A 71,086-nucleotide genomic window follows, 5' to 3' on the forward strand; every position below is an offset into this window, starting at 1 on the left:
TACAACTCTATGTTTGATCCTTTTCATAAGACTATCTAGGCAGCATTTTGTCCTTTCACCAAGAGGCAGATAATATCTGATGCTCTCTTTTTTGTGTGTGATGTTAACAGTCACTGATGTCCAATGTCTAAATCCATTAATGAACTGGGAGCTACAAAGTGGTGATATTCTAACATTTTTTTCATGTATTAGTTGGAATGCATTTATTAAGAGACACTTCCTTCATCTACAATGTGGTTGCCCAATGGTACAGTCCATATAGGCAGAATAAGTACTCAATTATTTCCCTTTATTAACAAGTTGTAAAGGTAATGGATTGATTTCCTGTCATCCTCCAAACATGACGAATAAGCCAGACACAGAAATACAAATACCCCATGATCTCACTTGCATATGAAATCTAAAATAACCAAATTCATAGAAGCACAGAGTAAAATGGTGGTCGCCAGGCGATGTTGGCCGAAGTGTATAAAGTTTCTGTTATGCAAATCAAATAAGTTCCGGAGCTCTAATTGCAACATAGTGACTATAACTAACAATACTGTACTGTATACTTGAAATTTGTTGAGAGAAAAACATCTTAAATATTGTCACCACACAAAACATTGTAACTTCGTAAGGTAATGATAACTAGCATGACTGTGGTGATCATTTCACAATGCACATGTATACCAAAACATCACATTGTGTATCTTAAATATATGCAATTTCTATTTGTCAATTATATCCCAATAAAGCTGGAAAATTTTTAAATAAATTAATGGATACCATTGATTACATTAACAGAATAAATTATTATTTATTAATAGAATAAATAAGGTAAATTATATAAATATCTTAATAGATGCAGGAAAGCATCTGATTAAATTTCATATCCATTCATGGTAAAAACTTTTGCAAACTAGGAATATAAAAGTGCTTTCTCAATCTAGAGTATCTTTTTATTTATTTTTTTAAAGTATCTTTTTTAAAAGACCTACATTAAGGAGGTTCCGGAAGATGGCGGCGTAGGAGGACGCTGGGCTCACCGCGCGTCCTGCTGATCACTTAGATTCCACCTACACCTGCCTAAAGAACCCAGAAAACCGCCAGAGGATTAGCAGAACGGAGTCTCCGGAGCCAAGCGCAGACGAGAGGCCCACGGAAGAGGATAGGAAGGGCGGCGAGGCGGTGCGCGCTCCACGGACTGGCGGGAGGGAGCCGGGGCGGAGGGGCGGCTCGCCGGCCAAGCAGAGCCCCCGAGTCGGGCTGGCAAAAGCGGAGGGGCCGGACGGACTGTGTTCTGACAGCAAGCGCGACTTAGCGTCTGGGAGGTCAGAAGTTAACAGCTCTGCTCAGAAAGCGGGAAGGCTGGAGGACAAAGGGAGGGAGAGCTGCTGAGCCCCCGGACGGACGGCAGAGCTCAGCTTGGCGGGGAACAAAGGCGCTCGCCAGCGCCATCTCCCCCGCCCATCCCCCAGCCAAAATCCCAAAGAGAACCAGTTCCTGCCAGGGAACTTGCTCGCTCCGCGCAAACACCCAACTCTGTGCTTCTGCGGAGCCAAACCTCCGGCAGCGGATCTGACTCCCTCCCGCTGCCACAGGGCCCCTCCTGAAGTGGATCACCTAAGGAGAAGCGAGCTAAGCCTGCCCCTCCTGCCCCCGTGCACCTTGCCTACCCACCCCAGCTAATACGCCAGCTCCCCAGCACCACAAGCCTGGCAGTGTGCAAGTAGCCCAGACGGGCCACGCCACCCCACAGTGAATCCCGCCCCTAGGAGAGGGGAAGAGAAGGCACTCACCAGTCTGACTGTGGCCCCAGCGGTGGGCTGGGGGCAGACATCAGGTCGGACTGCGGCCCCGCCCACCAACTCCAGTTATACACCACAGCACGGGGGAAGTGCCCTGCAGGTCCTCACCGCTCCAGGGACTGTCCAAAATGACCAAACGGAAGAATTCCCCTCAGAAGAATCTCCAGGAAATAACAACAGCTAATGAACTGATCAAAAAGGATTTAAATAATATAACAGAAAGTGAATTTAGAATAATAGTCATAAAATTAATCGCTGGGCTTGAAAACAGTATACAGGACAGCAGAGAATCTCTTGCTACAGAGATCAAGGGACTAAGGAACAGTCACGAGGAGCTGAAAAACGCTTTAAACGAAATGCAAAACAAAATGGAAACCACCACGGCTCGGATTGAAGAGGCAGAGGAGAGAATAGGTGAACTAGAAGATAAAGTTATGGAGAAAGAAGAAGCTGAAAGAAAGAGAGATAAAAAAATCCAGGAGTATGAGGGGAAAATTAGAGAACTAAGTGATACACTAAAAAGAAATAATATACGCATAATTGGTATCCCAGAGGAGGAAGAGAGAGGGAAAGGTGCTGAAGGGGTACTTGAAGAAATTATAGCTGAGAACTTCCCTGAACTGGGGAAGGAAAAAGGCATTGAAATCCAAGAGGCACAGAGAACTCCCTTCAGACGTAACTTGAATCGATCTTCTGCACGACATATCATAGTGAAACTGGCAAAATACAAGGATAAAGAGAAAATTCTGAAAGCAGCAAGGGATAAACGTGCCCTCACATATAAAGGGAGACCTATAAGACTCGTGACTGATCTCTCCTTTGAAACTTGGCAGGCCAGAAAGGCTTGGCACGATATCTTCAGTGTGCTAAACAGAAAAAATATGCAGCCGAGAATCCTTTATCCAGCAAGTCTGTCATTTAGAATAGAAGGAGAGATAAAGGTCTTCCCAAACAAACAAAAACTGAAGGAATTTGTCACCACGAAACCAGCCCTACAAGAGATCCTAAGGGGGATCCTGTGAGACAAAGTACCAGAGACATCACTACAAGCATAAAACATACAGACATCACAATGACTCTAAACCCGTATCTTTCTATAATAACACTGAATGTAAATGGATTAAATGCGCCAACCAAAAGACATAGGGTATCAGAATGGATAAAAAAACAAGACCCATCTATTTGCTGTCTACAAGAGACTCATTTGAGATCTGAGGACACCTTTAGATTGAGAGTGAGGGGATGGAGAACTATTTATCATGCTACTGGAAGCCAAAAGAAAGCTGGAGTAGCCATACTTATATCAGACAAACTAGACTTTAAATTAAAGGCTGTAACAAGAGATGAAGAAGGGCATTATATAATAATTACAGGGTCTATCCATCAGGAAGAGCTAACAATTATAAATGTCTATGCGCCAAATACCGGAGCCCCCAGATATATAAAACAGTTACTCATAAACATAAGCAACCTTATTGATAAGAATGTGGTCATTGCAGGGGACTTTAACACCCCACTTACAGAAATGGATAGATCATCTAGACACACAGTCAATAAAGAAACAAGGGCCCTGAATGATACATTGGATCAGATGGACTTGACAGATATATTTAGAACTCTGCATCCCAAAGCAACAGAATATACTTTCTTCTCGAGTGCACATGGAACATTCTCCAAGATAGATCATATACTGGGTCACAAAACAGCCCTTCATAAGTTTACAAGAATTGAAATTATACCATGCATACTTTCAGACCACAATGCTATGAAGCTTGAAATCAACCACAGGAAAAAGTCTGGAAAACCTCCAAAAGCATGGAGGTTAAAGAACACCCTACTAACGAATGAGTGGGTCAACCAGGCAATTAGAGAAGAAATTAAAAAATATATGGAAACAAACGAAAATGAAAATACAACAATCCAAACTCTTTGGGACGCAGCGAAGGCAGTCCTGAGAGGAAAATACATTGCAATCCAGGCCTATCTCAAGAAACAAGAAAAATCCCAAATACAAAATCTAACAGCACACCTAAAGGAAATAGAAGCAGAACAGCAAAGGCAGCCTAAACCCAGCAGAAGAAGAGAAATCATAAAGATCAGAGCAGAAATAAACAATATAGAATCTAAAAAAACGGTAGAGCAGATCAACGAAACCAAGAGTTGGTTTTTTGAAAAAATAAACAAAATTGACAAACCTCTAGCCAGGCTTCTCAAAAAGAAAAGGGAGATGACCCAAATAGATAAAATCATGAATGAAAATGGAATTATTACAACCAATCCCTCAGAGATACAAACAATTATCAGGGAATACTATGAAAAATTATATGCCAACAAATTGGACAACCTTGAAGAAATGGACAAATTCCTAAACACCCACACTCTTCCAAAACTCAATCAGAAGGAAATAGAAAGCTTGAACAGACCCATAACCAGTGAAGAAATTGAATCGGTTATCAAAAATCTCCCAACAAATAAGAGTCCAGGACCAGATGGCTTCCCAGGGGAGTTCTACCAGACGTTTAAAGCAGAGATAATACCTATCCTTCTCAAGCTATTCCAAGAAATAGAAAGGGAAGGAAAACTTCCAGACTCATTCTATGAAGCCAGTATTACTTTGATTCCTAAACCAGACAGAGACCCAGTAAAAAAAGAGAACTACAGGCCAATATCCCTGATGAATATGGATGCAAAAATTCTCAATAAGATACTAGCAAATCGAATTCAACAGCATATAAAAAGAATTATTCAACATGATCAAGTGGGATTCATTCCTGGGATGCAGGGCTGGTTCAACATTCGCAAATCGATCAACGTGATACATCACATTAACAAAAAAAAAGAGAAGAACCATATGATCCTGTCAATCGATGCAGAAAAGGCCTTTGACAAAATCCAGCACCCTTTCTTAATAAAAACCCTTGAGAAAGTCGGGATAGAAGGAACATACTTAAAGATCATAAAAGCCATTTATGAAAAGCCCACAGCTAACATCATCCTCAATGGGGAAAAACTGAGAGCTTTTTCCCTGAGATCAGGAACACGACAGGGATGCCCACTCTCACCGCTGTTGTTTAATATAGTGCTGGAAGTTCTAGCATCAGCAATCAGACAACAAAAGGAAATCAAAGGCATCAAAATTGGCAAAGATGAAGTCAAGCTTTCGCTTTTTGCAGATGACATGATATTATACATGGAAAATCCGATAGACTCCACCAAAAGTCTGCTAGAACTGATACATGAATTCAGCAAAGTTGCAGGATACAAAATCAATGTACAGAAATCAGTTGCATTCTTATACACTAACAATGAAGCAACAGAAAGACAAATAAAGAAACTGATCCCATTCACAATTGCACCAAGAAGCATAAAATACCTAGGAATAAATCTAACCAAAGATGTAAAAGATCTGTATGCTGAAAACTATAGAAAGCTTATGCAGGTAATTGAAGAAGATATAAAGAAATGGAAAGACATTCCCTGCTCATGGATTGGAAGAATAAATATTGTCAAAATGTCAATACTACCCAAAGCTATCTACACATTCAATGCAATCCCAATCAAAATTGCACCAGCATTCTTCTTGAAACTAGAACAAGCAATCCTAAAATTCATATGGAACCACAAAAGGCCCCGAATAGCCAAAGTAATTTTGAAGAAGAAGACCAAAGCAGGAGGCATCACAATCCCAGACTTTAGCCTCTACTACAAAGCTGTCATCATCAAGACAGCATGGTATTGGCATAAAAACAGACACATAGACCAATGGAATCGAATAGAAACCCCAGAACTAGACCCACAAACGTATGGCCAACTCATTTTTGACAAAGCAGGAAAGAACATCCAATGGAAAAAAGACAGTCTCTTTAACAAATGGTGCTGGGAGAACTGGACAGCAACATGCAGAAGGTTGAAACTAGACCACTTTCTCACACCATTCACAAAAATAAACTCAAAATGGATAAAGGACCTGAATGTGAGACAGGAAACCATCAAAACCTTAGAGGAGAAAGCAGGAAAAGACCTCTCTGACCTCAGCCGTAGCAATCTCTTACTCGGCACATCCCCAAAGGCAAGGGAATTAAAAGCAAAAGTGAATTACTGGGACCTTATGAAGATAAAAAGCTTCTGCACAGCAAAGGAAACAACCAACAAAACTAAAAGGCAACCAACGGAATGGGAAAAGATATTTGCAAATGTCACATCGGACAAAGGGCTAGTATCCAAAATCTATAAAGAGCTCATCAAACTCCACACCCGAAAAACAAATAACCCAGTGAAGAAATGGGCAGAAAACATGAATAGACACTTCTCTAAAGAAGACATCCGGATGGCCAACAGGCACATGAAAAGATGTTCAACGTCGCTCCTCATCAGGGAAATACAAATCAAAACCACACTCAGATACCACCTCACGCCAGTCAGAGTGGCCAAAATGAAGAAATCAGGAGACTATAGATGCTGGAGAGGATGTGGAGAGACGGGAACCCTCTTGCACTGTTGGTGGGAATGCAAATTGGTGCAGCCGCTCTGGAAAGCAGTGTGGAGGTTCCTCAGAAAATTAAAAATAGACCTACCCTATGACCCAGCAATAGCACTGCTAGGAATTTATCCAAGGGATACAGGAGTACTGATGCATAGGGGCACTTGTACCCCAATGTTTATAGCAGCACTCTCAACAATAGCCAAATTATGGAAAGAGCCTAAATGTCCATCAACTGATGAATGGATAAAGAAATTGTGGTTTATATACACAATGGAATACTACACGGCAATGAGAAAAAATGAAATATGGCCTTTTGTAGCAACGTGGATGGAACTGGAGAGTGTGATGCTAAGTGAAATAAGCCATACAGAGAAAGACAGATACCATATGGTTTCACTCTTATGTGGATCCTGAGAAACGTAACAGAAACCCATGGGGGAGGGGAAGGGAAAAAAAAAAAAAAAAAGAGGTTAGAGTGGGAGAGAGCCAAAGCATAAGAGACTGTTAAAAACTGAGAACAAACTGAGGGTTGATGGGGGGTGGGAGGGAGGGCAGGGTGGGTGATGGGTATTGAGGAGGGCACCTTTTGGGATGAGCACTGGGTGTTGTATGGAAACCAATTTGACAGTAAATTTCATATATTAAAAAAAAAAAAAAAAAAAAAAAAAAAAAGACCTACATTAAATATGATATTGATGGTGAATTAATGAAAGTTTTCCACCTGAGATCAAAAATAAAACAAGAATACCTGATTTCACCATGTCTGTTCATATTGCATTAGAGGTCCTCGCCATTGCCAAAAGGCAAGAAAAAAATGTAAGAATTGGAAAGGAAGAAATGAAACTGTCATCGTTCCCACACAACATGATTATATCATGATTGTAAATGTGGAAAACCCCAAAGAACTTGCAATCAGACTATTAGGTAATTTGAACTAAGTCATTGGACATAAGGCCAATTTAGAAAAATCAACTGTATTTCTACATATACAAGGAGGGAACAATTAGAAAATAAAATCTAAAAATAGCATTTACAATAGCATCAAAAAGTCCAAATTGCAGGAATAAGCCTAAAAAATTTTTCTACACAGCAGTTACAAAACATTATTAATATTATATTGCTAATTCAAAATTAGTAATAAATGAAGGGATAGATCATGTTCATGAATGGACAGACTCAATATTGTAAGCTGTCTATTACCTCCAAATTGATCTATGGATTCAATGTTATCCCAATAAATATACCAGCCAGTTTTGGTCCTGGATGAAAAAAAAGATTCTTAATTCTTAAAAACACAGGATGATCAAACAGCCCCATAATAGCTCATTTACATTATTTTACATTATACAATAATAGTCTGAAAATAACAATATTAATACTACCACCTCCAATACTCAGAATGTACTTTTAAATTGCCTGTGCTCTCCTCTGATTCTCATACCCAATATCTCAATCTACTGAATACATAACCAGCTCGTGCTGTACTCGCCTTTTAAACTCTCATTTAGTTTTAGTTCTACATGTAACTGTTTTTTTAATGCTTGCCACCATTCCTTCTGGTGAGATTTCTCTAGTAATTCTGATTCTCCAAAGCTCACACTCTTAACAGATTCCTCAGGACATGCACATTGGTAACAGTGACATAAAATCTTTGACTCACATTTTCTTTCCTTGGAATCTTAAATATTTTACTTCCATTTTTTTCTTTTTTTAAGATTATTTTGTTTTATTTTATTTTATTTTTATTTTAGTAATCTCTACACCCCTCTATGTGAGTGGGGCTCAAACTTGCGACCCCAAGATCAAGAGTTGCAGGTTCCATCAGCTGAGCCAGCCAGGCGCCCCCATTTTTTCTTGCACAAAGCATTGCCATCAAAAACCCTGATGATAATCTAATATTGTTGCCTACAGACCCAAAGGCTTTTTGTCTTACTTTGAAGTCCAGCAACTTGACTACTCTCTGTCCTGGTGTTCATTACTCTGGGCTGATATTCTCAAGCAGAAGGTATGCTCTTTCCATTTGTATCTTCAACTCTGATTTCAGGGAAGTTCTTGAAGTATGGATTTTAGTTTGTTCTAGTCCTTCTCCATGGTTTTCTTCTTTAGGGACTTCAATTATGTGCTTGTGGATTTCTTTTGCCTTTCTTCAACATCTGTCACTTCCTCTTGAATTTTATCTCTTCCACTTCTTTTTTTTTCTTTTTAAATTGTTCCTACTTTTCACTTCTACCTATCTGGCATTATCTGTTTTGTTAATTCATTTTTATATTCCTTCTCATGAAGTTCATTCTGAAGTGATTTTTTTTCTTCTATTCCTCTTTCTTTCCTGAGTTTGGCCACCTTGTTTCTGAGTTCACAATTCTGATTTATGTTGTTCTTTTATATCTCACAACATTTTCTCAATGCCTTTTACCTCATTTTGAAATAAAAGATTACCAGATTTGAACTGCCTTGTAAATATGTTTTCTTGGCTTTCCTTGTCTGTAGGGATGGTATCCTGCTTTTTCTTTTTTATAAATACTTTTCTGTTGCTCATTTTTTAAAGTTCATTTATTTTGAGAGAGAGAGAATGAGCACACACACGAGTCGGTGAGGAACAGAGGGAGAGAGAGAGAGAGAGAGAGAGAGAGAGAGAGAGAGAGAGAATCCCAAGCAGGCTCCACGCTCAGTGCAGAGCCTGACCCAGGACTTGATCCCACGACTGTGAGACCATGACCTGAGTCAAAATCAAGAGTCGGGTGTTCAACCGACTGAGCCACCCAGGCACCCCTCCTGTTGCTCAATTTTAAATGAAATTCATATCCCTGGCCTTTTAGAAGGAACGTGGTTCAGAGTGGCTTTGCTAACTTTGCAGAGCCCCCTTTTCTGTTCTCAATATGGCAGCTTAACTGTGAGATTTCCCAGCTCTGCTCCCCTACCCTGCCTTTACATTTTCTTCCCTACTTTTTGTCTCTTGTCCCTATCTTACTCAATTTTTATTCTCCTCTCAGAAGTTCCTCCTCCCTGGAAGGGACACATTGTGGTTTTGTATCAACTGTTTCCTAGGGGCTTTGGCCAACACCCTGCTGACTTAACACAGGCCACTGACACCCACCTCCTAGTGGAGTGAGGAAAACCCTTCTCATTTCAGCTACTGTTTTCAGATTGGTCTGCAATACCTTCCAGGGAATATCTTTCGGGTATTTAGGAGTTTTTCTGCTCTTGAGTTTGCAGGGTTTCCCGTTGTTTGTCTCTGCCTTCTCCCTTCTAAACAGGACTAACACACTCTTGTGTCAATGAGTGACTTCCTCTCATCCCCTTGTATTTGGGGTTTGTGATATTTGTCAGCAAGTTTTGTTGTAAATATTGTACATGAGTTTTGGGTTTTGCCATCCAGTTACTCTGTCTTTTAAGTGGATACTCAGAAAAAAATTAAATCTATGCCGCAGCTGCCCCATTTTCTTAGAATTCCCACCCCCCCCCCAAAAAAAAGCACTAGCTTTTCAAAAGCCTTAATGCCGTGGTAAAGAGTTTAGAATTCATCTTGCAGGTAATGGGCTGACAAAGATTTTTGAAAGTAAAAGCTGACATGACAGTATGCGTTTTCAAAAGCTCATTCTGGCAAAACCATAGACAGAAAGCTTAGAGGCAAGGATACCAACTAGAAGGTTATTGTCATAGCACAAACAAGAGTTGTAGCATTCTGGATGTAGGCAGTGACAATGACAATAGATAGGAGGGCACAAAAGTTAGAGAATCCATGTGTCAGTGCCCCTAACAACTGGCATGCATGTTTCCTGGACACATTCCTTACTTTTTATTTTATTCCTTACCCTTTTATTTTCAACAGCCTGGCTTCTTCCTCCAAGGGAGCAGTCTGAAGAGCTCAGACCATAACCCCACTCTCCTTCATATCAGGCCTCACCCCAACACTGAGCCCCAGAACTACCTGGGGAGGAGAGTGATATGCTGGCCCAGGTCCCCTTGTCTTCCAGAACCTCAGAGGACGTAGGAGGGCATTCCCACTTTCCTTCGGGTGCATGGTCCCAGTCTCAGGCTTGCCAACCCTCTGAATGTTAGCCTTCTTCTCAGGAATATCCTTGGAGTTGGAAGAAGCTCCCTGGGATTTGGTCAAATAAAGAACAGAACCTGCACACAATCAGAGCAGCAATTCAAGACTGCTCCTCAGGACTCAACACCCAGCTTCCATGGTCTCTGGCCACTTGGAAGCAGCAAGCCTTAGAGGGAGACCTCAGTCCACGGACAAGGGAAGAGAAGCACAGGTGACCAGCTGGGGTCAGGGCATCTCCCCTTTGCCCACAGAAGGTAGGAAACGAGAAGAGATTTCTGTGTCTCTCTATTATTCATTGATTTGACAAACACATAGCAAGTACCTTCCATGCAAGTGCACTGTGGGATTACAAAAACAAAACAGGCAGGGACTGGACCGGGTGGATGAGGGAGAGTCTGATGTAGGGAGGGGTGGCCTCAGATGACTTCTGGAGGGAAAGGAGGGCCAAAGGGACCATCAGCCTGCTCCCACAGCACCCTCTGCTGTCCCAGATTTGCTGTGGCTGTCAGGGAAGCTTCTGATCTTGCTGGGACTGACTCCTTCAACACACTCAATCCTCATTCACCCAGAGGGCAGCCTCCACATCTTCAGAATGGGCTGCGGGAACAGGGAGAAGAAGAAAACACATAAAATTGATAGAAAACCATTCTTAACCCAGTGTTTCTCTTAGGCAAAAGTGTCCTGGGTCTGGGGGAAGAGGGGCAGGGGCAAGGGTTATGAACACTGTCCAGAGCATGGACTCAGAATCCTCCCTGGAAAGGGAACTTTCCACCTAGGCAGCACTCCAGCCCCATTGCAGGCCATCTAGCATTGGCCAGAGAGCACTGGGAGACCTGAAGAGGGACCAGCCCACACGATGGGATGTCTGGAACCAGCAGGGGCCTAGGAGGGATCTAATGATGCCTTCTTGTTTTATACAGGAGGAGGCGGAAGCCAAGGGAGGGGTGGTAGCTTTCCGGGGAGACCCAGGGTGCCACTGGCAAAGTTGTGAGAAGCATCCAGGTTTTCTCACTCAGCAGAAGGGATCCCATGGAATGACCTTTACAGACCAAAAGTGAGCTATACATGATGCAGGATGCTGCCTATGGACGTGATACAATGGAGGGAGGGGGGCAGAAACTCATCACTCGTCAACATCAGCTATGGCAGAAGTGAAAACCATTCTAAGACAAAGGGACAGGATGTGGGACCAAGTGACTCTGCTTAATAGATACAGACACAAGGTTGAGACCCCAGGGAAGCCCCACGTAGACCCAGAATATGCCCGCAGTTCTGACAGAAACCATCCTACCTTGTGGGTCCCTTGCTACCACTCCTGATTCTTATCCACATGCTCTCCTAGAACAGGGCTAGTTTTCTTGACATTCCCCACACTCTTGACCCTCTTTGGAAACTCAGCCTTTAAATTATCCCTGGATATGAAAACTGCCCCTTTTCCTTAACTTTAAATTCCAACATGCTAAGAGTTTTTATGCTAGAAGAGAGAAGGGAGGTAGCCAGGCCAGAATCCGTTCTCATGAATCCTTCCAGAGAGTGTCACTGCCGTCTCACCACATTCTGGCCCATGAAATCCTCCCTACCTCATGCATGAAAAAAATACCCTCTGTTTAATTCATTTAGCCCAGCAGAAGTAGTCTGGAATGTTCAGCATGATTTTATTTAAACGAAAATAAATGGGGAATTAAGGAACAAAAAAACCCAGGATTCCAACAGCCCAGCAAATAGAATCCTGACTCCACCAGGGAATGCTCATTGTCCGGGCCCACAGGCTGTGCGGTCTCCTACTTCCTCCCCAGACTGCTGCGGTATCCAGAAACAACTGGCCGAAACAGCAGGCGCCCCGCCTGAGTTCTCAGCTTCCCTTGTCTCTGGCCTGTGTTCATTCGAATGAACTCTCTCCCACTCCACCATCCAGAAACATCCATGATACAGCCAAGCGCTGCCTCACTTTAACTCATGATGTGGGATCAGCCAGCCAGTTCTGCTTTCTGTGTGGCAATCAACCAGGAAGCTGGTGGCGGGAAGAGGCAGGATAAAGGACAGGCAGAGAACTGACACTCAGACTCGGTGTGTTACAACCAGCAGGGGCCTAAGGGTCAACCATTGCCCAGCATTCAGGTGGGACTCTACTCCTTCTCCCGAGGGCCTCCTCATACATGCAAACCAAATTACATCATTCTTATTATAGAATAATTTAGAACAAAAATAAGTGGCTATAAACCTCATGCCTCCAACATAATGGCATAATTTATCCAGACTGTACATTTTTTTGTGCATAAGAGAATATTTTAGTGAGCTTGGTAATGCCAAAAGAAAGGAAGGCAAAAGAAAACTAGAAAACTCAGAGGCCATTTTGAACATTTAAAACAAAGTATTTGGGGGGCACCTGGGGTGGCTCAGTCAGTTAAGCATCCACCTTCAGCTCAGGTCATGATCTCATGGTTCGTAAGTTCGAGCCCCACATCAGACTCCGTGCTGAGGGTGTGGAGCCTGCTTAGGGTTCTCTCTCTCTCTCCCTCTCTCTCTCTCTCTGCCCCTCCCCAACTTGTGCTCTATCTCAAAATAAATTTTTAAAAAACTAAAATAAATAAATAAATAAATAAAAGTATTTTTATTTGTGGTGATTACAAGGAATTCCTTTGGAAGAACAGGGCTCTCTGAATAAAACTCACAAAAGGTAAAGGAAAACAGCAAAGTAACAGTTGATCTGTTCCTCATTTCATTGGTAGAAAAACAACAGTTCACATGATTATCATATCTGCAAGGGTCAGTCTGTCATCTGCAGCCATTGGTATTATAAAGTCAGAGTTAAGTTTCTTTCCACGAGGGAGTTAACTCGCAGGATAAAGGCTCAGAAAAGGGGAAGAGTGCTTGATAAAATTGTGGTTTATTGTGATGTATCATAGGATACAAATTTTTCTCTCCAGCTGAGGTCTGTGTTGCACACAGCTGGCAAAAATGGGGGCATGCCTGGTGTCTGCCTTCTCAGTGGGGAAAGGTGGAGTTCTCTTGGTGGTAGGAGACCAAGAGAACTCAACTATTTAAACTAATGGGTAACCAGCACAGTGCACATGGCTGAGTGAGGAGATGAAAAATAAAATCAGGTAAATGGATAAAGGTGCCAGGGGAACGATGATGGCCTGGAGAGAGTGAAGGTCTAAGGAGCGAGAGACAGTGTGAAGTTCCCTGTGGCAGTCAGAGCCAATGAAATCCGGGACATGGATGATGAATATTCACCATTAAAGTGCTTTTGTGCTGGAATTTAACCCCAAGTTTTCAGCAAAGACAAAAAACTTACGTTGGTGTTGCTCAGAGAAATTCAGAGAAGGGGGCTCTGTCCCATATTTGGGGATATTCAGGGCACAGAGAACAGTTCCAGGAATCAAGACACAAATGATATTTACAGTTGAGCAGGAAGAAAGTCATAGGGAAAAGCCTCAAAAGAGCAGAAGCTCTTGGGAATCCACACAGATATTAACAAGGAAATTGGATTTCTCCCAGTGGGAAGGGGGATCAAGTCTGTGTATTATGCTTTAAAAACAAGTATTAGAGAAAGCAGGTAACACTAAAGCTGTCCCTAACCCCCCTTGCCCACCCCTACATTGAGAAAGCTGGACTTCGAATGCATGAAATGAGGAATGCATGATACAGCAGAAATCACACAATTAGAATATAAGGCAAGGGAAATAATTTCTCTCACCCTCTCCTCTAGACCATCAGCCCTGCCCATTTGCCTCCCTTCTTTCTGCCATTCTGATTCTATGGATGGAATGACTTCTTGAGACCCCCATCATCTAAGTGTCTAAGTCTCTGAGGAGGTTAAAGGTTCCCACTTGCCCGGTGGGTGGGCCTCTTCTTTGTCATTAACTCAGAACAGGAAGTGGGGAAGAGGTTGGAATTCTCCCCAGGAGAGAGCCAGAGGACCAGACCGAGCCAACACTTGTGGCCAACTGAGGGCATCTCAGGACTGTGGTCTCTGGAGTTCTTAGAATCTCAGCAGAGAACAAGACTAGTTGCCTCCTGCAAACCTCACTGGCAGCTTCTTTCCTCAACCTCCAGCCCCACAATGCCTCAGGCTCACACATGAATTAACAAGAACATAAAAATCTTATTTGTCCAAGTCACCTCCATGAGGAAATTGGCTCTCCACACAGCTGGCTCCACCCTCAGCACCTCTGGGGATTAGGAAGTGGGTCGTAAGCACTGTAAGTTGAGGACATAGACCTATTTCAGGTCCTGTATACTTTAGAACTGCCTCCAATTATCCAAAGACACAGACCAACAGGAGACACAATGACCTCCCTTTCTCCCTGTTTCAAACTCCGTTGTCTCACCTCAGCTTTCTACCAAATGCCCCTCCTCACCTCTGTTATTCCCCCTGATATAACGGGTCTCACCTCACTTCCACTCATTCATATTCCCCAATTCTGCATCCAAGCCCTACACTAACAAGTCCCCAGCCCTGAAGGCCCATATTCCCACTCCTCTCCTCGGGGTCTCTGTGTCCACGAAGTCTCCCCAAATTAGTTCCTCCCCCACAACTTCCTGTGGTCTGATAGTCCTCAACTCTCCATCCCCCCAGAAGAAAGGGATTGAGAATGTACTAAGTGTTCCAAAGACCTGGCAAAGGCCAGTTCCTAACTGGATGGTAATAAAGAGAGGAGAATATATTTGTCTCAAATAAACCAGGACTTCTCCACATTCTTCAAACTTATCGCTTTGGAAAGCCATACTCATCCCAATGGACTTCCATTGCTCCAAAATGTTCTCCCCTTTTGAAAGGACTTTCAGAGGCAGTCTGAACCTGGTGATGAAAGGGAACCTGGTGACGAAGCAACCAAACGGAGTTTCAACCCAAACCTCTCTCCACCTTCTTCCTCACCATTGGTTCCAAATGGTAGTTGATCATTGCTAAATATTAGCTCACTTTCAGAAGCACATGATAGGTCCCTTTGGGAGTCCCAAAGCCTGGGACATTGACTCTGAGAACATTTTGTAGGCAAGCATATGTAACATTCAGCCAGTTTACCTCCTGGTCATACTCGATGCACTTGACCAAGATGACTGGTCAGCTTCTACCAGCTCAGGGAAAAAACTTGTTACTGCAGTGGCCTCAGGTGCTTGCCAGAAAAACCAGTGAAGTCACTCAGAGTGGTCAGTTGACCAGGTAAAGCACCTTCTGTCCATGTCTTAGATGCAGGGAACATCATCCCCATCCTCCTCACCCTCTATATTCCAGGTTCCCTAGCCTACTGTTGAGGATAGGGCCCCGTACCCAGCTAGAGAAGAAAGAGAAAGAACACACAGGACAGGAGGAGGGTCAGATCAGCACCCCAACGATCACCAGGGTGTTTAACCAGGCATTCAGGAACAATCACCTACTCAAATAACCCAGAGGACAGGGGTGTACTTTTCTTTAACCACATCCAGGGAAGGAGGAATTAAAGTCTTCAGGGCATCATCCCTGTCCCCGCTCCCTCCCCACACCTCCTCCCTCTCCATTTTGGGTAACAGCCCCAGCTTGGTCACAGATCATTACAGAGCTGTTTTAAATTCATGAAAACATCTTGTTTTGAATTAATGAGAAAAAAAAAAAACTCTTTACCATTCAGACCTCTGACCCCTCACCACCATTCCTGGGAGTACTTGCCCCTTTAATTCCTGAGGCCCAGAAACTTGGAGAGTCAAGGAGGCAGGGGTGTGGTGCAGAGGCTGCCATAGGCAGCGCTGATTCCAGCACCCCGAGGGCTGATTTCCTCCTGGAAAAGACTTGTGCAAATAGCCAACAACGGTTCCCGTTGGCTGTGTAATGAACTGTCAAGATGACTTTTGAAATGAGAAGAAAGTATCCTCCTCTGCCTACACATACCTTCCACTCAAATACACACTACACACCCACACACAGGTACACACACACATACACACACACCACACACAAACACACCAGACACCATACCACACGCACACCACAGGCACTCACATACACCACACGTAGAACTACACATACTCAACCACAAACACAAATAACACACACCACACATAAACACGCATATATATACATCACCTACATATGCACCATTCACCAGACACGACATACCACACACATACCATTTACACACACATACACCACACGTATACCCACACCACACACCACACGCATACAGCTACATACACCCACACCACATACCCTCACACACACCCCTGTGCTCTGCTACAACTGGAATCTCACCCCACGCAAGGCCCTCCCATCTCGGACTCTCTCCTGTGCTCGCTCGGTTTCAGATCTCCAGGAGTGTAGCACCTCCTATCCCTCACTCTCTTGTCCATAATACCTCTGGGTATTTCCTCTAACATTTCTACTCTTCCCTCAGCAGGTTTAGACCTTCATTTTTTTCCTCCTTAGACCCTCATTTTTTTTTTCCCTCTTCCTGGCACACCTCGCTATAGGCCATATTAACATCAAATTCGTTAGTTTAATTTTATTACCAGGCCTGGACTGTGAGCTCCACAAGGGTAGAAACCCTGTCACACTGACCTCTCTGATGCCCGTGTCCGGTATCTGCAGAAGAACTGGAGCCCCTGCCTACCTTCCTCTGAGGTCTCCCCGCTCCTCCCTGCTGTGCCTCCCACTTTGATATGAGGCTTGACTCCCTGACTCCCAACTTTATTCCCACCCTGGACTACAGGAACTACCTGACCTTTCCTTCTGAAGACTCTTCTGGAAGCCATCAGTTAAACGCAGTAGCACCATTCTCTGTCAAGCCGAATGTTCCTCATATCATAGCCTGTCCCCAAGGCCCTTCCTCGGGGGGGTCCCACCACAGACCACTTAGGAATTCCAAACCCAGTGCCGGCCCTCTTTGCCATGGAACCCCGTAGAGACCCTCCACACTTCTGAGAACATGCAAGCTGTCTTTCCAGACTCAAGGAAGCTTCTATGGCCTGAATCACCAGATTTCCACACTACAGGCACAAGCCCACTTTGCAAGACCGAGGGAGCTATCAGCCTAGGTTCCCTTAATAAACCCCACAGATACCACAGCAAAGCATACCTCAAGGGACTGGGTATATAAGTGAAATTCCCAGCTTCCAAAAGATTAAACATAGTCCACTAGCTCCACATGCCTTCAGCCCAAATTCTGAAGGCATGCGGCTTCACACATTTAGTCTCACTTCATCAAAAAAAAAAAAAACAAAAAACAAAAAACTGCCTTCTTACTGCGTTAAGGCATCTTGATTCGGGCTGTGAATACAAAGACAAGTTAAACATGGTCCTGGCACCACACAGCTTGAAGTCTGGTGTGGGAGACCTAGCTCTATGCAGATAACCTGGGGACAGGCTGATTGATGCAAAGAGAGAAGGAAGCACAAGGAACCAATAAGAGCACACAGCCCAGAGCTCTGACCTAACTGGGTAGGGAGAGGAAGGAGTACAAGAATGCCAAGGAAACTTCCGGGAAGAGGGTATTCCTGGTCTGAATCTTGGAGGATGAATAGAAAGAAGCCATGCCATCTAGATGTAGGAGAGCATTAAAGAGAGTAGGCAGAGGAAAACACGTAAAGAGGCAGAAGCTAGAAAAAACAAAATTTATGCAAGAGATTGAAAGAAATGTGACATGACTGAAGCAGAGTCCAGATGAGGGAGTGAGGAGGGGTCGGCACTGAAGAGAGACAGGAGACCCTCATGAAAGGACACACGAACTCACCCAGGCTCGCCTATTAGAAATCACTAGACAGCCAGTAGACTGGAAGCCGAGACTATCAGAGGGAAAGCCAGTGATGGGACCATGTCTTTAGTGGAGATGAGAAATGGTGGAGCCCTGGAAATGACAAAAAGGCAGCATGTAAAGAGGGAGACGTGATGGGTGTCAATGACCTTGTGACATAGGTGGTCTGGGAGAAGGAAAAATGTGAAATTCCTCTCGGATGTCTATTTAGATTGCTGGATGAATGTTGTGCTGTCCAAACAGAAAACAGTGGGAGAGGATGAGCAGGGGATGGGGGGAAGCTGGACGAGACCAGTTTGCAGCTTGTAGGGTTTGATAGGTTTCCGGCAGGTCCTGTAACTGCTCATTTGTTGGTGGGTATTAACATCCGGGTGATGGATCAGAGCTGGAATGTGGATGTGGAAGTAATAATTGTGACTCTAGGGAAAGGGGGAAAGGGCTAAGAATAGAATACTGGAGGGCAGTGAAGGGGCAAGGAAAGGTGAGTCAGGGAGTGAAGGGTCGCCAAAAAAGAGAGGAAAGGAGGGGGAGAGAGAGAGAGAGAGAGAGAGAGAGCATCCCAGCATATCACAAGGTAAAGGGTCAGCTGTGTCACAAGCCCACAGGCTGGGAAGTGGAGATAGTATCTGAGCACCTTGATAAGGATTGTTTCTGTCCCGGGGATGGTAGTGAGAACATTATGGGGCGATGGGAACATAAAGTAAAACAAGAATATTGAGGTAGTTTTTTTCAAAAGCTTGCTTGTAAAAGGGTTGGAAAGAAGTCAGAAAGGGATAACATAAACACTTTGTTTATTTTTTCATATTAAAACTTTTTTAACGTTTATTTATTTTTGGAGACACAGAGAGACAGAGCACAAGCAGGGGAGGGCTGTGAGAGAGGAAGACACAGAATCCAAAGAAGTTCTAGGCTCTGAGCTGTCAGCACAGAGCCTGACACGGGGCCCAAACTCAATCAGTCAGTTACTAAATAGAGAACCCCACCTCTAACCCTGTGGACTAGGAGGGGCATGCCTTCTCTTCCAGGGCGTGATGACTCCTACTACCACATATGCCAATTGTCATTGTATGCCAAGTGAGGCCCTTGCCCACTGTGTGTCCCTCAAGACAACACCACAACCCACTCACCTTTGCCTGTCTGGACCCAGCAGTGCCCAGCAGCACTGGTTTGATCGAAACCCTAGTTTTCATGTTATCCTCAGCTCCCCAGCTTGGGCCTGAGAACAGATGGAGGAGGGAGATGGCCCATCTTGACATAGATATTCCTCAATAATGGATAATTATGATTAATTATACCACAGGATAATGACTATGATTTCCAATCATTGAATGAAAAACAACTGAAGTGGGGCAAGTGATTGCCTCTTCCGAGGCCACACAGCTAATAAATTACAAAGTCAAGTCACAAACCCATATCTCCAAGGCTGGCTCTGTCATCCCAACCAAACACAAGTCCACAGGAAGGGATTGCAAGGTGAAGAGGGCACTTTTGGATTCTCCACTAATCTGGATTATCCATACTACTGGCCATCCTCCCCAGCTGAAGGACAAGCCCAGAAGAGACTACGTCCTCCTACTAATTTACCCAGAGACCTTTCTGGAGTTGAGAATGATTAGCTGGAACTGAAGTCACTTTGGTGACATCTACAGAGACTGAGAAACTCTGGTTACCGTATGGAGAGCCGCAGAGAAGATCCCAGCATCTCCAGGCCTTAGTGAGGAGGGGCCTCAATATGTCCTGAAGGCAGCCTCCTGGGATGGACTTGGCCCAACCCCAGGGAAGCTCCAGCCACTCCATCATCTCCTGAGGAGGCTGAGTCTGACCTCCTGGGTCACATGGCCACTTCCCTGTGACAGAGACATTTCTGGGCACAGCCCTCCTGCCAAAGTCCCCTCCTCAGAAAGCTCTCACGGTCTCTCTTAGGACCCAGATATCACCAGAGATGGCAGCCCAGGTGATAGGTAGGATGGTGAGGGGAGAAGCAGGCAGAAGATGTTTGGATGCCAGTCAGGCTTGTGCTGGCCCCAAGGCTGATGTCCAGGGCTGACCTACAGTGAAGGCGGCCACTGGCCAGCCCCAGCCAGCCCTTGTTGACTTAACAGGTGGCTCTGAGGTGGGAGAAGAGAGGAAAAAGAGAGCACACCACTGGAAGACTGGTTCCCATTGGTCCCTATCATCATTAAAAGAGGCCCAGAGAGACAGTACGCACACACTAGCTCCCAGGACCTCCAAGAATTCTGTGGTATACCTACTCTGGCACATGGAAGCATGAGGTTTACAACTCTCCTCTTCCTGGCAGCTCTGGCTGGGGTCCTGGTCTATGCCCATGAGCATGGTCCTTCCCCTGCATTCCCATCCTTATAGCCCCCCTAAGGTGGGCCCTGCCTCCCCTCCTCCCTTCCGCTCCTCAGCAAGGCAGTTCTCCCAAGTGTGTCTCTTCATCTCTCCTGCCTGCCACAGGGTTCACCACACAAGGGCCTGTGCCCACTAATGAAAGGAAGCGAGGCACCCTCCGGCACCTGCCTGGCTCTACAGCCCGGCCTCTGGTTTGCCCCTTCTTCTCTAGCTACTATGGAATTCCTTTTCTCCACCAATGAGCTTACCTTTGCCACCTGCCCAGGCTCTCATATAGCTGCTTGCCCATCCCCCACCCCATTCTTTTACCCGCCCACTGTCAACGCCTCCTATCCAATCTTCAAATGCTTGCCCCTTTACCTCTTCATGACTATGGATTGATTTCCTCAGAGCAGCCTCACTGAAGTCCCAGAACAGTTTAATTCCCTATTACCCATGTTATTACCTCCTGTATGTCTCCTTCCTACCACCATCATGAATGTAATTAAATCATTTTTCATGTAATTATGTTAATTCATCCAAATCCCCAACAGACTGTCAGCTTCCCCAAGCAAAGACTATCTATCTTCCTCAAAGCTATATCCTCAACTTCTAACACAATATCTAGTACCTAATACGTGCCTCATTTATGTTGTTGAAAGAATGATGGAATGAAGGGCTGATAATAATCAGAACCCATCCTGCCCCATCACTACAACCAGGTCACACCCCTTCCATTTTAATTAAGAAACTCAGGCATCCAACAAGGTATAGAAGAAAGTCAGAAAATGATTCCATTCTAACAGAGATGTTATAAGTTAGCCTAGGTCTTTGGGGAAGATAACAGAAAGACAGGTTTGGTTGAGATATTAAAAAGCATTTCTGGTAGACCCTGTGTGGCAGACATTTCTTTCCCATCTGTCCACACCCATGCTCCTGTGATTAGAGGTCTTGGAACTTCAGGGAGCCCCAGTTGGATCTGGCTTACCCACCTGACATGGCCATTCCTCCCTCCTTTGCCAGTGACACAAAGGCTGCCTCTGCCCCAGGATCGGTGAACTTGAGTCCTTCCTCTCCTACCTGCCCCAGCTCTGGGTGAGAGGGTTAATGAGGAGGGGTATGAGTAGATGAAAGAAGAGAAGTAGAAGAGGCATTCAGGGAAAAAGGTCTGGGATACCCACCTCTAGGAGCCAGGGAGAGGAGAGACTTCCTGAAAAAGAAAATTATGTACCAGAACAAGATAGAGCCCAGGGGAGGAAAAGGTCATCCCTGCCAGAAGTAAAGGAGGGAAATGGAAAAGATAGGAAAGTTCATCTTGACTAGCAGGAGGAAGACAACATGGTGGGGAGGTTGTCAGAAGTTTTCATCATGTCCCATCCTCAGCAACACTGCCATTCAAAACCTTTCATGTGGTTCCCCATATCCCACCACGTAACTCCCGTTTCCTGGCCTGATGCTCATGGTGCCCATGATCTGGGCAAATTTAATTTCCCCAGACGCTACCTCTTGCATCTTCCGTATCAGGCAAAGTGAATGACTTCCCTTTTCCTGGATAAATCTCCAACCCCTCACTTGTCCAGGCCTAGCATGCTTCCAATCCCAGCCATTCTCCAAAGCCTGCCCGCCATCCCCACTAAGAGTTCCTCCAGGTCCCTGAAAGCCTATGATACAAGCTTCTTCTTTCCAGCTGAGCTCCATCCCTCCTACACCTGCACCCACACTCTAGTCTGTCACAGAGTATCTTGCTCTGTGTGGCATTTTCTGTGTGGCCCACTCGCATTCCCATGAGGGAGAAGTTAGTCCCCTGAGCAAAACCTCTCCACACTAGGAGGCTGGTTTAGGGGATGAAAACCAGTGGTGAGGGGCGGTGGGGGGTGGTGGTGAGAAGGGGGCATTCTCTTTTAAGAGCCAACTGGTCTTTTCTTCTCTCTGAATCATAATCCACTGGAGGAAAAGTCCATGAAAGAACAGGAGACAGCAGGAAAAGACCAGAGCTGAAAAGGCCTGTGAAAGAGTAAGGCCTGGAGGGGATAAACACTACCACTGGGGGTGAGGAGGGAGCTCTTGTTCCTTTTACCCTCTCCACCTCTTGCAGCAGCCCAGGAGGCATCAACAGCTGAAAAGACAAGTGCAGAAGCCCTGGAGTTAACCAAAAGGACACCAAAGACATCAGTGATGCTATAGATCCAGCCTTGGATGGGGGGGGGGGGGGGGGGGCGGGGTTGGTTCCTACCTGCTCCCACACACAGAATTACTGGGGTGGTAATATATGCTGTGTATACCCACCTACCACCTGTCCCGTGAGAGAGCAGATGGTTCCCTCAGCAAAACCACTTCACTTTAGGGGTCCCCACGGTGCCTAGGGTGGGGGTTGGGGGTTCTCTTACAATAAAACCACTCTTCTGGCCTGAATTACTATCTGTCTTAGAAAATGGCCAAAAGGAAGAAGATGCTATTAAGGAACTCACAAAGCCAGCACTGCATACAATTCAAGCTCTAAAAAACAATGGTGAAGGTGAGTGTGTCCCGAGACGAGTGGGACCTTGTGGGCCCCAGTATCAGCATCCCTATCCCTCCCTCCAAAGCCATGTACCCAATCCCACCCCGCACGTGAGTCCTGGAACCACCACAGCACCTCCCCACTGAACCTTCACTTTTGCTGTGCCTTTAAAGATCTCCAATTTTTCATCCACATACAAACCACATGATCACCTGATACCAGATTGCCCCTGGGGTGTCAGCTCCAGCCTTCCCACTGCAGAGCCTGCCCAGGTGGAGAAAGGCAGGTCTCTTGGGCTCTGGTGAATCTACCCTTGACTCCTGTGCAAGGCCCTCCAGGGGCTGGGTGAGGTTGGAAAGCAGAAGACTGAGTTGAGGAGAATGGACATGGTGGAGCTGGGGTCCGAACCACATTCATATTCTCTTCTTTCCCACTCTTTCCTCTCCATCCTCAACTCTCTCTCCCTCTGTCTTTCCCCCTCCTTTTCTCATTTTTCTATAGCTATCCTATATGATGTCATCCATGATATTAAGGATAGGGGCACCTGGGTGGCTCAGTCATTTAAGCATCCAACTTTGGCTCAGGTCATGATCTCACAGTTCGTGGGCTCAAGCCTCACATTGAGCTCTGTCCTGACAGCTCAGAGCCTGGATCCTGTTTTGGATTCTTTGTCTCCCTCTCTCTGTGCCCCTCCCCAGCTTGCACTTTGTCTCTGTGTCTCTCAAAAGTGAATAAATGTTAAAAAAAAAAAATTGTTTAAGGATAAACCCAACTTGCAGCCAAAACTGTAATGAGAAGCTAAGAAGTGATGCCCAGAAGCACGCAGGCTTCAAGACAGTAGCATAAAACCTAAAAAAAAATTTTTTTTAATTAAATTAAAAATAAAACCACTATTAAGCTGAAAGCATCAAACTTAGAGTATGTACGTGCTTTCTTCAAAGAGAGGGGTGGTGAAAAGCCTAGTCAGGTGTCCCCAGGATGCAGGGGTCCCCCCATAAGGCATCATAAGCACCCTGGCTCTTCACCCTGAACAATAGCTTCCAGACTGAGCCTTTCCAGAGAGCAGAGACCCCAGAGAGTTCGTTCACTCATACCTGCCCCCTCATCCATGTCTGCAGGAGCTGAGCCTCCCAAATTGGTTTTCCTTTTATTCCTCAATTTCCCTGCCCAGTGACATTTTACTATGCATCAGAACGTTGACTGAGACTTTTTCCACAGCCCCAGAATTGGCCCTAGGCCCACACCTGGAAGCCACAGGCCATGAATAGCCTACATTCCATGGAGAACTTCTGATACTAGGAGCATTACACCACTCTGCTCCCCACCCTGAGACTTACCAAGAGTTAGAAAAGCCACCCAACCCCAGTCTACCCCTGGGCTAGCATTCCATGCCTATGGAGTAGGAAAAAATGGAATCATCAGAGTCACTTGCTCTGTGGGCAATGCAGTGCTCCTACCAGAGTTTTTTCTTGAATGTTCCATGGAAGAAGGAGGGAGATGCTCCTTCCCTCCTCCAAGTCAAGTAAGGGGCTGTGGGAATCGCTCATAGATTGGAGGTTCTAGTCCAAAAGGAGACTGGTACTCCCCTCTCTGAATGGATGCTCACTCTAGGCTAACCCGGATAGCCCAGACTGGAGCACAGTAGGACAGCTCTGGGGAGAGCCTGTGTCCCCAGGTGGCAAGAATATGTTAGTGAAGGCTACACTACTATAAATAATAACCCAAAGTATAATGGTTCAAACACAATGGTACATCTTTCTCATATACCAGATTTGAGGGAAGGGGGCAGGAGTCAGACCTCTCCATGTAATCATTTAGGGATTCGGGCTGGCAATTGCTTTGGCATCAAGGTCATTCTGTCATCTTCTTCACCATTCCAGCCACAAAAATGTGGAAGGATCCCACAAGATTGCTTGAAGGTTTGTCTGGGCTACACTAGTAAGTGATATAGGTTGTTGGCAAGAACTCAGTCTCATGGCCACACTTAACTGCAAGGATCTAGCAGGAAGATGATCAGCATGAATGTTGGTGTCCCTGTGGCAGAAGTTGTGGCAGAGTGAACCACAAAATTGGTGCCTGATTGCCATCTGAAACTTCTGGAGGCAGGAAGTGTTTCATGGTAGACCATAGAAGAGATGTAAGAACACACTCCTACCTCAGTCTCCTGAAGCCTTTGGAGGGCAAGGGAGAGAGCTTAGAAATTCCCGTTGCTCTCATGAATGCATTTAGAAAAGTGGTCAAGGGCCAAGAATCTGTACAGGAGGTTCCAGGCCAGGAGAAAGGAGGCAGAACCTGGTGACAAGGTTGAGTTGTCAGTCACTCACAGGGCCCCAGAGGAATTGTCATTTTTTGAGGGGTTCCACAGCAATGGCAGGAGCTGGGGTGAATCTGAACACTGTCCACCTGGAGACCATCACACCCTACATCAGTGGAAGTCCCTAGAAGAGCAAATAAATGGAGACCAAGCCAGAAGACCAGGACCTCTCCCTCCATTAACAGGAACCAGTCACCTTAGACGATCTCTGCCTGTCTTGTCGCACCTCCCTGAGATACAGAACCTGACCCCTTTCCCCCTTCGTGTCTCTCCAGTTAAGTGTCTGCCGGGGAAGAAAAGGAGGAAAAGTTTTAAACTGGAAGGACTCTTAACCAAAAGACACTAAAAAAGGTAAAATCTGCTTAAATATGTCACTAAAAATGGGAAAGGGAGATTTGACATATTTGGAAGCACTGTTTGCAAAAAAAGAAAACACCAAATCCTAGCTAGTCAATTAACTGTTGTTTCCAAAGATAAAATTAACCCACAAGGACCAGGATCTGCCATCATGGAAATAGCCAAGAACTGAACACTCAGTTCTGAAGGGGTCTTCTGTCATGTCTACTAAACATTCAGCTCCAATTCTCCAAAAATTCAGGAAAACACACAGAAGGAGACACAAAGAATGATAAAGCAAGCATGATTAAATGTTAACATTTCTGGACTCCAGTTCCCAGTGGACCTAGGAAGAGTATGTGAAGATTCTTGGTACTATTTTTGCAAATTCCCTGTAAGTCTGAAGTTATTTCAAAATAAAAAGTAAAAATACTACAGAAAATGTAAAAGGAGAAGGAGGAGGAGGAGAAGGAGGAGGAGGAGGGGAAATAAAATCAGGAGGTTTCACATGGAAATCCAGATCTCCAGTTTCTCTTGAAGTTGAATGTCTGGCAACAATCAGCTTGAGGGAGGGGAAGCTGACCACTTTAGAGGCCCCAGGCACACCCCAATTGGCTCCAGTTCTCCTGACTCCCTAACCCTGAGGTGGAGGGACACTTCTCATTCATCATTGCACTGTTGTCTGCCTCATATCTGGCCTGCCTGGCTCATCTATGTTACCTGCCTGACTCCCGGACGCATTGACATTTGCAACCCTTAACCCTGACCTTTGACTCCAAGTCCCTGGATCACATGGGAGCCATGAGAATTCTTTTGGCTTAGACCATAGGCAGAAAGGCTGGCTCTTTGTTCTTTATGCCTCCCTGTGGCTCCCTGGAGCTCGCCACCTCACCTGTGAAACCAGAAACGGAAAAAAGAGTCCTTCATATTAAGGTCTGGAAAAAGCTTCCTAAAGTTGCAGAGGATGTATTTTTCCCTCTAGGCCCTACCTGATGTCCACTAAACCTTCCAAAATCAAAATGTTGAAAGATACTGTAATGGTTCATTTTATGTATCATCTTGACCGGGCCATGGTGCGCAGCTATATGGTCAAACATCATTATGGATGTTTCTGTGAGAGGGGAGTTTGAGTGAGATTAATAGTTAAATCAGTGGACTTTGAGTTCAGTGGATTGCCCTTCAGAATATGGGTGACTCTCGTGTAATCAGTTGAAGGTCTGACTAGAACAAAACACTGACCTCCCCTGAGCAAGAAGGAATTCTGCCAGCAGTAGCCTTCAGACATGAACTACAGATCTTGGACTTGCCAGCCTCCATAATCATATGAGCCAATTCCTTAAAATAATACACACACACACACACACACACACAATTAGCTCTATTTTCCCTAAAGGACCCTGATTATTACAGGTACTAATTAGTTAAGACTAGAGAAACAGTGTTATAAAGGCCTAATGTTTACTATAAAATAGATTTCATATTCAAGCATAGAGTTGTGGTTGATAGCAAAGACTCTGGAGCCAGAAAGCCCATGTCTAAAACCAGCTCTGCCCCATACTAGCTATGTGATCATGGGCCAGTCCTTTAACCTACCTTTACTTTAGTTCCCCATATGTAAAGTGAGAGTATTGACAGTACCCATCTCATTGGGTTGTTATACAGATTAAATGAGATAAAATTTATAAAGCTCTGAGAACAGCGCTTGCTTGGCACATATTATATGTTGTATGTTTGTTAAATAAGTAGAATAAGAGTCTTTAAAATAATTCTACTCATTGCTTTGTCTTCACACCTCCCCCACGAACAGATGAATGATCAAGGACATTAGGGGCGTGTAGCAATTTGGGCCAGGCCATAAGAGCGTGGCAGAGAAGATCAGCCATGTGAATTGCACCAATCAGGGTAAGATACCCCTCATAAACACAGCTTAAGTCTGTGTCTTGAATATGTGAACTATCTACCCCAAGAGTCTGGGTCACTTTCTCCTTTAGAGTGTCTTCTAACTCTCTAACCCCAGGACAGGGTTTAACACACAGAAGGGGAACAAGGAGGAGACATTCAGCATGGGTCAGACAGGGTGGAACGTATCACTCAGGATCCTGGCAGAAAACCTATGGCATGATCAGAAAGTTTTTTTAAGAGGCGTTTTAATGAAAAAAAAAATTATTTACAGAGGTACAAGTAAGGACTCACAGCAGCAGAAAGCCATTACCATCCCTAACACTGAAGGGAGAGGAAATGGCATTCCCTGACACCAGTTAGGAAATGGAGCTGTGGAACCAGTGTCACCAGACAAACTATTGTCATAGAGGAACACATCCACTGTTACTCCATGCTGTATTAATAATCGGTGGCTTCATAACAAATTATTCCAAAACCTAGCAACTTCAAATAACATCATTTCTTACTTCACAATTGCTGTGAACCAGGAGTCCAGATGTAGCCTAGCTGGGTCCTCTGCTCAGAATCTCTGACAAGGTACAATGAAGATATCATCAAAACTGCAGTCACCTCAAGACTCAACTACAAAAGGACACACTTCCAAACTCAATCACATGATTGTTGGCAGGATTCAGTTTCTCATGAACTGTGAGGGCAGCCCTCAGTTCCTTGCCACCTGGACCTCTCCACAGAGCAGCTCATGCTATGGAAGCTCTCTTCATCCGGGCAAGCAAGCTGAGAAGACTCAGAAAGAGAGAGATATTATACATATAAGCAGAACAAAAGTCATAGTCTTTTATAACCTAATCTCAGAAATGATATCCTATCACTTTTTCCATTTCCCATTTGTCAGAAGTGAATCACTAGATCCAGAATGGGTATTACACAACGGCATAGATACCAGGAAGTGGGGATCGCTGGGCACCATCTTAGAAGTCTATCTACCAAGGTATCTACCTGCCACACTTGCCAAAGCAGGGAGAGAACAGGAAGAACGAATGCCTTGACCTCTCTTCCCATTCTGACTTCCCACTAGTGTCTCCCATTGGCCAAACTCAACTAGAAGCTAGAAGGCAAGAGAGCCCAGGTGGTGCACCCCATAAAGGTCATCCTTCCAGACCAGTGCAGAGATGGTCAGAAAACAGATCTGAAGCAGGGAAGGAAGCAAAGAACTATGAATAGAGAATAACCAGGAGAATAACAAATAAGAAAAGACACCTTGGCAACTGACAGAGTTATCATGGAGGTCAGATACCTTAGAAGACAAGACATCACAGAAGACAGCTCTTCACCCAGATACACGAGGTGCATCTCTCTTCTTTAAGATACATATCCAATTCTTTCCCAGGCCCTATAATTTGGCGTAACATTTCTCCTGGGCCCTGTTATAAAATACTGAAAATTTTCTATGGAACTAAGTTCCATACCTTCCATCTCACCCACATTTATGTCAATACCTGCCTCTTTAATTCATGAAGCCAAGAGGAGAATTAGGAGAGGAAAAGGGCTGAGCAGTGACATTTGGAGAGACCTTGCTCTGTGACAGCTCTAGTGTTGATGCCAAAGTTCTAATTTCCTCTTAGAAAAACTTGTGCAAATATCATGGTTTGCTCCTGTTGGTTTTTTTGACGTGCTCATGGAGACCGTTGGGATCTAGAGGCACAGCCTCTCCTACTATAACGTACACATGGACACACACACATGCACCCACACACACACACACATACCAGGGCACTGATGCAGTCAAAACTCTCTCCTGCTCCTCAAGATCTCCCCATCAAGTTAAAGCCACCACCATCTTCAAGGCTTCCAGGCCTGGACCCTTAGATGGGTTGTTAATGCTAAGTCTTGTCCCTGCATTAATTCAACGCATCCCTCTTCTTCACCTACTGGCCATCATTAAATGCCAGATAAATCTTAAGTATCAAATCACACAGGGAGTTAGTGGGTGAGCAGTTGCTTTAAACCCAGTTCCTACTTGACATGACTGGAGCAGATCAACCTCCTGAATGTCATTGTCATCTTACCTGCAGGTTAAGGATGGGTGAAACCTAGATTAAGGATAGCCCCAAAGGACCCACCCCTCATGCCTGTGATGTCCCACTCCATCAGTTTTCTCTTCCTTTATCTTATGAGGACACTAATGCTCTGAACCCAAGCACCCAAGCACCCTCATGTTATAAACTTCCTGATACCCCCTCTCCACACCAATCTTCAGAACTGCCTTGAGGCAGAAAGCTGCAGGACCACCCAGGGCCTGGCAAAAGCTAACACCAAGCAAATGAGAGTCACAAACTTGTATACAGAACCCTATTCTCCACCCACCACCCCTTCAACCATCTCCTGTGTCTCCTTCACCCCATTCTATTTGGCATTCAGCACCAGCCTGAACCAAACCTACCCAGAAAGATGAGCCTTCTGCAAACTACAAGTATCCCACACATCTGCATAGAATTTTATTGTTGAAAAAATGCTTTGCCATGTATTATCTCACTTAATTTCCATCACAGTTTTGTACATAGCAGCTGTAACTCCCAGACGACAGATGAAAACCCTAAGGTCTTCAGTATATAGCAATGTACCATCCTGTGTATATGCCAAAGCCAGAACTCAAGATCCAGGCCTTTTGAATGCCAGCTCAAGGAAGGAAGAAATCCCAAGTCAAACACAATTATCTGCTTCTCTGGGTTGTTCACACCATGGATCAGCTCCCCACTTGAAGGAAGAACCAAGTTCCAACTTCAGTGAACCACCATTGTCCTGTAATCAGAAGATCCTCTGAGAAACAAGGGCTCCCATCAGTTGGGCCTGATGATAGAGGTTGACAGGGGTCCATCTGAGGGTTAGGAGTTCCTCCTAGGGGTTAGATAATAACTTCAAGAGCAGGAGACAACTCCAGAGAAGTCATTCATGCCTCCAAACCTGTCCCCTCAAGAGGAGAAAGGAACCATGAACTTAGTCCCCAGATGTTCTGAGTGTGGCCTCCTGGGGAAGGAAGCTCACATAGTCTGGGGAAACCTTCAAGCCCCTGCACGGAGTCCAGTACAGATCGAGGCAAAAGGTAGACAACATGATCTTACAAACACCCAACCTCCTCCTGGGGGAGACGCCAGTCCTATTAATACCATCAACAGACACATTCTAGAATCTCCCCAAACAAAATTTGCTCTGCATCTGGTCCCTGAGATCCCAAGGATGTGAAGCCAGAGGGCAAGTAGGAAGGAGAAGGAAGGGGGGAGGAAAAGGATGGCTGGAAGTCAGTAGGGAAAGGATGCCAGCTACTAGCCAGCCCCAGATATCCCTTGTTGACTTAGCAAGTGACAGTCTGGGGAAGAAGGGGAGGAGGACACGGAAGTCACACCCCTCCAAACTTGATTCCCATTGGCCCTCGGTATCCTTAAAAGGGCCCAGGAGTATCTGCACTGGTATTCCTGGACCCTCTGAGGATTCTGTGGTTATACTTGCTTCTCACTCCACAGCATGAGATTCTCAGCTCTCCTCCTCCTGGCAGCTCTGGCTGGGGCCCTGGTCTGTGCCCGTGAGTATGGCCCTTCCCCTGTACCCCACCAGAGCCCTGACAGTCCAGGGAAGCCTTAACTCTGGTCTTCATTTTTCTCTTTCTCTCCCAGTGCTGTCCTGGCTCCTCCTGTTCCTGCAAGTGACTCCTGCCCCCAGTTCTCTGCCCATAGGCTCTTTACCCGCGTTGGTCAGGGAGCCAGGAACCCCCTGGCGCTGTCTGCTCTCCAGCCCATCCCCTCACACACCTTCCTTTATCCACTATGCTCCAGCCACCCTGGCCCTCTTACAGGCCTTCTGGGCCATCACATAGAGGTGCAGGTTGTCCCCTGCACAGGGGTGCCAGGCAGGGGATGGAGGGGGCTGAAATCTAGCCCATGGTCCATTTGCCAAGCAATGGGCCCTGCCCATGGCCTTGTGTCTCTGGATGCCTCTTCCTGAGAAGAGCAAAAAAAGAAAGAAAGAAAAGCGCTATTCGTGCCAGGACAACCCTGCTGCTCCTCGAACACTGGGGCCTTCCTTCTTGCTCTTCTTTCTGCCTGGAATTCTTTTCCACTCCTTGTCACTCTCCTCCAGCCAATCCAGAATGTCACCTGGCCAATGCTTTCTCATCCGTCAAATCTCAGTTCAGATATCAATTCCTCAAAAAAGCCTTCTATGAACATGTAGGAAAAATTAGACCCTGCTTGCTGTTATCACACCACTCCCCACTTACCCCTCTAGCACCATCACACAGTGACTCAATAATTATGTCATGGAATGTAAGCTGGGTCAGGGCAGGGTCTTTCCACCTTCTTCAGCACTGAACCCCCTCCACTTAGCAGAGCACTTTGCATAAACATTGTGTTGAAAGAACAGAGACAAGGAGGGCTGGAGTCCAATCCCAGAAATCACTCATGCATGGCCGCATGGCCCCTGCACTGTCCCCCTCAGCCACAGAGGACCCTGAGCGCCTCCAACCACAGCCAATTCCCTGGCGCGAATCTCACGGCACCCTCACAGGCCAGAGGCAATCTGGAGGAGGGCAGTTTTCAGAGCATATTACACTTCTCCCGGGAGAACCTGCTTCAAACAACTGTAGGAGGGGTTAAACACCAGACAGAGTGCTTGGTGGGTCTACTGATGAGGCAGAAGGGCACATTTCACCAATAGGGAAACGTGTCTCCCTGTGTCCATGAACTCTCCTTAGAGCTGAGGATACAGAATGGGAGGTAGGATGGCTCAGATGGGTCAGGTTCAGTCCTTACTGTCACCTCTTTCTTCCACTGCAGAAGATGCCTCTTCTGATCCCACCGAGGCTACTCCGGGGACTGTGGCCAGTGAGTCCTTCTGTCCCTCCTGTCCCTGTGCTCAAGGGGAGGGTCTAACAGCCAGGGATGTGGGTGGAGGCTGGAAGAAGAATGGGGGGTGGGGGTGGGTCCTGCTCTTGGTGGTAACAAGAGGAGCATGGATGGGGGTGCAACAAGGCTAAGGATGAAATGGGACAACCCAGGCAGGCAAGATCAGTAGGAAGAATGGGGAAAGGGTTTGTTATGGATAAAAGGGAGAAAAAGATGAGGTTGAGTGATAAGGGAAATTATACCCATGCGGTATTAATACCTTCACCTACACACCCTTCCTGTAACTCCCAACTCCTTAGCAAGTTGCCCGATATCCAGCTTCAGACTCCATTTGCATCCTGGTTTTCCATGCTTCTCCTTCATGTACAGCCCACATCAGCTAAATTGAACTTGTTTGCATTCTCCATTCCTATCCTATACACACCTTCCCCAGAACTCTGGCTGACTGACGACTTCCTGCCCCCAAGGAAGCCCCTTTAGAATATCCTCCCTGCCAAAATCCTGCTTTCAAGACCCAGCGTCGCTCTGACTAGCTCCTTGATTCCCCCCATATCCTAGCCCAAATACCTCCCCAATCCTGCCCATTAGAAGCATGCAACCCTGCCCTCCAACCCTGCCATCCAAGAGGCACTGTCTTAGTCCATCTGGGCTGCACAGCAAATCACCACAGACTGGATGGCTTAAACAACAGACATTTATTTCCCACAGTTCTGGAGGCTGGAAATCCAAGATCAAGGGGCCAGCATGATCAGGTTCTAGTAAGGACCCTCTTCCAGATTACAGACTGTTGAGTTTTCACCACATCCTCACATGGCAGAAAGAGCCCTGGGGTCTCTTTTATAAAGACATTAATCCCATTCATAAGAGCTCCACCCTCATGACCTAATTACATCATAGGCCCCACCTCCTAAGACCATCATACTGAGGGGTAGGATTTCAATATATGAATTTGGAGGGGGACATAAACGTTCAGTCCCTCACAGGCACTTGTGTGTAGAAATCGTATCATCTCCGTAGCCTGGCCCCCAGCACATACTAGGTATCCTGGGCTCTGCCACTCGTTCCAAAACTAAAAACCATTTGACTTTGCTAAAATCAACAAATTGGCGTGTTTGCAGCTGAACCTGAAGTGACTACATCTCCAGCGGAAACTGTTTCACCCCAAGAGACACCCCAGGAGCCAAACAGCGCCACCACAAGTAAAGAAGGACTAAACCCACTGAGTAAGTCTCTGTCTCTACGCCAGATGACAACCCAGAGGAATCTCTGGTGGCAGGCCTCCATGACACTTCCTCCCACAGAGACGAGTCCAGGGAGAAGCAGACATACTCATTCCCCTGACCGTAAAGTCGCAAGTAAGGGCTCACACTGTACCCACTCACACAGCTTCCGCGATAGATTTTGCTGCCTGCACCCTCCATGGTTTCTTTCCTGGCCCACCCGCCTTCCTAAGAGAAGAAGCTGGGCCCCTCAGCAAAACTTCTTCACTTTAGGGATTTGTATAGGAACAATGTCTGGTGAGGGGCAGGAGGGGGAAGGGGGAGTTTTCTCAAAATGATGGGACTTTTCTGCTAATGTGATTCTTCTGCTCCAAAATTAGAATTCCTGGTGAGCAAAGGTAGCTTGGTAGCAGAACATGGCTTTCAAGAAGCAAGAAAAAAACTGCGTGAAGGAAAACTTTATGAACGTGAGTATATCCCAAGGCAGAGCCTTGTGGGAACAGGAATACTCACCACTCATCATCCAGGGGCAGGAGGTGGGTCAGGACCCCCTTGCCCAGAGACCTGGAACTGCCACAGCCCCTCCCCACTGAATCTTCCCTCCTGTTGTCTTCAAATGTCCCCAATTTCTCACACACACTCAAACCACAGGGTTGCCTGATGCCAGATTGCCCCTGGGTCTCAGCGCCAGCCTTCCCACTGCGGAGCCTGCCCAGATGGGGAAGGAGCGGGCGGGTCCCTGAGGCTCTGGTGAATCCACCTTCCATCCCTCTGACTCCCACGCAAAGCTGTCCAGGGGCTGGGTGAGGTTGCAAAGCAGAAGAGGGAGTTGAGGAGGATGGACAGGGTGGAGCTGGGGCCTGGGGCCTGTGAGCCTCATTCTCACCTCTGCTTTCTTCTAGGTGGAGTTGAATTAGCAGAAAAACTGAAGAAATTCGTTCCCAGTTCCTTTCTTCTAAGTTGAATCTAAGAATTTGAAAAGAACAGGGCCCCTGGACTCAAAGCCTTAAACATGCTTGCAGCCCAGAACGATTAAACTGAAGCATCCAACATGCTGTGTGCCTGTGCTCTGTGGGGCGGGCCCGGGAGGAGGTGGGGAGCAAAGCCATCCGCTGGAACGCCAAGAGACCCTGGGTGTCCTCACCCAGGCCCTTGGGCCTGTCAAGCCTTCCTTGGGGACACAACCCCTAACAAACCCTTTCGTTTGCACTGAGCCACCAGCCACACGTGCTGGGCCTCCTTCTAGTGCAAATGCCTCTCCAGTTCTGGTCTAATCGCTCACATAGAGTGCCTCATGACATTTGAGCATTTCCAAAAATTAAATCAACCTCCAAAGAACCAGGATTTGTCATCCTGAAAATAGTCAAAGCCCGAGTCACTCTATTAAAGCCATTTTTCTGGTGCCCTTATTAAAAATGCATCCCTCCTGCCTTCCATTCACCCTTTCTACACTGGGCCCAAGTGAAGGGCAATGGCTAATTAGACCAGATCAGTAAAATAATGAGCCGCTGCAGTGAGAGCTGGCACTTGACTAAAAGGCCTATTAACCCACTGCAACAATCCATGTGATTAGCGTACCCCGTTTCCCTCCACCACAGTCTGGGATGGCACTTCACACTCTGCACACAGGTGAGCAGGGGAAGAATATTCATGACTGTGGAGGAAGACAGGACAACGCTCTCCTGCCAACCCTCTTCCCAAGCCTGGTGTGTGGCAGGGTGTGCTTTCTAACACTCCCAGAGTCCTTGATTCTAGATGGTCCTTCCTCCACCCCACTTAACACCCACCCCCTCTATCCTGGGAGTGAGAGCATTCGACCTAGACCCTGTTTTATTTATTCTTTATGTATTTATTTATTTTGAGAGGGGGGCAGGGGCAGAGAGAGAGGGAGGGAGAGAGCGAATCCCAGGAAGTCTCCACACTGTCAGCACAGAGTCCTATGTGGGGTTTGAACTCACAAACCATGAGATCATGACCTGAGCCGAACTCAGATGCTTAACCGACTGAGCCACCCAGGCACCCCGACATAGACCCTGTTTTAAATGGGGTGAAGAAATTCATCTCCTTCCTCCCTCCTCCCACCATGATGACACATTCTCCATTTCTGAGAGCACTGCCTACGAAGCACAGAGAGACCTCCAGTAGCAGGTCCCCCCTGAGTGCCAGTTACAATCAACACTGGGTAAATAGGGCACTTCACACTCAAGTAGACTGCCACCCTTTTATGTGTTCAGTTGTGTCCCCCAAAAAGATTTGTGGAAGTTTTAACCTTATTTGGAAATTGAATCATTGTGGATATAAATTAGCGAAGGTCATACTGGACTATGGTGGGCCCATAATCCGATATGACTACTGTCCTTATAAGAAGAGAGAAAGTTGGGGGCGCCTGGGTGGCTCAGTCGGTTAAGCAGCCAACTTCAACTCAGGTCACAATCTCGCGGTCCATGAGTTCAAGCCCCGCGTCGGGCTCTGTGCTGACTGCTCAGAGCCTGGAGCCTGTTTCAGATTCTGTGTCTCCCTCTCTCTCTGACCCTCCCCCGTTCATGCTCTGTCTCTCTCTGTCTCAAAAATAAACATTTAAAAAAAAAATTTTTTTTTAATAAAAAAAAAAAAAGAAGAGAGAAAGTTGGACATAGAGTCACGTATGATGTGAAGACACATCAAGGGTAGATGACCATGCGACATGGAGTCAGGGACTGCAGTGATGCACTGGTAAGACCAGGAATGCCAAGAATTGCCGGCAAACACCAGAAGCTAGAAGAGGCAAGAAAGGATTCTCCCCTACCAGTTTCAGAGAGAGTATGGCCCTACAATAAATTTGCCATTCAAAGTCATCCATTTGACTTTATTATGGAAGCCCTAGGAAAGTAATACACACCACCCCCATCCCCAAACGCATCCTCTCTTCATGCTCCTGACTTTCATGTTATCACCAGAACTTCATACCCTTTGTCCTCTGTCACCCATTTCCCCCACTTCCCAGCTCCTGGCAACCACCAATCTACTCTGTCTCTACAAATTCAGGTTTTCCTAGATCCTACGTAAGTGAGTGAATACACAATGTACCCTTCTCTGTTTGACTTATTTCAATTAGCCTAATGCCCTCAAGTTCTAGCCACACTGATATAAATGGCAGGATTTCCTTCTTTGTCATGGCTGAATAATGTTGCATTATATTGACATGTATCTCCTAGAGTTTCACTGTAAACATCTTTTACCACCTTGTTAAATGTATTCCTAACTATTTTTATTCTTTTTGATGCTATTATAAATGGAGCTGTTTTCTTAATTTCTCTTTCCGATAGTTTGTTCTAAAAAAAAATGTTTTTAGGAGCATCTGGGTGGCTCAGTCAGTTAAACGTCCGACTTTGGCTTAGGTCATGATCTTGCGGTCCGTGAGTTTGAGCCCCGCGTTGGGCTTTGTGCTGACAGCTCAGAGCCTGGAGCCTGCTTTGGATTCTGTGTCTCCTTCTCTCTCTCTGCCCCTCCCACACCTGTGCTTTCTCTCTCTCTCTCTCTCTCTCTCTCTCTCTCTCTCTCTCAAAAATAAATAAACATTAAAAAAAAATTTTAATTGCCACTTCCCGCATATATTCCCTGCTTTATTTTTGTCCTTAGCACTTCTTTTTTTTTTTCAGCTATTTTGAGATATATTTAATACACAAAAAATGTAGTCCGTGAGTTCGAGCCCCGCGTCAGGCTCTGGGCTGATGGCCCGGAGCCTGGAGCCTGTTTCCGCTTCTGTGCCTCCCTCTCTCTCTGCCCCTCCCCCGTTCATGCTCTGTCTCTCTCTGTCCCAAAAATAAAATAAATAAAAAAAAAAAAAACGTTGAAAAAATGGCATGTAGTCAATGTATACATTTTAGTGAGTTTGGACATATGCATATACCCATGATACCATTCCCACAATCAAGGTAATAAACATATCTATCACCTCCAAAAGATTTCTTGTGCCTATGTGTGCACACGTGTGTGTTAAGAACACTTGGCATCTTAGCGTGAGATTAACCCTCTTAACAAATTTTTAAGCCATGACATTGTATTGTTAATTATAGGCACCATGTTGTAACGCAGATCTCTAGAACTTATTCACTTTGTAGCATTTCTCACTAATATACTATATAAGTTACTTGTCTGTTTTCTTTGTTTTCTTCACTAGCATGTAAGCACCATGAGGGCAAGGGTTTCTATTCTTTTCACTGAGGCATCCCCAGTGCCTGAAACAGTTTCCGGAACATAGCAGGCACTCGATAAACATTAGCTGAAAGTTAAATAAATCACCACTTCCACCCTCCTCTCCATTTTCATCCTGTGAAATTAATGTCTCCATACTGTGGTTTTGTGCTGGTCTCAGCCTATCAATAACCAATGTGGTGGCCTTCGTGGTTTTTCTTATGATTGCAAGATGCCCTTCGGCAGTAACCATTGTGAAACTTCGGGGGGAAGAAAAGGTCATTACTTATAAGCCCCGTAAATGACATAGCGCACCTGGCACCACACAGGAAGGTCGTGGGCAGAAACAGAGAGCACACAGGCCTGGGCTTCCGCTTTTACTGGGGTCAAGGGTTTCATAGGCTCACTCTTTATTGATGAATTTAAAACATAAAAGCAGGAATTTAAAGTTAAGGCACCTGGGTGGCTCAGTCAGTTGGGTGTCTGATTTCAGCTCAGGTCATGATCTCACAGTTTGCGGGTTCAAGCCCCGTATCGGGCTCTGTGCTGACAGCTCAGAGTCCGGAGCCTGTTTCCGATTCTGTGCCTCCCTCTCTCTCTGCCCCTCCCCTGCTCATGCTCTGTCTCTCTCTCTCTCTCAAAAATGAATAAACATTAAAAATAATTTTTTTAAGTGCTAAAAGAGGAAAAACAAGCAGCCCAAAGGGTTAGTTATCGAAACCAACCAAGACCTCTAAACCAGAGGAGCTTGAGCGAAAGAAGGCAGCCTGGTTTTTTATCCAGTCATGTGGCTGACTTCATCTAGTCTTTATCTAGTCATAACCCTCTTGGAAGTAGATGCTGTGCCAATCAAAGCTTACGTCGGGCGCTTGCATTATGTGAAAGAGAAAACCATGAGAAAACCATCAGGGGGGTTACACTACACCTCTCTATTCTCAGAACGTGTTTTCGGCATGCTGTGCTTCTCCACCAGGCAGGTGGCTGGCGGAAGTGAGTCTGCGCGAGATCGCTAATGCTCAGTAGGTAACAGATGCTTAACAAGTGGTCTCTGTATTTTTATTTTTTTTATTTTTGAGAGAGAGAGAGACAGAGAGTGGAGGGGTGGGGGCAGAGAGAGAAGGAGCCAGAATCTGAAGGAGGCTCCAGGCTCTGAGCTGCCAGCACAGAGCCTGACGCAGGGCTTGAACTCACAGACCGCAGATCATGACCTGAGCGGAAGTCAGGCCCTGAACCAACTGAGCCACCCAGGCACCCCAACGAGTGGTCTGCGTACTTAAACGAGATTCATGTAGCACCATCCACTGAGGCCCATACCTACACACAACACTTATCCCATTTTCCCCACTGATAATACCCACCCAGTCTCCTAGGCTATTTGCCTTCTAGCACCCTGACGCGCCCCAGGTCCTCTAGCCTCAAAGGAGAAAAACTTCAGCCACCGCACATCCAACCACAGGTGCCTTTGGAGGCACCGCAATGGGGACAAAGCCTGATGAAAGGGAAGAGCTTCCCCAGATACCGTTTCGGAGGAACCCCCAGCCGGGATGAAATCTCCTTCCACACCAGAGGCAATGGCAACCCTGGAGGACCCAGGCAGGCCACAGAAAAAAGGAGCAGACAGCTCCCCCTGGTGGTACAGGTCTGTCCACTCCAACACTTACTCTGGTTGGGAGGTGGGGGCGGGCCGTGTGGTATCTACCAGCAAACCCCTCAAGGTACGCACGCGCTAACACATGGAAGTCTAACCGCAGCTCTTTACCTCCCTCCCGCCCCCCCCCCCCTGCAAATTTCAGGAAATGACCAAAAAATAATAATTGCTTAATTAAAATTGGCTTCTTTCTGGCTTGTTTTCCTGCTTTCTGGGATTATGGATGTTTAATGTTCAGATATAGATTATATTCTAAATAAATTGCATAAAAATTAAGGGGAAAAAACAGTAACATAATTCCAATATAAAGAGGAGGAGTAAAGACAAATCTACCAACTTCTTATCTCTGAAACCAGTTGAACTGATCACAACAAAAACAATTCGCACAGATATGTAAATTCCACTTGGGGTGAAAATAGAAAGCACTTACAACCCCAAATAACACTTTCTATGAAGAACTCCTGCCAAGTCCCCTGAAACTGGAACCAAATGGAGGGAGGATGCTGACTCAGCGTCCCATTATGACACTCATGGGCAGAGCTGACAACACACTTCTCCAAGGGACACGATATGCTCAGAGGACTAAAACCAAGAACACCTCGTCTGTAACCAGATCTGCCACACGTATACTTCCTGCTCCTGAAAAAGAGAACACCTAGAAAAGAAAAACATAATTGAAGACAGTGTTCCTTAAAAATAGAAGAAAATCGAAATCTGGCTTGGCGGGCGGGGGCCGTGGGGAGGGGGGGCGGTAGGGGGAAACCAGGAACCGCTGTTTAGTGAGTATAGAGTTTCAGTTTTGCAAGACGACAGAGTTCTGGAGGTTGGTTGCACAACTCCCTCAATATACTTGACACCAGTGAACGATTCAAAAAGACTAATGCTGAGAACTGGCCCAATAAAGTTCAGTATCTTCAAAGATGAAGGATATTTGGGCATTCAGGCAAAACTACCAACACATTTGCTGAGGGGGAAAAAAATATATTCAGGTCGCCTCCAGACTACACCACCAAAAGACAGTGAAGAAATCCCTACAAAGTCCTCTGGAAGAAGAAAAATGAGGCCCAAACACTTTGTACTAAATCAAACTATTTTACGAGACTAAAGGCAACAGACACGTATTTCCAGGATGCCAAATTCAGGGCATTTCATTCCTGTGAACCCTTTTCAAAAACACTATTAGACATAAACTCCAACCAGCCTCCAGAAAATGAGGTAAAAGGATTGGGTGTGAGTGCTAAATCCATTTCAGTGCAAGAGAAAAAGCTCAGGGGTGCCTGGGTGGCTCAGTTGGTTAAGAAGCCGACTTCGGCTCAGGTGATGATCTCACGGTCTGTGAGTTCGAGCCCCGCGTCGGGCTCTGTGCTGACAGCTCAGAGCCTGGAGCCTGTTTCAGATTCTGTGTCTCCCTCTCTCGGACCCTCCCCGGTTCATGCTCTGTCTCTCTCTGTCTCAAAAATAAATAAATGTTAAAAAAAAAATTTTTTAATAAAAAAAATAAAAGAAAAAAGCTCAAGTTGCTGCAGGAATTATGGTTACAGAGCAGAGTAAGTGTTATAAACTATGAGAACGTAACCAAAGATCAGCATGGGGACGGCTGGGATGGAACAGCAAGCAGGAGTTAATATAAATCAGGTGACACGTGAAACTTTTATAGTTAGAGTATCAAAAACTATTTTTAACCTGCAAAAGCAAGTAACTAAAGTATAAAAGAAATCGGGGCATCTGGGTGGCTCAGCCAGTTGAGCATCAATCCGACTTGGGCTCAGGTCATGATCTCACCGTTCGTGGGTTCGAGCCCCACGTCGGGTTCTGGAGCCTGGAGCCTGTTTTAGATTCTGTGTCTCCCTCTCTCTCTGCCCCTCCCTCACGCGCACTGTCTCTCTCTGTCTCAAACATAAATAAACATTAAAAAAAAAAATGGTAGGGGCGCCTGGGTGGCTCAGTCGGTTAGGCGTCCGACTTCAGCTCAGGTCACGATCTCGCGGTCCGTGAGTTCGAGCCCCGCGTCGGGCTCTGGGCTGATGGCTCAGAGGCTAGAGCCTGCTTCCGATTCTGTGTCTCCCTCTCTCTCTCTGTCTCAAAAATAAATAAACGTTAAAAAAAAAAAATTTTTTTTTTAATTGTAAGCATAAAGGAAATCACTAGAAAAAGTAACACTAGTCCTATTATCCATGAAAATCAGACGGTAAAAAGGAGAGCAGGAAGTAGAAGTACACTGTTTTAATCATTGCTGGTGGAGGGAATCAATCTAAGTGATACAGCATTGAGTACATCATTTGAAGTTATGGTTATAAAGATAATCACTAAGACTATAAACAAACTGAATCTTTTATATTATCAGAAGAAATACACATAAAAGAGAAAAAATAAATAGGTCATGTAGCCAAATATAAATGATAAAAAATTGTAAAGTGGAAGGACAGCATGAAAAAGATAAAACAAGTATCAAACACGTGTCATTTATATGAATAAATAAAAATAGCACAAATTCATGCATTAAAAGCAAAAGATTCTCAGATGGGATCGCAAAGCAAAACTACACTATAAACAGTGAATTAAAGGATATATCAATAAGAAAGTAGCCGCTTCATTTTGTCGTCCTCTCAACTGCATTCAAACACGCATCTTATGCTTGCATTCCTGACTTCCTCCCTGAATAATCCTGTACAAAAGCCAGTAGGCAGAACCCAGCAAGGTAGGTGTCTGCAGGGGCGGGAAGGATGGGGGGGGTGGTACATCGCTGGAAAGCTGGAGCAGGGTGTTGGAAGTGTAGAGCCATGAGGAGGATATCTGCCCAGGGAAAGCAGGGACAAGGGGAAAGGTGGTGGCCTCTCGTGGGGTATCAGAGCCCAAGCAGGCAGGGGAGGTGGGGGGGTCTATGTGTTGCAGGGTGAGCAGGCCTGAATTCTATGGTGCCAGACTGAAATTGGGCATAACAATGAGAACTCATGGTTTTCAGTATATGTAAATAGATGCAGAAATACATCTAGATGTAAATGTGCATGTGTTATTTATTTCTACAAATACACATACATACACACACATGTGTATATGTACATACATTCATATATTCCCTAGTTTTGACCTTGGAAGGGCCTGGAAGTGGCGACATCTCAAGAACAATGAGCACACCGAGAGCCCGAATCTTTGTTTCTAAATACCATTAAGAGAGCAGAGTTCCTTGCAGAAATGGCTGCTACCAGGCAGGGCTGGCGCAGAGAAAATACACGATGAGTCTGGAATGCCTTGCTGTGCCAGAAAGGAAAAACTGCTCAAAGAATGATGGAGACATGACAAGAGAATACACAAGCTAACCAAAAGGCTAGCTTACTCCCGCCTATGGCCAACTTGTTTCAGACTAACCATGGTCAATGGAGAAGAAAAGTATTATAAAAGACTATAATAATAATGAAAACCAATGGTAGTAACAAAATTATAATTCATTGACTAAATAGGAAGTTATGAGCCCATATTGATATAAATAAATGAATAAATAAATGGGGAAGTGAGAAAGATTTCCCTTACAGCAGAATGACAGCTAATGAATGTAGAGGGAATGACTGACCTAGAAAATCACAATTTGGCAACCATCACAGGAATAAGCAATTCAGCCTAAGTAATTCAGCCAGAAAGCATCAATGAGTGCTAAAACTAATTGGTAAAAGTTTGACGAGGAACAGGATATTTACATAGCCTCAAATTGCTTTGCAACAAAATATATATATATTAATTACAAAGAAGGGAAAGAGTAACTTCACACTGGAGAAAACTGGCAGACGTCTGGTTAATCAGTGATCGATCGATCAAAGTTAACATCACAAAAATGGGACAAATCAAAATTACGAACCACCTGATAGAATATAATATAAAGAATATAGTATGGCTTGCTGATACTCTTGCCAAAAATGCAGAACCTGCCTCTAATAATGCGGAAACATCAGATGAACCCGAAGTGGGGGACATGCTCCACAATTGGCCCCTCATCTGCAGAAGAGGAAAAGCCATGAAAATCAAGGAAAGACTGAGGAACTGTGTCAACAGCATTCTATGCGTAATCTTGGATTGGGTCCTTTTGTCATAAAGGACATTATCGAGACAACTGGCCACATTTAAATGGGGCCTGTGAATTAGACAGTAATAAGGCGTCAATGGCATATCGGATATTATGTGTGTAGTTTGAGGGGTGGTTGGTAGGGCTTTCAGAGGAGAGGGGGAAAGCATGCCCAGGGCCCCAGGGGTGGGTGAGTGGGTGCTCAGGAGGCACCCTAGTAAACTGCAGCTTTCAGGGTAGCCTCTCCATCAGCTCTCGCAGACCCCCAGTGCAGCACGCCAGGCCTTCTAGGGGACACAGAGCAGCCAGTGCACGTGGGCAACATTCTCAAGGCCCCATCTCCAAGATGGAGAGTGTTTTCCACAGACTGCCCAGGCAGAGTCAAGTTTGGCCCAGACCTTCCGGCAGAGAAACTGGGTATGGCTGGAGTGAACTTGCAAGCAATGGACCCTGAAGAAGGGAACAACGGACTCACTCAGGAAGAGCTGCTGGAGCCCGACTGAGAAGCAAGACAGAAGCTGCTCTCCCTCCCTGGATGCTCCAGAGTCCCCTGGAAATGGGAGCTTTCTGCACTTAACTGCTGACTCCCTCCTGAACCCTTTCCTGTTTCACCTCCCTCTGGCTCTGTTACCCTCTGAGCAACTCCCTGCTCCCCGGGGATGACAGGCAGTCTGGGAAGTGATTTGAGGCACAAACATTGATTTCCCAGGGTAGTCAATGGGTCTGGAAGAAACAGCACAGAATATGTAAAACGGATCCCCCCCTGGAAAAGCAAGGGTTTATGGTTGCCGCACTGTGGAGTCAACACTCGCGATGCTTCGTGGGGGCGGTGAGCCATGGTGAGAAGAGCATGGAAATCAGAGCCAAACAGATCTGGATTCAAATCCCATCATGTCAGGTGACATCTATATCCCTTGCTAAATTTACTTCACCTTTCTGAGCCTCAGTTTTCCAATCTGCCATCAATACCACCCTATGGATCAGTGTGAGAATTAAAATCATCGTGCGTCTGACTCCCGATCAGACTCTCACAGAATGTTAGTCTCCTCCTCCTTCTCTCCAAACTCCAACATTCCAGCCAGCAACCACCATAGTAATCTCTCTCTCTCTCTCTCTCTCTCTCTCTCTCACACACACACACACTCAAAACAATAGACTTTCTCCCTCCCAAAATCCTTACCAGAAAAAAAGAGTTTGAGCCTTTGTTTAAAAGCCACCCTATTGGGGCGCCTGGGTGGCTCTGTCGGTTGAGCGTCCAACTTCGGCTCAGGTCATGATCTCGCGGTCCGTGAGTTCGAGCCCCGCGTCGGGCTCTGTGCTGACCGCTCAGAGCCTGGAGCCTGTTTCGGATTCTGTGTCTCCCTCTCTCTGACCCTCCCCCGTTCATGCTCTGTCTCTCTGTCTCAAAAATAAATTAAAAAAAAAAAAAAATTAAAAAAAAAAAAAGCCACCCTATTGCTGAAGGGAGTGTATTCCTCAACACCCCTGCATTAGAATTTCTCTGGACACTGGTTTTATTTATTTTTTAAAAATTTTTTTTCAAATGTTCATTTATTTAAAAAAAAATTTTTTTTTATTTTTTTTATTTTATTTTATTTATTTATTTATTTATTTTTTAATATATGAAATTTACTGTCAAATTGGTTTCCATACAACACCCAGTGCTCATCCCAAAAGGTGCCCTCCTCAATACCCATCACCCACCCTCCCTCCCACCCCCATCAACCCTCAGTTTGTTCTCAGTTTTTAACAGTCTCTTATGCTTTGGCTCTCTCCCACTCTAACCTCTTTTTTTTTTTTTTTCCTTCCCCTCCCCCATGGGTTTCTGTTACGTTTCTCAGGATCCACATAACAGTGAAACCATATGGTATCTGTCTTTCTCTGTATGGCTTATTTCACTTAGCATCACACTCTCCAGTTCCATCCACGTTGCTACAAAAGGCCATATTTCATTTTTTCTCATTGCCACGTAGTACTCCATTGTGTATATAAACCACAATTTCTTTATCCATTCATCAGTTGATGGACATTTAGGCTCTTTCCATAATTTGGCTATTGTTGAGAGTGCTGCTATAAACATTGGGGTACAAGTGCCCCTATGCATCAGTACTCCTGTATCCCTTGGGTAAATTCCTAGCAGTGCTATTGCTGGGTCATAGGGTAGGTCTATTTTTAATTTTCTGAGGAACCTCCACACTGCTTTCCAGAGTGGCTGCACCAATTTGCATTCCCACCAACAGTGCAAGAGGGTTCCCGTTTCTCCACATCCTCTCCAGCATCTATAGTCTCCTGATTTCTTCATTTTGGCCACTCTGACTGGCGTGAGGTGCTATCTGAGTGTGGTTTTGATTTGTATTTCCCTGATAAGGAGCGACGTTGAACATCTTTTCATGCGCCTGTTGGCCATCCAGATGTCTTCTTTAGAGAAGTGTCTATTCATGTTTTCTGCCCATTTCTTCACTGGGTTATTTGTTTTTCGGGTGTGGAGTTTGGTGAGCTCTTTATAGATTTTGGATACTAGCCCTTTGTCCGATATGTCATTTGCAAATATCTTTTCCCATTCCGTTGGTTGCCTTTTAGTTTTGTTGGTTGTTTCCTTTGCTGTGCAGAAGCTTTTTATCTTCATAAGGTCCCAGTAATTCACTTTTGCTTTTAATTCCCTTGCCTTTGGGGATGTGCCAAGTAAGAGATTGCTACGGCTGAGGTCAGAGAGGTCTTTTCCTGCTTTCTCCTCTAAGGTTTTGATGGTTTCCTGTCTCACATTCAGGTCCTTTATCCATTTTGAGTTTATTTTTGTGAATGGTGTGAGAAAGTGGTCTAGTTTCAACCTTCTGCATGTTGCTGTCCAGTTCTCCCAGCACCATTTGTTAAAGAGACTGTCTTTTTTCCATTGGATGTTCTTTCCTGCTTTGTCAAAGATGAGTTGGCCATACTTTTGTGGGTCTAGTTCTGGGGTTTCTATTCTATTCCATTGGTCTATGTGTCTGCTTTTGTGCCATTGATGTTTATTTTTGAGAGAGACAAAGACAGAATGCGAGTGGGTTGGGGCAGAGAGAGAGGGAGGCACAGAATCTGAAGCAGGCTGCAGGCTCCCAGCTGTCAGCACAGAGCCTGACATGGGGCTCAAACTCATGAGCTGTGAGATCATGACCTGAGCCGAAGTCGGGACTCTTAACAGACTGAGCCACCCAGGTGCCCCCATCAAATGTTTTTTTTATTTTTGAGAGAAAGAAAGAGAGAGCACGTGCATATGAGCGGGGGAGGGGCAGAGAGAGAGAGGGAGACAGAGGATCCGAAGCAAGATCTGCGCTGACAGCAGAGAGCCTGACGCTGGGCTCGAACTCACAGAATTGTGAGATCATGACCTAAGCCGAAGTCGGACGCTTAACTGGCTGAACCATCCAGGAGGCCCTGGACACTGGTTTCAAAATGCAAATTCCTGCACTACATCCCAGACCTGCTAAATGGAGAGGAACGGAGCGGGTGAGTTTTCCTTTTCTCTGTCTCACATTCAAAATTCACTGAGAGGGATCTCATTGACCTGGGTTGGAACCATCCAGTGTGGAGGGTCAGAAATGGACAAGTCTTGGGGTACCTCCAGGGGCTCTGTGCTGACAGCTCAGAGCCTGGAGCCTGCTTTGGATTCTGTGTCTCCCCCTCTGCCCCTCCCCTGCTTGCTCTCTCTCTCTCTCTCTCCCTCCCTCAAAAATAAATAAATCATTAAAAATTTTTTAATAAAATTTATTTAATTTTAAAAAAAGAAATGGACAGATCTCTTACCCAGGCCTCCTCAGAAGCCACTGGTCTTCCTTCTGCCCAGCCTGTTGGTGATTACCTCTAGATAAGACCCTGACTCCCTCACCAAACAGGAGTGGCCAGAGTAACAGGATCATCTGACCAAAGTCTGGAACCTGTGTGCAGAGAACCATTGTGACCTCTTTTCTCAGAACGAAGCTACACGAACGGCACACAGTCAGCTCTCCCATCCATCTTTGCCCTGCCCCAGAATCCTTAACTGAGAGCAGGAGGAGGCTGGGCTCTTGGAGGGACAGATGGTCGAGGCTGGAGGCTGGTGGGGAGCCCTGGGGTAGGATCGCCATGTTTACCAAATAAAATATAGAACACCCAGTTAAGTAAGCAAAGTTTTACTATAAGTATGTGCCATGCAACATTTTTTAGGCTAAAACAATTATTCCCTGCTTATCTGAAAATCATACGTAACTGCATGGCTTGCATTTTATCTGGCAATCCCACCTGGGAGAGCAGGGACCAGGTCTGTTTTGCTCAGTGTTGAACCTCCAGTACCCATTTCATGTCTGGCATATGGCAGACGTTCAATATATTCTTTTGAAATACTTAATTGTTGAAAAAGGCCTCTCAGAGGTCCCTCTCTCCCCACTAAAAGGAAACATATCCCCCAGGGGCCAGCTTTGAACTCGCAAATTGACTCATTCAAATCATTAGACTAGAGCACTTAGCTAGTGTTAAGATCTGTGCTAACCAAATTGGAACACAGAGATAAATAAACTGTGGCTCTTGTCCTCAAAATGGCAATTAACCAGCAGGAGCAATAGATCTGAACTGAGAATTACGAGAGAATATGATAGATGCTAGACAGTAAAGCCAGAAGGTCAGGGCCAGGTGATTTTGCTCACCATTTTATCTCCAAGCACCTACAACCTGGCAGGCACTCAGTAAATAGTGGCGGGGTGGAAACGTGAAAAGACGGAGACAGGAACAGTGCATCGCAGGGCGGCAGAGGGGAGGTGACTAACTGAGGGAGGCGCGATGGTGAGAAGACTGGAGTCACTCCAGGGAGGGAATGACACCTGGTGTGGATTGTGATGTCGGAACACAGCAGACAGATGGAAAGGAAAGAGCATTTCTGAGGGAGGAACAGCATGAACACATACAACATTTTATCGAGCAGGAAGTAGCACCTGGGGGCCAGTGATGAGGTCAGAAACGTGGAAAGCCCTGATCACATGGTCAAGGAGACTGGGCTTTATCTTAGGGGTAATGGGTGGTCCTTAAAGACTTTTGAGTAGAGCCATGGCCTGCACATCATGCATTAGCATTAGCATGGAGGGTGGACAGCAGTGGAGACAGACTGGAGGCCGGAAGCCAGTGAGAAACCACTGAAATAGGCCTAAACTTGTGGATTATTGGGGGCATTGGAAAATAAGCCTGCAGGACGGAAACCGTACCTTTAAGGATTCGCTGTGAATGCCTCCATCTGTCCCCACCCTGTTCCTATGTGCCCCAGGCGATGGGAGGGGAGGCTGCCGCAGAAAGGGGCAATTGTGGAGGAAGGGGAGATGGGAGGCAGCCCAAGACAAACTTCCTTCACTTCGAAGACTTGCCCAAGGAGACAGCAGGGCTAGAGCGATTGGAGGCTGACCCCCAGCCCCCAGGCTCTTCCCTCCCGCTGCTGCCAGGGGGGATGGGAGGGGAAGAAGGCTTCACCTCGCACCTTGGCCCACAGAGTCCACAGTTCTCTTGGGGCCTGCAGGTGGGACCTTACCCTCAGGGCGTAAGCCACGCCCCCAGCAAGCCACGCCCCCTGCTGAAGACCCGAGGTGCCGTCTCAGGGTACAGCCGACCCCCTCCTTCCTGGAGATGATCCCAAAACATGTCCCAGAGAGATTATCAAAAATTCCAACCTAGTATTTACCCAAAGAATGCAAAAATACCAATTCAATGGGATACATGCACCCCGATGTTTATAGCAGCATTATCTACAATAACCAGATTGTGGAATATATATATGTGTGTATATATATATATATATACACACATATATATAATATATATGTGTGTATATATAATATAAATGTGTTTTATATATATATTATATATATTGTATATATATTATATATATAATATAAATATAAATATATAATATAAATGGGTATATATATATATATAATACACACACAATGGAATATTACTCCATGAAAAAATAAAATCTTGCCATTTGCAACAACAGGGATGGGGTGAGAGTATTAGGCTGAGCAAAATAAGTCAGAGAAAGACAAATACCATATAATTTCACTCATGTGGAATTTAAGAAAGAAAACAAGCAGGCAAAGGGGGGAAAAAGAGAGGTGGGGGAGAGGCCAACCAAGAAACAAACTCTTAACAATAGAGAACAAACTGATGGTTACCAGAGGTGGTGGGGCGGGGAATGAGTGAAATAGGTGATGGGGATTAAGGGGGGCACTTGTGATGAGCACAGGATGACGTACGGAACTGTTGAATCACTACACTGTACACCTGAAACTAATATGACGCCGTATGTTAACTAACCGGAACTTAAATAAAAACTTTTCAAAAATTCCAACCTGAGGGAGGCACAGGAGATCAATGAGTTCAGCCCTAGGCCCTGAGCCAGGCCCAAGTCCTGGGTGCGTCCCCCACCGCCTCTCATGTGGGTCTTTGGGCATCTCACTGCTTCATCTCGCCCACCTCTGGAGCCACCAGACCTTACCTGTAGCAGGCATAGAGTTTGGAGTTACACTCACATGGGTTCAAATCCACCCAGATGTGTGACCTCACCTTTGTGAATATCGCTTTTCCTGCTTGATGAGTAACACATACCTCACAACCATGATGAATTAAGTAAAATATCCCATATGAACAAACTCTGCACAGTACCTGGCATGTAATCAGAATTCCTATAACGGCCGTGCTCCTTCATTCCTGAACTGACAGAGTTTTATCTGCAGCCTACCTGCCTTTATTCATTCACCCTCATGATATATTCTGGGTGCCTACTATGTACCAGCTCCTTCTAGGTTCTGGGAAAACAGTGGCAAACAAAACATAGTTCCACCACCCATCACGGAAGTTCTGTCCTCTTGGGGCACAGAGATATTAACTGATCACACAAATAAAAATAAAATTACACCAATAATGAGTACCATGAAGGAGAGAAACTCACACCCACTTAGTTATTCCAAGGACTTCCGGAGGTGGAGCCTGGGGCTGACACACCTTTGGCATGGCCCACGCCAGGGAAATGCTGGGGGCCTTACTTTCCTGTTAACTGGTTTCCCAGAAGCTCCATTTCCTAAAAACAAATGTATTCAGAAAAGGGAACTTGGGAGGGGAAACCTGGAATGCCCCCAGATCCAATCCGGAACCAGGTTCCCCAGAGCCCTTTCCCACCCCAAGATAAACAAAGCCTCTGCCGGACTACTGCCTCTGCAACACTAAACAGCCTCCCCAGGGAAGACGGATCTGGCTACAGGTTCACCATGAAATTCTTTACCATCCTGCTGCTGGCCACCTGAGCCTCCACCTCTCTCGCCATCCTTAATGGTGAGTCTGGCTTCTGCTACACTCCTCTTTGTTCCCCAGAGGTCACTGAGCTGTCCGCTGGAGAGTCGTCAGCACTAGGAAGACCCCTCCTTAATCCTTGTAATGCACCGTGTGGAGAACGCATAACCAAAAGTGCACACCCGGGATGGTTGAGGTGTGGAGGCAGGGTACTAGGACTCATGATACCAGGAATCCTGCACCTTAGAAATCCTGGCACTGGGGCCAGAGGAGCCAACTGGACCCAAATCAAGGTGGACTATGGGTTAACAGAGATTCAGATAAGATTCCAGCCTCTGAGGGTGCTGGACACGCCAAAGCCACTGACCTCCTCTGGGCCCCCCTGCCTCCCTCTGTAACAATGAGGGCAAAACATATACACACATTCATTTAACGACTATTTATTGAGCACCTAGTCTGTGCCAGACACACAGCTCTAGGCACTTGAGATACACTAACAAAACACAGAGACCTCAGTCATCATTGAGATGTCATTCTAGGAGAAAGAAACAGATAATTGGCATATTAAACAAATCATATAAGTGTGTTAGAAGTGCTAAGACAGGGGCGCCTGGGTGGCTCAGTCGGTTGGATGTCCGACTTCGGCTCAGGTCATGATCTCACAGTTGGTGAGTTCGAGCCCTGCGTCGGGCTCTGTGCTGACAGCTCAGAGCCTGGAGCCTGCTTCAGATTCTGTGTCTCCCCCTCTCTCTGCCCCTCCCCTGCTCATGCTCAGTTTCTATCTCTCAATAATGAATAAACATTAAAAAAATTTAAAAAACAAAAAACAAAAAGAATTGCTAAGAGAACAGGATAAGGAAGGTGGAAATGCTGGGTGGGGAGTGGGTACATACAAGCATCTCACATGTCAAATGTCTTAAGACCTCCGGAAACTCTAACCCCTTATTTTTCAGAGCCAGAAGATGAGATCCACTTGCAGGCTCAACGCATAAATGCCCGTAAGTCTCATGTTGGCATCCTTTAGAGGGAGTTGGTGGTAGTGAAAGATGGTCCAGTAAATGATGAATTCTCCACCTGAGGAAGAAGTGGAGCAGAGACCATCCCTCCTGGCGCTGGACCTTAATCCTTCCTGCTGCACTAATTGGCCAAGATCTGGGGGCCGGGAACAATCTGAACAGCACTTCATGCTGGGTAGTCATTGAAGATGACTATATCTCATACCCAAATGCTAGCAGGTAGGGAGTTTCAGCTCACCCTGAGGGGAGGATGCTGGAGGGGCTCCTCGGTCCCAGGCTCCTCCACCGCCTCAAAGTCATGAATATCACAGGACCCTGCTTTGTAGATTATCCATAAACACAATTCAGTCTCAGGCTAGCTTCCCCCAATTTATCGGAGAAGGAAGACTCAAGCAATACCCAGAACTCAGAAAAAAAGAGCCAGTGTTTATTGAACCCCTCCTATGCACCAGACAATGGATCGGGTGTTTGCATAGTTAATCTCTTTTCATCAGGAAGGTGAATGTGTTAGAAATGGAAGCCCTATTCAACGGCATTCAAAATCAGGGGTGTGCCCTTAGGTGCTCATAGATTTGGATGCGGGTATTGGATCTCAATTCTGGTCTACACTGACTGAGCAATGGCTCAACCCTGACATTCTCTGCATGTTAAGGGATATGCCAGAGAGCTGGCTGGCTGTTGCTTACCATGAGCTCTCTCTCTGCCCCTCATTTCATCTCCTTGGTCCCAGCTGCTCAGCTGATATCTGAAAAGGACCATGTCTCCATTGAAAACCTTTCTGAGGAATCTCTCATCTCCAGAGAAGAGCTGGTTTTTGAAGAGGATGATATGACCAAATCTACCAGGAGACCAAAGCGTCAAAGGCCCGAGCTGCTTCACCCCATCCCCCAGGAGGACAGTATCAGAAATGCTGCCTCTCAGTCAGAAGAGACTACAGAACTCACTCCCAGGGCTGGTAGGAGCCAGGGCCAAGGGGAAGAAGCCAGGAGGGAGGCATTAAACAGAAAAACGCGGTGGCGGGACACTGCCTCGGGGGAGAAAGTTGGTGATGGAAAGAGAAAGGAAGCTGAAGGGGAGCAAAAATTAAAGGTAAATGAGATTTGGAGGATCCACTGATTGTGCCAGCACTGAGGAGTGTGGGGGAGGCGTGAGGGGACTAACCTTACTTTGCCATTTCTCTCCCAATGTTCCCCAGCAACCACCTCAGAGGGAAAACTGGCCAAGCTCGGCCATGAAATCGGGAAGAATGTGGACAAAACAGTAAAAGAAACCATGAGCTATCTGAAAAACCTACTCCCTCATGCCTATGAAGTCATAAGGCCCTAATGATAATAAGGCCCAGTCCCTGCCAAAGCTGGTGTCTACGGCACCCAAACCCTCCTTGCCCTGACCACCATCTCTCAGCTCCCCACGTCCCTTATTAAAGCGTTGCATCCCAGTCTGGCTCTGTGGTGGCTTTGTCGGGCCAGGAGGGAAGGCGGAGGCCCCCACTCCGCTAGGATTCTTCCTGAGTTACCCCATCGCTCTAATTTTAAACCTCCCCTCCTCAGCTTACAACCTGTTCAAGTCTCCACGTCCCAAAATATCCTCTGTGAGGTCTTGACTCCCCTCAAGCTGCCCCTCCTCTTCATCCACACTGCCTCCCTGCTCCCTCACCCCCTGCACCCGTCATCCCCTGCAATCTGCATTTTCATGCCCTCCAGCAACTGTTCCCCCCAACATCACTGACAGCAACAAGCCCGGTGGCTATTTCTGGTCCCTACTCCTCTCTTCATGGTCTCTGCAGAACTGGACACGATTACCCTTCCTAGAAAGTTTCCCCGCACTGACCTCCCAATGTGCTGCACTCTACTGGTTCTCCAAGCCCCCCATTTCCTTCCTGGCACATTTTCTGACCATGCACTCTATGCTCCCAGGGTCCCATCCTGTGCCCTCTCATCTTCTCTCCACCTTCCTTCCTCTACATCCCCATTTGCCAAGACTTCAGCTTCACCTCAGGGTGGATGGGGTCTACCCATTTACCCACCACCACACAACCACCCAGTATCTACTATATGTCACACTCATCTACCTAATATGTGCCAAATTACCCCGCTCCCCCCCCCCCCACACACACACACACACAACCCTGGGCAGTTTTCACTATAAAGGCATATGGGACCAAATGGGGAAAGAAGAGACTGGGAAAATAAAAATCTCTCTTGGTCTTACAAACGGAAGGAAGATTGCCCATTCAAAGGGAGATAGGATGGCAGGAAGGAAGCTATGAGATAATAGAAAATATATGTATTGGTCTCTGTTCCCCCATACCTGGCACAAAGCTTCAAAATCCTTGTAATTTCCTAAGGGATAAGCACATTGGAATCATCCCTGTTCTAGTATCTGGACTTTGATGCATCCCAGCGATGGGGATCCTAAGACTCTTGTAAGTTCCTAAGTGATAAGAGTGACAGGAGCATCTTTTGTTCTAATGAGGTGACCCCGGTGCACTCTTGGAGGCTCCTGGATGGAGGCTGGCCGCCAGAAGGACCAAGCCATCATTAGAAGCTTGGAACTTTCAGCCCCACCCCTACTTCACTGGAGAGGGGAGAGGGGCTGGAAACAGAGTCAATGATTGATCATGCCCCATGTGATAAAGTCCCCATAAAATCCCACTACAGTGAGGTTCTAAGAGCATCCAGGTTGGTGAACACATCCACACACCAGGAGGGTGACATCACCCAGTTCCACTGGGATAGAAACACCTGCTCTCAGGACCCTCCTGGACCTTGCCCTGGGTATTTCATTGTCTGCCTGTTCAACTGTATCCTCTATCATATCTTTTAATAAACTGATAAACTGGTAAACAAAGCATTTCCCTGAGCCGAAGCAAGTTAATTGTACTCAAGGGAAGGGTCATGGGAAGCTTTGATTTATATGATTTATAGCCGATCAGTCAGAAGAACAGGTGACAACCTAGACTTGCAATTGGCATCTGAAGGAGGACAGTCTTGTGAGACTGAGCCCTTTCCCTGTGGGAGCTGACGCAACCTCCAGGTACTGTCAGAGCTGAGTTGGATTGTAGGACACCCAGTTGACCAGAGTTGCTTGATGGGAGAAAACTCACATGCACTGGGAACCAGAAGTGTCAGAAGTGAAGTGTTCTGTGTGTGAATAAGGAAAGACAGATGGATGACTGAGTTTTTCCAACTCAGGAGCCACCTCTAATGTCTATTATCCTACCCCCAGGACAAAAAAAAAAAAAAAAATGCACTTGGAAGATCAACAGGGTGATCCACCCACAGCAACGCAGGCCAGGTGCTGCCCTGGCCCAGAAAAAACTGGAAGTGTGTTCACAGCTGGGGGCAGATAAAATATCTCCATCCTTCCTTCCTTCCTTCGCTTTTTCCTGGTACAGAAAGTTTCCACCTGCCCACTGCCCTTAGTTACCCACCCTCCCCTCCAATACAAAGACACACTCACAACTCCACCAAAAACATCACCCAACCTAGATGGAAAGTTCTATTATGGGTCTTTCTCATAAATTCTTGCCAGGCATAAATTCTTGAGATGAGGCATAAATTCTTGCCAAAATGACAGAGGAAGGTGGTGAGAGATTCTGGAGTTTAGGAAAGAATTGGAGGGGAAGTTCCTTGAGAAGATTAGGTTAGGAAAATTGAAGTGTCTTGGAGATTAAAAGCCCCAGACTCATTGTTCTGACCCTCCAGTTGAGACCAATAAAAAAATGACATGAGGGTCATTACATAATGGTGAAAGCATCCAGCTTCCTAGCAGCTGGACAGATGTTCTATAAACCCAAAATTCAGGGCTCTTGGTTAAAACTGGATAGGAGACCCCAGGCCAAAGGAGCCTTCGGCTTTGACCCCATCTCCCCATTCCCACCCCACCCTACCCCACCTCACCCCCGATTCACAGACTAAACAAGAGATAGGGCAGGATGAGCTACTCTGGGGTTCTCAGCCATAGGATCATCTACTTTTCCCCCAAAGGAGAGTAAGCAACACACGGGAAAACAGGCTGGGAAGTATTCCCTCCAACCTGCTCCTCTTGTGGGGAGGGTGCTTCTAAGAGGGAACACCCTCAACATGGAGTAACCTTCTCTTCTCTCCACCCTTTTGGCTTAACAGGTGGACCTAGGATCTGCAACCAATCACAGGTATGGCTGGAAAGACAGGAAGGAAAGGGGAGGGGGGGAGGAGAAGACAAGCCATGCATCAGAGCAGTCTCCCACGTCACAGATATTTGGCCATTCCTGACCTACAAAGTGGCCATATCAGGGGCACCTGGGTGGCTCATTCGGTTAAGCGTCCTCCTTCGGTTCAGGTCATGATCACACGGTTCGTGGGTTCAAGCCCCGTGTTGGGCTCTGTGCTGACAGTTCAGAGCCTGGAGCCTGCTTCAGACAGCTCAGAGCCTGGATTTTGTGTCTCGCTCGCTCTCTGCCTCTCCCCCACTCACGCTCTGTCTACCCTTTCTCTCAAAAATAAATAAACATTAAAAAATTTAAAAACAGGGGCGCCTGGGTGGCGCAGTCGGTTAAGCGTCCGACTTCAGCCGGGTCACGATCTCGCGGTCCGTGAGTTCGAGCCCCGCATCAGGCTCCGGGCTGATGGCTCGGAGCCTGGAGCCTGTTTCTGATTCTGTGTCTCCCTCTCTCTCTGACCCTCCCCCATTCATGCTCTGTCTCTCTCTGTCCCAAAAAAAATTAAAAAAAAAAAAATAATAATAATAAAAATAAATAAATAAATAAAAACAAAACAAAAAAACCAAAGTGGCCATATCATATGGCCCACTGATTTCTGTAGCCCCTGCTATGTGAAAGGTGGAAATAAGAAATAGATTTCCAAACAGGAAATGGAAAAATAAGTTTCTGAGTGCTTTACATATATTTGCTCACTTAATACTTGCAAACAAACAAACAAACAAAAAATGAAGTAACAAGTTCTCATCACTATTCTTTGTATATCCTCCTAGAATCATTGGGGTGGCCAATTAACCACTGCCCCCCAAGTCCTCTTGATTGGGTCCAGAGGGGACCAAAATTAACTCCAAGACAACAGAAACTCGGTTTCCTCTCTCCAGTTGGCTGTGTCGTTGTTCAGTACAGCTCACCTGCAGGTTACAAAATAAACACTACCTGGCACCATAAAATATCAAATACCTCAATTCTAGCAACCAAGAAATACTCTAAATTTGAGCCTAACCCCCCCTCCTAATTTCAAAAGTAACACAAAACAAAATCTCAGTATACTTTTCTTTTACATTAGAATGCAAGAAAATGAAACGTCCAAAATTCTTCCCTTTACCATGTCCTGTTCTGCTCGTTCTTAGCCAGGAGGCATCACTCCGAAGGAACCTAGCTTCGTCCATTTGCCTGGACATCCCCAGTCCTCAAGAATATCCGTCGGCCACAAGGTCAGTTCTCCATTTCCCCCACGCAGCTGCCAGGGCTCTGGCGGGGCCTCCCCACCTGACAACACCCTGTGACCTCTTGGGATGGGCTGGAGAGGGTTCTCTGTGTGGGCTCCAGCTGTTTGGGAGAAGAAGGTCGGGATCTGAAGGGAGGGGTAGGTGCACACACTCTCCCTGCAACTTCAGCTTCCCCAAGTGTGGGAAGGGGTGAGGAACCTGATCTGTCCTCTCCCTGGCCTGGGGGGGAGCCCCATCTCCAGACCCCCAAGGTGTGACAGCAGGGCGGACTGTGGTGAGGCCTCAAGCCTGGTGAGGATGAGCAGGGTGGAGAGCCTGAGCCTGGGGAGTGTCCCCCCAGAGTCAGGAGCAAGACTGTTAACGCCCGGAGGCAGGAGACTGGCTACATCCTGGTCTTCCACCCTGAAATGTAAACAGCTCCTCCCGGCATCTCCAAAGTTAACTTAATCTATCCCCAAGCAGCTCACTGGTCCCTCTTATTCAAAGTCAGAGTAACTGGGACGCAGAATAATACTATGGCACCAGCTTTACAACAATGAAACTTAGAAGCACGAGCATATTCTCAGGCCTCAGAGCAATCATGTGCCCAGAATCTAATGCACAACAGTCCTGTGGGGTTTTGGGGGAGGAGGGGCGGTGGGGAGAACCCGTAATGAGGATTCAAGATACAGGAGGCCAGCCCTTAGCCACAGCGGCCTCCCGCGTCCCATGGAGAGGTGAATTTGGACATTCAGTTTACCACTAGAGGGTGGGGAGCATGCTACTATCTCTTCTCTTAAAGTCGGGCGTTTAAGACATTTCTGCCATCTTGTGATATTTAAAAATTTGGAATAATGCTCCCAGTAGTCCTAATTTAACTTAGATGTGGCTAGATCTATATTTCTTTCCTGCATGAATTCCCCTTAGTGTGTATTTCATCTTCTCACTGCTCAGGGAGCAGGGAGGTCCTGACCACAAATTCCTGGGCCTGCCCCTCAGGGCATGGGCAATACCTCCGCCACCCCTCATTCCTAAATAACTGTGTCCCTTTGAAACTAACCTAACAATAGTCGCTGTGCTCGCCAAGCGGGTCCTTTCCTCGCCGACACTATGCAAACCCTTCTACGTTGGTTTCTCGCCCCATCCAGGCTCCCTCTAGCGGCCTCGGTCGGCTTTGCATCCTTATTAAATCGGCCCCATTCATCCTCTCGGATCCAGAAATGAGTATTTCTTTCTGTTTTTCTTTTTGAAATTTTTATTTAAATCCCAGTGACTTTACACACAACGTAATATTAGTTTCACGTGTACAATATAGTGACTCAACACTTCCATACACACCCGGTGTTCATCACAAGTGCCCTCCTTAATCCCCAGCATCTGATTAATCCATCCTCCCACCCCTCTCCCGTCTGGCAACCATCAGTTTGTTCTCTATAGTTAAGAGTCTGTTTCTTGGTTTGCCTCTCTTTTTTTACTTTATTTTTATTTTTTAATTTACATCCAAGTTAGTTAGCATATAGTGCAATAACGATTTTAGGAGTAGAATCCAGTGATTCATCCCCTATATATAACACCCAGTGCTCATCCCCACAAGTGTCTTTCTTAATGCCCCTTACCCATTTAGCCAGCCCCCCACCTACAACCCCTCCAGCAACCCTCAGTTTGTTCTCTATATTTAAGAGTCTTTTATGTTTTGTCCCCCTCCCTGTTTTTATATTATTTTTGCTTCCCTTCCCTTCTGTTCATCTGTTTTGTATCTTAAATTCCACATATGAGTGAAGTCATATTTTTGTCTTTCTCTGACTAATTTCGCTCAGCATCATACCCTCTAGTTTCATCCACATAGTTTCAAGTGGCAAGATTTCATTCTTTTTGATTGTCAAGTAATACTCCATTGTAAATACATATCACATCTTCTTTATCCATTCGTCTGTCTTTCCATACTTTGGCCATTGTCAACAGTGCTTCTATAAACATTGGGGTGCATGTGCCCCTTCGAAAATAGCACACCTGTATCCCTTGGATAAATACCTAGTAGTGCAATTGCTGGGTCGTAGGGTAGTCCTATTTTTAGTTTTTTGAGGAACCTCCATACTGTTTTCCAGAGTGGCTGCACCAGTTTACATTCCCACAAACAATGCAAAAGGGTTCCTCTTTCTCCGCATCCTCATCAACCTCTGTTGTTGCCCGAGTTGTTAATTTTAGCCATTCTGACTGGTGTAAGGTGGTATCTCATTGTGGTTTTGATCTGTATTTCCCTGATGATGAGTGATGTGGAGCATTTTTTCATGTGTCTGTTAGCCATCTGGATGTCTTCTTTTGAAAAGTGTCTGTTCATATCTCTTGCCCAGAAGAAATGAATAAATACTCTGCTCTTTTCTAGTTCAGTCCTTAAAAACACTTGATAGGGAGACATTTCCTTTTTCTTTTGCTATATCTCAAATAAGGCCCCTAAGAACTCAACCTTTCTCCTGAGAAAATCTTATCTGTCTCTCCAGCTCAGTCAACAGAACTTCCTTCTTTTTTCTTTCCTCTTCTTGCTGATTTTTCTCCCTGTTAAGACCAAGACTTGCATCTCAAATGCTCCCCATATCTGCTTGATTCCCTAAGTCTGATTTCTAAAGACACAATATTCAAGACACCTTGATAAATAGATACAAACCCAACCTTTAGGTTTGTAATAATTCCATTGATTCTTTTCATCCACATTGGTGTTTCCTCCACAGAAAGGGTCGTGGTCCTTTTTATCTGTGCAAAGTGCACCACACCTATGTGGTTAATCCCACAGCGGGCCTCTGAGATCAGAGGTCAGGGCTGACTTAATAAATGTACAACCCAGAGCCAACTTGAGGCTGTGTGGCAGGAATAATTCTAGGACCCTGTGGGCAGGCCATAAATAAAATCCTTCCATGCTTCCATCTGTGGCCTTAAATGTAGTTTAAAACAAAGTAGACAATCAGGATCGGGGACAGCCAACCTCGCACCACTTACCAAAGATTAGCACAAATAATCGGAAGCCAAAATGTAACCATTTTGTGCTCTGTACCCACATGAAATTGGGGTAATTTCATTCCCACTTCAGCTGTACCCATAAAGCTGCAGGTCAAAGTTAACTTCAAAGCCTTTGCCTGTTAAAATCCACCGTGCTGGCGTCCCCCTAGGCCAGTCCCTGATTTTACTGTCAAGGCTCCAGGGTGGCCCAACAGCCTGTCAACCCTCCATCCCTCTGAATCAGGCCCATGGAGAAGGTGCTCCCAGAACAGGGGGCAGAAAGGAGAACAAAGCATCACTTTTATTAATGGCCAGACAAGTGCCAGACAACCCACGGTACTCTGACCTCTCTGACAAGCTGAACTAAAGAACGCGGTCAAGACACAAGTCCAAGCGAGGCCTCCTCTACTTCCTCCCTACCTGAGCCAGTAAGCAGACAGGGAAACAGCAGACATACCCCAAGGGAGAGAAGGAGAAGGGAAGCCTTGTCCAAATGTGTGTGTTTGCATCATGAGAGGGCAGCAGAGAAAGAGGCAACGCTATTCAGGAACGTTCCTGTTAACACATGGACCGCTCTCCCTGGTGAAACCTGTCCCATGAGTGTTCTGTCTCCCCAGCTGCCACGGCACCCCCACGCTGCAGGAGGGAGCACTTGCCTGCACGAGGAGATCCTTTCATCTTGTATTAGTTCCCTAAGTACAGTGTCTAAATACAAATTACCACAAATGTACTGACTCAAAACAACACAGCTGTATGATCTTGTAGTTCTGGAGGACAGAAGTCTAAGATGGGTCTCACGAGGCTGAAATCAAGGTGTCAGCAGGGCCACATTCTTTTCTGGAGGCTCAGGGGAGAAACCCTGTCAGTGCTCACTCCAACTTCCAGAGGCCGCCCACATTCCCTGGCTTTCAGTCCCATCCTCCCATCTTCGGAGCCAGCCACAGCCAGCCAAGCTCTTCTCGCTTTGCCACCCATCTGGTTCTCTCTCCTGAATCCCTCCCCACATTTAAGGTTCCTTGTGCTTACACTGGACCCATCCAGATAATCTGGAATAACCTCACTATTTTCAAGCCAGGTGACTAGCAACCTTAATTCCATCCCAAACCTTATTTCCCCTTTGCCATGAAGGCTAACATAGTACAGATTCTGCGGATTGGGATATGGGTATCTTGGGGGCCATGATTTTGCTAACACTCCCATGGGATCGGCCACCACTCACACCCACTTAGGCCTTGGTACCACAGGAATCAGTTGCCAGAGGTCCCAAACCATCCAGGGAGGTACTAAAATCTATACCCTGTTCCAATTGCTCTCAGAGGAAGGTGGGTAACCGAATCCCTCCTGTCACGCCCGTTCTGTTTTCCTCAGTCGTGGCCAAAGTCAAGCCAAAGCCTCCAAGACCCAGTTATCCAGACTCCCATCTCCCTAACCCAACCCAATTCTCTGCCCGGCCTCTCTCCCAGACCCTTCTACTGTGACTTCAGGAACTCCTGGCATGTGATCAGCAAACTCCTTGACAGTGCCAATGTCTTGTTTTGAGTGTTCTCTCAATTGACTAGTCTTAAATTTTTAAGATTTCCTGAGAGTCCCACAGCCCCTACAAGGCTCTCAAGAGGAGGCTTCTCTCCCTCTCACTGCCAATTACCTCAGAGCTAGAATGTGGGAAGGGAAGGCCTCCCGGTTTCCCACTGCTGCTTCTATAGCTCTGCTCCTCCTTCCAATTTCAAAACCTCCTCTCCTTGGAAGCTCTGAACACAGGCTGTCACCCTCCTCCCAACCCTCCCCCCTCGTTCACTGATGACCTCAACTCCTGCTCTTCTTCCCCTCACTTGCTCCTGTCAACATTCCTGATGATGTTCCACATTCACACAGATGATCTCACCGACACTCTGGCTTCTCAGTCCTTGACCTCTGTACCTCAGCCTACACTTTACCACAGTAACTTCCAAAATCTCCAAGAATCACATCTTATCTACCACCTCCTGACCATCCATCTCCTTTCCTCTAGAAGTTCAGTTGTACCAACTCTTTGGCCTTACCCAGACCCCTGATCTACGTCACCACTTTTTCCATGTAGTTAATGACTCCATTGCCCAGGCTTCTTTGCAGTTAGATGTGGCCATGTGACTTGGTTGCCGCCGGTAGGATATGAGCCAATATGATGATGGCAAATTATAGAGGGCAGTGACAGAAAAGGAGTTACGTCCTCCCCTTCTCTTTTCCCCCCTTCCCACCAACTGGAATGAGATGAAGAGGTGAGAGCTGGCACTGCCATCACAGGCCACTAAATGGAAGCCACATTTTGAAAAGGACAAGTTACAAGATAGAAAGAACCTGAGTCTTGAATATTGTGAAGCCACCATATTACCCATGTTTAACTTCCACTTAAGCCAGGGTATTGAGACCTTGTTGTTGCACCTGAACTAGTGTCTTCATATACTTGTCCACCTCACCTTCCCATCTCATTACATATAACTTCATATACTCAATTCTTCAAATCAAAAACCTAAGACTCAATCTTGACTTTTGCCTTTGCCTCAATCCCCACATCGACAGAGCCTTAGACTCTATCTCCAAAATACATCTTGACTTCATCCCACTCTCTCCATCCCCATGCCACCACCCCAGTTTCACCAGAATGGTCTGTCACTTAGACTTCTGCAAAGGCCTCCTGACTAACCTCTCTGCCTCCACCCTTACCCCTTCCAAACCAACCTCCAAAAGACAAATGATCTTCTTTCGTCATTATCGTCATTTTTATTTGAGAGAGAAGGAAAGAAAGGGAGAGAGTGTGCACATGAGCAGGGGAGGAGCAGAGAGAGAGATAGAGAGAGAGATAGAGAGAGCCAGAATCCCAAGCAGACTGCAGGCTCTGAGTGAGGCCGCGCGTCTTGCGATTTGATCTCACGATCATGACCTGAGATCATGACCTGAGCCAAAACCAAGAGTCAGACATTAACCATCTGAGCCACCCAGGCGCCCCAGACAAGTGATATTCTTAAAGTATATCAAATCATGTCAGTTAGTCATGAAAACTAATTGTTTCCACCATGAAAACCTCACAGGTGGTCTTTTTTTTTTTCATCTTTTTTTTTTATGTTTGTTTATTTTGAGAGAGAATGCGTGCACGCAAACGGAAGGGGCAGAGAGAGGGAGAGCCAGAGAATCCCAAGCAGGCTCCACGCTGTCAGCACAGGGCCCCATGCAGAGCTCAAACTCGCAAACAGTGAGATCATGACCTGAGCCAAAATCACGAGTTGGACGCTTTTAACCAACTGAACCACCCAGGCACCCCCTCGTCGGTGTTTTCCAATTGCACTTCGAATAAAATCCAAACTCCTTACCAGGGCCTACAGGCCCTAAATGATCTAGTTCCCATTCATTTCACTCCACTCTCCTGCTCACCACTTCATGGCCATGATGGCATCCTTCATGGTCCTGGGACACACGAGCATTTTCCCAACTCAGGGCTTCCATTCTTGCTGTTCCTTTGGCTAAGAACCTTGTTGCTCTTGCTCTTTGCTTAGCTGGCTCCTTTTCATCCTTCAGGACTATGCTGAAAGGTCACCTCCTCAGAGAGAGCTTCCCTGGCCACCCCATTCAGTGCCCACCCCCATCTACCCTCCCATCAGTCCCCTCACCCTATTTATTGCCTCACTGCAGTCACCACATTCTGAAATTATCTTATTTACACATTTGTCTACCTGTTTATATACTCTCTACCTCACAAAAATGTAAGCTCTATGAAACCTGGGAACTTGTGAATTATTAGTATTTATCATTTCTCTCTAGTATCGTGAACAGTAATTACTGAGCGAGGGGAGTTCAATGAACAAATCCAAATTGAATTTATGAGCGGAAGGAAGGAAGGAAGGAAGGAAGGAAGGAAGGAAAGAAGGAAGGAAGGGAGGGAGGAAGGAGGAAGGAAGGAAGGAAGGAAGGAAGGAAGGAAGGAAGGAAGGAAGAAGGGAAGGAGGAAAGGAGGGAAGGAGGGATGAAATTAGCTACTCTTTTCCTCGGAGGAACAAGTAAAGAACAGAGAGACTCGAAGGTTCACTACATGTCTTGTGAAGAAGGGAGCAAAGTCCTCTCCTCTAATGGAAAGGGGCACAGGGGAGTAGTGGCAGGTAACGATCTCCCTCCCTCAGAGTGGTTGGGAAGAAAAGACCCTGGGAAGCTTTTGTTCAAAGGCCCAGGGCTCCCTTCCCCAGGATCTGCAGAATTAATGCAGAGGTGAAGAAAAGGCCACCTTCGCTGAGAACATGGTACAGCACCAGAGGTCCAGACACTGCCGTGAGGAAGCCTGAAATTCTGTCTCAGGAAGGGCTTTTCAAGGCATGCACAGGGGGTCCCCAGAATGGGGGCTCTCTTATTGGAAGTGAAGGAAGGGGTCTTAAAAAGAATATTCCCCACCGCTCCCAACCTTCCCGCACAGAAAATGGAGTCCCATCACAGGGACTCAGGATGAGGGTTGGGACAGCCTCCACAGAGCCTCCCACATGCCCTCCCCTCACCTGAGGAGACAAGATAGCTAAGGCCTTGGGTAAACTGGCCCTAGCTCAGGAGAGCCACTGATTCTCTCCACCACCAGCTCCGTCTCCTCTGTCCCCGGGGCCCTTCTCTTTCAAGGTGAATCGCAGAATCTTCTATTCATAGACTCCCTTGCACAGTTTCGGAGCAACCCAGGATCTCCAAGGATGGAAATAGAACCGAAACAGGTCCCAACGTAAGGATACCCCAGACAGCCTCTTGAGTACGTCCAGTAACACATGTCTCCTCACACACAGTGCAGCCTCTTCTAGGCCTGGGTGCCTCCGACTGTAAGAGCATCCTTCCTCCCAGCCAGGCCAGGTCTCTCTCCCTCTCACTGGCATGGCTGCCTCAGCCCTGGCAGAACAGCACGAGTAAGTTGGTTGCTTCCATGTGACATCTAAAGGTAATTGTCACTCCAATAATAAATGCTACCATTTAACCAAGCTTACCAGGCACCGTGCTAAGCATTTTATGTTTATTATCTCCATCAATACTCACAATACCCTACCATATAGGAATTACTATTCCCATTCCACGGATTAGGAAATAAGCTTGAGAAGTAAGGCAGTCAGTCCAGGCCCCCCCCCCACCCCAGGTATTGAAAGAACCAGGATCCGTTCCAACATCCACTCCATCCAAAGCCCATGCCCTCAGCTCCCCTGTTATGCCAAAATCACCCCACCCCTGAGTCTTCTTTAAGCCCGGCTAAGCCACATGAATTCCTTCAAGTATTCAAGTACCAGTTCTCTGAGAAGCTCAAAGCACCCATCCTGCTTTTCTCTGCACCTCCACCTCGGTTTTTAATAAAATCCTGCAGCCATCCAGCCTTAGACCCGCCTCCTGGGAATGGGAAAGAAAGCTCTTGTCCTCCACCTCCCTTGTCACCTGTCCGCTCCCTTGTCCCCCGGGATTTGTCAGTCTACCTCCCCCTATTCCTCACCTCTTCTTCCCCAAATTCCTATTCATCCTTAAAAAAAACCAAAACCTGACCCCAATTCCCCTCCTCAGAGAAGCCTTCTCCAGCCTGTGCTCCGATCTCAGTGCTCCCAAAGCCCTTATTTCTCTCCCACCCACCTCCCCAGCTTTATTGAGACGTAACTGACATACAAGGCGTACAATGTGATGGCTTGATATAAGTAAGTACTGGGAAGTGATTCCCATAGCTCAGCCAGTTAGCACACCCATCACCTCACAGCTACAAGTGTGAGTGTGTGTGTATGTAAAAACTCTTAAGACCTACCCTCTTAGCTGCTTTCAAATATGCAATACAGTATTGTTAACTGTCGTCACCATGTCGTACATGGCATCCCCAGAACTTATTCATCCTTCATAACTGAAAGTTTGCACCTGTGACCACCTTTGACCCGTTTCCCCCACCCCTGTCCCTGGCAACCGCCAACCCGCTCCGTGGTTCTGTGTGTTCAGTTACAAGACCCTTATTTCTGTCTCTACAACAACGGTTGCCATTTTGCAGCTCGTCGTGTCTGGTCACCGTTCTCCCTTCCTGGTCGGGCTTCTCCAAGGCAGAGGGTATGGCTTCATCTCCAGGCGCATTACGATGTAGGTGTTTAGTGGCTGTTACTGCTCAGTGTAGACTGACACTTTTGATACTTCAAACGGAAGAACAGTGGTCAGACTGCAGAAATTCAGAAAGTAGGGTCACCATGGGGGAACCAGTGGAGACACCAGGAGAACTGAGCCCCTCCATATGGCCCACCACCTGGGCTCTACCTGGTCTCTGGGAAAAATGAGAAACTATTCCAAGGAGTACAATGAAAGACAAGAGTTTGAAACAGGATCTGCTGCCCTCTGGTGGCCCTTCGGCCTCTGGCCATTTGTTTGGTGTCCTCCCCTTCCCTGAGGCGGAGAAGTTGCCAGTATGGATTTAGAACCTCATGCCCCCCTCTGCTGGCACAATTTTCACTGTCCCAGGTGCTTTTGTAACAAGATATTAAAATTAGAAGTTCAAGTAGGCGCCAAGATACGATAGATGAGGGTTTTTAAAAAATTTTTTTAATGTTTATTTATTTTTAAGAGAGAGAGACAGAGACAGAGTGCTAGTGCAGGAGGGGCAGAGAAAGAAGGAGACACAGAATCTGAAGCAGGTTCCAAGCTCTGAGCTGTCCGCACAGAGCTCGATGTGGGGCTCAAGCTCATGAACCGTGAGATCATGACCTGAGCCAAAGTCGGACACTTAACCGACTGAGCCACCCAGGTGCCCCCAACAGGTGAGATTTTAAAGTGAAGTGCCAACTCATCATATGACAAATTTCAAAGGAAATTTTTAAGAACTAGTTTCTGACCACCTCGGCCAGACCAAGGATATTTTTTTTTAATCTCACAGTACAAGGAGCGCCTGGGTGGCTCAGTCAGTTGAGTGTCTGACTTCAGTTCAGGTCATGATCTCACATCTCGTGAGTTCAAGCCCCACATCAGGCTCTGCGCTGACAGCTCAGAACCTGGAGACTGCTTCAGATTCTGTGTCTCCCTCTCTCCCTGCCCCTCCCCTGCCTGTGCTCCATCTCTCTCTCTCTCAAAAATAAATTTAAAAAAATTTTTTTAATCTCATAGTACGGAGGGAAGGGAGGATTTTATTAGGAGGCAATGTTTGGATAAAGCTGTGCTGTGAGCCCCATCTCCCCTCTCCCAGGGAAGGAGATAGGGCCTACCCACCTCACAGCAAACCTGGTGGGTGCTTACAGAGGTTACCCCAAAAGCTGAGTATGTGGCCCCTTGAGGTAAGGGCAGAGTGTCCTGGGGCCTGGATGCCACCCAGAAGTTTAGAAGGAGAAGGAAGGACCAAGGAACCGCCATGTGGGCAGGCTGAAGGAGCTGGTCCTCTAGAAGGCCCTGGGCTAGTTTGCCTGGCAAAGAAGAATCCGCTCTGGGTCCTGGGAGAGAAACAAGCATATCCCCATGCATCCATCTTGGGCGCTGTCCAGTAGGGCTACCTCGAGGGACACAAGGACCCCAACGGCTGAAGAAGGAGGCTCAAATTCCTGGAGTCAGGGAACACAGGGGAACGGGGCTGACGGCAAAGCTCTGAGAGGCCAGGAAAGGGCCCACGAGAGAACAGTCACCAGAGATCAGAGAGAAAGGGGCAAGGATACCACCGGCTGATGGAAGAGGAGTCTGAGTATCACCGAGTGAAATCTCACCTGCCCCTTCCTGTCTGCTCCACACCACCCCACCTCTCCCCACCGCACCTCACTCTGAAAAGGCAACCGGTGAGAGCGGGCGAAGGGCAGGCCTGGGGGGCAGGGGAGGAGGGAGAACATGACAGACAGAAGCCAGTCACCCGCTCCTTTCCCCGGCAACTGAAGCAGAGCCCAACAGGCGGCACAAGAATGACATTAAATAGCGCCAAGTTTTGATTCATGTACTCGCCTGGTTGTTCGAGTTTCTGATCAACGCTCCATGCCTGTCTCTTACGTGAGAGTAAGCAAAATAGTTAAGAGTCTTTCCTTAGAGCAAGGGAAAAAATTGCCCCTGTCCAGCATCCCAATGAAGCATAAAGGATAATGTCATGAATCAAACTCACCAGGGAAATCAAACTGCAAATTTATTTTCTTATTACATGACAAGTGGTGGTTGCCACATAATATAAAATATAACATACAGTATACAATACATGTCATAGTATGTATATAGATAACATATATACAGTATAACATGGGTTACACTCTCCCCTCCGATAGGACTAAATTACAGGGACCCAGGATTTTCCCTTCAAAGTCTTCTCAGCCTTCTTTTCTCCAATCTAGAACATCCCTACTCCCATCCCTTCACCACTTTCCACTAGTCGCCTCCCTTTCTAGGCCTTTTGAGACCCAAGTCAGCCCCTCCCAGAGTTCCTGAGAACTTCCTCTACGTGGGGAGGAGAGGCAGGTGCCAGTCCCAGCACGGGCCACAGGGTCAGCATCACCTCTCTGCCCTGACAGGCACCATCTGTAGTCGGGCGCGTAGTGTCTCCAAAAAATTCAGGTACACGTAGAACCTCAGCTGTGACCTTATTTGGAACTAGAGTCTTTACAGATGGATGTAATTAATTAAGGATCTTGAGATGAAATTATCGTGGATTTAGGGGAGGATCCCAAATCCAGTGACCGAAGTCTTTATTTTTTAATGTTTATTTATTTATTTTGAGAGAAAAACAGAGCACGAGCAGAGGAGAGACAGAGAAGGAGACACAGAATCTGAAGCAGGCTCCAGGCTCCGAGCTGTCAGCACAGAGCCCGACACGGGGCTCGAACCCATGAACTGCAAGATCATGACCTGAGCCAAAGTCAGAAGCTTAACAGACTGAGCCACCCAGGCTCCCCATGACTGAAGTCTTTATAAGAAGGGGAGAGGACACAGAGACACAAGCAGAAAGAAAGCCATGTAAACACATGGAGTAACGATGCCACAAACCAAGGAGCACCTGGGGCCATCAGAAGCTGAGAGACGCAGGGAAGGATTCTGCCCTAGAGCCTTCAGAGGGAGCACAGCCCTGCTGACACCTTGATTTCACACACCTAGCCACCAGAACTGTGACAGAATAAGTTCCTGCTGCTTTGAGTCACAGTCACCCGGTTGGTGGCACTTTGTTACAGGAGCCCTGAGAAACCAATACACCATCTCGAGCCTTGCCTGGCTGCAGGAGCAATCAACTACCAACCCGTGGCAAGAGGAATGCCAAGGCTTGGGCCGGGGCCTGGTGCACTCTGCCAAGCCTGGGAGGAGTGGGGAAGGACGGTTGGCCATAACTTTCAAATGACCCCCACCATCCACATTCCCCCGGCTGAGCAGCCCAGAGAGAAAACCCAGGCAATCTGCTCCCCTCCCCCAGCTGCCTACCATCAACACCATGGTCAGAGCCCAGGGGGCCATTCCCTCCTACCTTGGTAACATACCCTCATCCAGTCCCGTGGCTGGGGAATTTTCCGTCTCATGCCCAAGTCAAAGTCATTAGATGTAATCATTAACAGGGCGGGTGTTAATTAGCAGGCCATCCATGCTGATGAGAACACAGCTGGACATCAAGAACAGCTGATCAGACAGAGGCGGGGAGGAGCAGGCTCTGGCTGAAAAGGGGCAAGGGATGTCCTACAGATCCCCAAACCCTAGTTCTGAAAGCTTTGAAATCCCCATTTCTTCACGCCCTGCTTTTTCCAGAGTCAAAGGAGAAAACATTTGCTAAGATGGACTCCTAATCACTCATGCCCATTTCTCGAGTGCCTAACGGGTCCTAGGCACTGAGCCAGGCACGTTATGGACCTCACCTCATCCCACCCCTCTCTGTAACAGTAGGGATACCTGTTATTTACAGGTGGGAAAACTGAGGCTCAGAGAGGTTATACAATTTGCCCAAGACCACAGTGCTACTAAGTGGCATAACTTGAACCCAGGCAGAGTGCTCCAGAGGCTGGGTGTTTAACCCCCATGCGGGAAGGAGCTCCTATGGGACGGAGTTGGGGGGGGGGGGGAGAGGGATCTAAGCAGTCAGAGGTTACGTTGACCTTCCTCCTTTCTGGATGCATCTCATTCTTTGGACTTCCCCCTTTGTAGTAGTCATCATTTATAATTACTTGGTCAGCCCACCACCGCCCGGACCCCTCCTAGGCTGTAAGATGCCCAGAGACTGTTTTGTGCTCCACTGTATCCCCGGCACTTAGCATAATGCCTGGCACCCAATAAATACTGGTTGGAAGAATGAATCCAACCTGTCAGAGTTGGAGTAGGAGGGGCCAGCTAAGGACAGGTTCTTCTGAGCTGGTGATGATCAGAGGGTTAAAGTGCCTCTCAAGAGGTCATCTGGTCCACGCCACTGCTCCAGGTTCAGCCATTGCCCCGTAAAAGCCGCCAAACCTGGCTTATCGGGAAAAGCACTGGCATGGATTTCTAGTCCTGGGGAGAGCTGCTTCCTCTCTCTTGGCCTCAGTTTCCCCTCTCTTGTTTGAAGGGGGGAGTGGATTGATCTTCATGTCTCTTCCACTTCTACCAGTTTGAGGTTCAAGAAGACGCAAAGCACTTTGGAAATGAGCAGCCCCTGTGTTTGAATCACCAGCTTTGGCCCCATTCCTGAGAGCGCCAGCTGCAGGGGGGTGTACCCACGCCTGGCAGCGTTGCAACGATGGGCTTTTTCACAGGCAAACCAGGACGTACACAGTGGAGGGAGGCTGGGCCTTCCAAGTCATCCCCCTAGACGCCACACATCCCCACCATCGGTGCTGCTGGGGCTCACAAGAAGCTCTGGAAACTTCTCTTGCAGAGAGACCTTCTAGATGGGTGTCAGAGCCACAGGGGACATGCAGCCTCACTCCGGGGTACCCACACCTCAGTTCCAGATCAAGTTCTTCTCCCCACCTGGCTTCCCTCCTTCTTCACAATGCACGACCCCTGAAGACTCTCAGGCGTTTCCAGAAGAGCAAAGCCACTCCAAAGCAC

The 71,086-nt window shown here is 46.5% G+C and overlaps 2 protein-coding genes and 1 long non-coding RNA gene across 8 annotated transcripts; 2 read left to right on the forward strand and 1 right to left on the reverse strand.

The window, feature by feature from the left end:
* Positions 1 to 10,592: 10,592 nt before the first annotated feature.
* LOC131519451 (uncharacterized) lies at positions 10,593 to 47,327 on the reverse strand. Its single transcript, XR_009265628.1, has 3 exons — positions 47,208 to 47,327; positions 26,303 to 26,427; positions 10,593 to 10,921 (listed from the first exon to the last, which is right to left on the reverse strand). It is a non-coding gene; the product is annotated as an uncharacterized LOC131519451 (long non-coding RNA).
* Positions 30,898 to 34,602, forward strand: LACRT (lacritin). Of its 2 annotated transcripts, XM_058742486.1 has the most exons (5): positions 30,898 to 31,014; positions 32,264 to 32,311; positions 33,451 to 33,555; positions 33,933 to 34,019; positions 34,455 to 34,602. In XM_058742486.1, exons 1-5 carry the CDS (start codon positions 30,957 to 30,959, stop codon positions 34,514 to 34,516), a joined length of 360 nt encoding a protein of 119 aa, XP_058598469.1. In that variant the 5' UTR covers positions 30,898 to 30,956; the 3' UTR covers positions 34,517 to 34,602. The 2 variants fall into 2 exon arrangements, with proteins under 2 accessions (XP_058598469.1, XP_058598470.1); XM_058742487.1 differs by lacking the exon at positions 32,264 to 32,311 and having other exon boundaries at positions 30,901 to 31,014.
* Positions 47,328 to 47,760: 433 nt separating the features above from the next.
* LOC131519452 (glycosylation-dependent cell adhesion molecule 1-like) lies at positions 47,761 to 53,765 on the forward strand. 5 transcript variants are annotated; one of them, XR_009265631.1, is made up of 5 exons: positions 47,761 to 48,385; positions 51,662 to 51,706; positions 51,792 to 51,943; positions 52,455 to 52,679; positions 52,920 to 53,765. XR_009265631.1 is itself a non-coding variant. In XM_058742488.1 (4 exons), exons 2-4 carry the CDS (start codon positions 51,913 to 51,915, stop codon positions 53,048 to 53,050), a joined length of 387 nt encoding a protein of 128 aa, XP_058598471.1. In that variant the 5' UTR covers positions 50,401 to 50,750; positions 51,662 to 51,912; the 3' UTR covers positions 53,051 to 53,764. The 5 variants fall into 5 exon arrangements, 1 of the variants encoding a protein (XP_058598471.1); XR_009265632.1 differs by lacking the exon at positions 47,761 to 48,385 and adding an exon at positions 50,381 to 50,750 and having other exon boundaries at positions 51,788 to 51,943; XR_009265629.1 differs by lacking the exon at positions 47,761 to 48,385 and adding an exon at positions 50,386 to 50,750 and having other exon boundaries at positions 52,920 to 53,764.
* Positions 53,766 to 71,086: the final 17,321 nt, after the last annotated feature.

The sequence above is a fragment of the Neofelis nebulosa genome, chromosome 8 (assembly GCF_028018385.1).
Source record: "Neofelis nebulosa isolate mNeoNeb1 chromosome 8, mNeoNeb1.pri, whole genome shotgun sequence".
In the NCBI taxonomy this organism is placed as follows: domain Eukaryota; kingdom Metazoa; phylum Chordata; class Mammalia; order Carnivora; family Felidae; genus Neofelis; species Neofelis nebulosa.

What these genes read in the sequence shown, in the direction of transcription:
- LOC131519452 (XM_058742488.1), top strand. Translation starts at nt 51,913, where the DNA reads ATGACTATATCTCATACCCAAATGCTAGCAG. An exon ending in TCATACCCAAATGCTAGCAG is followed by an intron (nt 51,944 to 52,454) that starts GTAGGGAGTTTC and finishes CCTTGGTCCCAG; the next exon opens with CTGCTCAGCTGATATCTGAA. An exon ending in AGAACTCACTCCCAGGGCTG is followed by an intron (nt 52,680 to 52,919) that starts GTAGGAGCCAGG and finishes AATGTTCCCCAG; the next exon opens with CAACCACCTCAGAGGGAAAA.
- LACRT (XM_058742486.1), top strand. Translation starts at nt 30,957, where the DNA reads ATGAGATTCTCAGCTCTCCTCCTCCTGGCAGCTCTGGCTGGGGCCCTG. An exon ending in TGGGGCCCTGGTCTGTGCCC is followed by an intron (nt 31,015 to 32,263) that starts GTGAGTATGGCC and finishes CTTCCACTGCAG; the next exon opens with AAGATGCCTCTTCTGATCCC. An exon ending in TACTCCGGGGACTGTGGCCA is followed by an intron (nt 32,312 to 33,450) that starts GTGAGTCCTTCT and finishes GCGTGTTTGCAG; the next exon opens with CTGAACCTGAAGTGACTACA.